The following is a 72,089-nucleotide window of genomic DNA, read 5'->3' on the forward strand; positions in this document are numbered from 1 at the left end:
AAGGACAGTTCCTGAATGCTGGACTTCTGTTGAGCTGGTTACAAGCAGTCTCACCAGCTGCAAAATTAGAATTGATTCAAAAAATGTTTACACCTGCACCCACTTGGGATTTGGAAGAAGTGAGATGCAGTGATATGTCGCATTTATCTCCAGCATTAAACCAGGAAGATTTGGATGGATTTCCTTTTGCTTTAATTTGTATTATAAATTCAGTTATTGCAAGTTTTCCCTACAAGCATCCCTTGATGCTCAATAAAAGAAAGTTGGTTAACTAAAGTGATTTTGTAAACTTTGGAAAACTGTAATTTGGGGCTTCAAAGAAAGACTTCCTTCCTTCTCTTCATTTTCCTCCCCCTTTCTGTAAATTCATTTCAGTGTTTAGCTGCTTTACAATGCAGTCTTACATTACTTTCTTGACCTGAAAATCCAACAGCTTAAGAAAGAGCAGAAACAAAGCCTTTCTTTAGATCTTGCATTAGAAAGAAGTAAAGTAAGGCATTTCATCCTTGCCTTTACTCATCATTGCAGCCACAGAGGAAGTCAGACAGGCCTTGCTACACGCAAGTTGCAATAATTTAATATAGAATCTCTCTGTGTGTGAGAAAAAAATTTAAACCCTGCATGTGGTACTAAAATAAGTCCTCTGGGTGCTGAGCATAGCCTGCTTTGCTCTGCTCTCCTAGCAGCTGCTCCATGCACGCCACCCCATACCACCAGCCAGTGCACCCTACTGAACTGGCTGCAGAGCTGACCCCTCCACATCTGGTTAAAGCTGAAACCTGCTTGTCCCACAATATCGACTGGTACAAAATCTTATTCTGAATAAAATACCAGAAGAGCAAGGGCAAAATCCTGAGGTGGCTGATGCTCAGGCAGCTCTTTGCCTCTGCTGGAGTACAGGTGCTTGGGGAATTGTAAAATGCTTTGAGTTGGAAGAAATCTTAAAGATCATCTATATCTAACTCCCCTGCAGGGGACAGCTGTGCTGGGGCAAAATAGTGGCAACAGCAGTGGGCAGGGACACCTTCCACTAGATCAGGTTGCTCAAAGCCCCATCCAGTTTGACCTTGAAGGGCAGAAGTGTCCACAACTTAACAATGCAACCTGTTCTAGTGAAAGATTTTTGGGAAGCCTTAGGACACTGAGGCAACAGTGGAGAGGATTGCAAAAGACCTTGGACATTCCTGGGGTAAAAGCCAGAGAGGAAAACAATTGTGGGCATTCAGCAGTTAGCCAGCACTGCTTTCCTGCCCTTCTTGTGCTTATAAGCAGTTTCCATGTGTGACAGGTGCCTGGAGAGCAGGGGTAGGTTTTCCCTGGGTCCAAAGGCTTCAAGTTCTGTTCTATTCTATTCTATTCTATTCTATTCTATTCTATTCTATTCTATTCTATTCTATTCTATTCTATTCTATTCTATTCTATTCTATTCTATTCTATTCTATTCTATTCTATTCTATTCTATTCTATTCTAAGTTAGGTGCAGTCATCACAGGAAGCACAATTAAAGCTGACACCAGGCAGTCTGGTGTAACTCTCATCTGCATTCCTATTGATTTGAAGGCTTAGTCTGCATTCCGGCTTTATCAGCTGACGACATCACGACTGCCATCTCTTCCCTCTCATCCTCCTAACCTGGAAAACACTTCTGAGGCTGCTGAGAGACAGTTATCAAAGATCCACCGCCTCAGAAAAGAACAACACGCTTCAGAAGAAACAGCTGCCTGGCACCTTTGAAGAAAGTTTCCTGACACTTCTTCTATTCAATTTAAAAACCAAACCAAAACAAACAAAAACCAAGAGAAAAAACAAACTCAAACACTCAATATATACATGATGTTTCGCCTTGCAGATCATTTCAGAGCTGCTTCTGACAGTGCTGGATTATAATGAACCTCTTATCAAGATGTTGCCAGCTCAAGACAGACATTGTGTGTATGTATACGCGCAGATCCCAGTCTTGTTAACATCAGAGAGTGAAAGGGGTGGTGTGCAGGAAGATTTATTGCAGGGAATTATCCATGTACACAAAACAAAGCAAAACAAACCTGAATCTTTTGCATAGAGCTTTTTGCTCCTAATCAGCTAGTAGACTGGGAATACCAACCTAAGGAGTAGGGTTGATGAAAGAGCGATCTGCCTGGATTTTGCTCCATTTGACTTAATTATTCCTCTTCTATAGCTGTCACACACACACAAAACTATCTCAAGGAATAAAAAAAATATCAGCCCACCACACCACTGAAAGAACAATGGAATAAATCCCAGATGACTATGTCAAAACAGGCTAAGAAAGAGCTTTCACTTTCCTCTGTTGCTGCTGAAATTTTAAGGCAGCAAAAGAGCATCTTCATGAGGACTGAGGTCTTAAACAACGGTATCACGTTCAGGCAAGACTATAAACTGTCCCTTACATCTTCATACTGCGTACTGAGGCAAAAAGGTTCCCCACTGAGGATATCAAAACTACCTCGTGCATTGCTAAGATTTAAGCCAGGAGCAGGCTCTTAAAGTTGTGCTCTCACCCATGGTTTCTTACCAGGGGCTCAAAGCAAAGCTGTAATTAAGCCCAAGATACTAGAGCTGCTCTGATCTTGAGTATTTAACATTCATATTTTGAGCCACAGAGCTAGGCTGTGATGTTACTGAGGGTGACATTTCAGAGCAGAAGACATGGAACCGCAGTTATGATGCTGTTATTGTTCCTGATGCTAATTCTTGCTAATGAGAATTGCTTACAAAAAAAAAAAGAAAAAAAAGGTAAAACCTGGATATTTTATATGCCTCTTACAACTGGTGGATAGGTTCAGATAACATGAAAAAACTAACAGTCTATGAATCAGGGAGGTTTTACCTAGATAAATGTAAGCTCCTTAGCTCAACTCTAATATTTATTTATCCAGTAAACAGATAAATTGGTATAAGCATGAAAGACCACACAAATGCATGCAGGCAATAAAGACCACACACATAACATGTTTCAGGCTTAGGGCATTAAGAAAACAAGGATGTGCCAAAAAAATTTACCCTATCAGACTGAACAAATGAATAGTGGTCATTAGAGTTGACTAATGGGCCACGAATCCAAACAAATAGTCAAACTTACCAGGCAAAAGCTTCCACAGTTTATTTTAGCATTGCTTTAACATTACTTTCATGCTAACATAATGGGTGAAATCATAGTTCCTTTCCAATCTATAGAAGGTTTTTGTCACTGATTTCTTTGGGGCAAGAATTTGACCCAATGATTTGTAGCATAAAGATCTACAGCAGCTTTTCGTATACTTACGTGAATCTATTTCGATGTTGAATAAATACAAGCCAAATAGTAAACCACAAGGAAGCACAACTAAAAAGACAAGTTTGTATTAGATACACAAACTCTGAGGAAAAAAGAAGTCTGGCTTTAAGCATCATTTGAATTATTGTGGGTGCTCCATGCAGCTATTGGAAAGTTTAGATTCTTCTTTCTAAAGCTGTTGGAAATACAGGGCTAAATCTTGCTGATGTAAAAGTTACTCACTGGCTTTAATAGCAGAAGTTTACTTTGTAAATCTAGACCAAGCATTCTTCTGGATCCATGTTGGAGAATAAGGGTTTTAAACCTGTGATCCATGAACTCTGTGGGGTTGGATGGAGATAATTGAGAAAAGCAAATCAATAATCAGAGAGTCTATGCCTATACAGTGACCCTCTTCAAAGGCAAATAAATGGGGGGGCAGGGGGAAAGAGTTACTAAGAAGAAGTCTAAACAGGAAAAGACACAGTCCTGTGGCTTATTACTCAGGCAGTCATGTCAGATAATTCCAATGGTAATTTCTGTCCTTGTCATTTACATGTAGCACAGGCAGTGATATGTGAGGGCATATAAAACCCTAATATTATTGCACTATTCCACATCTCTAAGTAAACCTTATCTGTCTAAAGTGCTCCTACATTACTGGACATGGGAAGGTGAGCAACTTGGTATTTGCATAGAGCTTTGTACATTCAAAAAAGCTCTGCAAACAATAATGAAATAAGCCTCATAAATACCATGTGCAGGAAACAGAGAAGTTAGAAATGCCACTTTTACAGGTAAGGAAAGTGAAGCAAACACTTAGACACTCATGGCCATGCAGATATTCATTAAAAAATGACAGGAGTTGCAGGTCCATAATGCAGCATAATTCACACCAACTGCCTATGCCTCCATTTACCAGAAAAGTGTCACACCATAACATAATACTATGAATTTTACCCAGTTGTGCAAAGGGAAGGAAAGAGGAATGCAAAATCCTGTCTGATTTAGACGGCCACATACAACAGCAATAATTATATGGAACGTGTCCAGAGAAGGCCCGCGAGGATGATCAGAGGGCTGGAGCACCTCTCCTATGAGGACAGACTGAAAGCTGGAGGTGGGGAGATTCAGACTGGATGTGAGGAGGAAGTTCTTCCCCATGAGAGTGATGAAGCCCTGGAATGGGTTGTCCAGGGAGGTGGTTGAGTCCCCATCCCTGGAGGTGTTTAAGCCCAGGCTGGATGAGGCTCTGGCCAGTCTGATCTGGCATGAGGTGTCCCTGCCCATGGCAGAGGGGTTGGAACTAGATGAATCACTGGAGGTTTTCAGGAGGAGACTTGATGGGGTGCTTGGTGCCGTGGGTTAGTTGTTTGGGTGGTGTTTGATTGGTTGATGGGTTGGACGCGGTGATCTTGAAGGTCTCTTCCAACCTGGTTTATTCTATGTATTCTATATTCTATGTATTCTATGATCCTTGTGGTCCCTTCCAACCCTGACTGATTCTGCGATTCTGTGGTACTTGCCCCATTATGTCTGTATTTTTCAATCAGCTAGAAATTTCTGATATTTCACTTTGGGGTTCAGCTAAGCCAAAGCTTGTACCAGACCACATTTTTAGATCTCATGATGAGCTCATTCTCACATAAGCTAGGATTCCTTGAATTCTCAGTGAGAGTATCCAAAAACAGATGCTTAGGAAATTTGGTAGGTTTAAAACATAACTACCATGATGTAAAATACATTTGAAAAATTATCCTTATATGCTAATAATCAGAGAAAAATTGTGAAGTGAAAAGGAGAATGTTTATTTTCCTAATGAAATAATATTAACTTTTCCTTCCCCAGTATCAATAATTTGCTCTTGGGCAAGATCTTCCACAGCGTTGCCAGCTTTTATTACATGATTACATCCTGAAAGACTTTGGGTGTTTGCTTTAGGGTTTTTTTAATGAATTCTTATTATTTCACCCTCTCCTCTTGCATTGAATTGCCATTTTCATCCTATAAAATGGTTGCCAACTCCTGAAAGGGCCAGCGGGGCAAAAAACATGAGCTGGCCTCACTGCACAGGCCACTTCATCTTCACAAACGTTGTAAGGGGAAGCGACACTATCCTTTGTAAAGAGCGTTTATTATTCATGTTGCAATAGTGCCTGGAGGGGCCCTTAGCAGAGAGGGCTCAGGTTGTAGCTGGCACTCTACATCCATGTAAACAAGACGTACATCTCTGCTTAGCACATAATCATATGGTTAAATAACCACAGAGGAGCAAAATAGGTGGGAACACCACAATCTTTTGGCTCCTCAGGGTGCTTGCTCATACCAGCACACCAGCCACCTAAGTCCAGTTATTTTGTAGGGTGTCTGGTGTGTAGGGGAGGAGAGGAGAGGAGAGGATTTCAGGGTTAAAGACTGACATGAGGAAGGCCCAGCAGATTCTGTAAGCTGCTATTCGGGGTTCCTCCTAGCACAAAACGCAAGGTGGGATCTTCGTTAGAAACCTTTATTAAGGAGCAAGGTTGATGCTAAAAGTGATGTGAACATGCATCTTGAGCCAAGTGGCTTGCTCTCAGGAACACAGCCCAAGAAGCGTTTGGGGGAGCTGACCTCTATTTAAAGACAGATGAGGTCAAAGCAGAGAAATAGCAGCTCTTCAAGCACTGCAGAACAAGAGAGACAATATAGGCTTTCCAAGAAAATGCAGGTTCCTCTGCAGGTGCACATTTGAGAGCACTTAGCAGGAATCATTTGCACCCTACACATTAAAACAAATCCCAAAGCTAACATTCAGCACCATGGGTTTCAAGTCCACTGATGCATCAAAGTAACCACCTCATGCAGGTAACCACCTTTGGTTAAGAAACTTGGTGCCATATTAAAATCAAAGAGACCATGTGCCTCGTCTGACTCCTACGTGACAACTGCTCTGAAGACTCTCTCCAGGATGGCTGGGAAGTCTTACCTAAATTTCATCTGCATTCAGTTATCATCCATTTGTCCTCATGCCAGAGCTGTACTTTAGCTCTTCTTCCTGTTGCTGCTGATTCCTATATATTTAATAGTCAAAAATTAGCCTTCTATTTTACTTTCCTAGACTGAACAAGCCAAGGTCTTCTAATAACCTACTGGGAGATAGAGCCCCTGTTTTCCTAATTTCTCATTTATTGTGTCTCTACCTCAATATGAGTTCAGCTTTTGCCAGTGGAGATGACCATCACCAATGGACTAGTAGTCCCCTTCTCCTCCTCTTTGCTGGAATTCATTCATCAGATACAACTTTGCACATTTTGCCTTTTTTTTTTCCCCTGGCCACATCACTTCAGAGGTTCACTGACATTCAGTGATTGACTAATAGGCCAGTCTTGTCTTTCTCCTTCTCTGTCATTTACAGTTGATGCATTCCCATTTTAACATAAATTCTTATTAGCCCCTAAGTGATTGCCCATGCCATTACATTCTATCACTCAGTTCCTCAAGATCTCATCCCATGTTGCTGAAGGATATTCCATTAATCCCTTTCATTAAGGATGCATCCCAAATTTATCATCAGCAAAGTAAGAGAGTAGTGTTTCAAGTTACGAGATTATTATACACACAGGTTGGTAGCTTAAACAAAAAAGAAAAGAAGAGAAGAGAAGAGAAGAGAAGAGAAGAGAAGAGAAGAGAAGAGAAGAGAAGAGAAGAGAAGAGAAGAGAAGAGAAGAGAAGAGAAGAGAAGAGAAGAGAAGAGAAGAGAAGAGAAGAAAAAAAAAAGAAAAGAAAAAAGAAAAGAAAAGAAAAGAAAAGAGAAGAAAAGAAAAGAGAAGAAAAAAAAGAAAAGAAAAGAAAAGAAAAGAAAAGAAAAGAAAAGAAAAGAAAAGAAAAGAAAAGAAAAGAAAAGAAAAGAAAAGAAAAGAAAAGAAAAGAAAAGAAAAGAAAAGAAAAGAAAAGAAAAGAAAAGAAAAGAAAAGAAAAGAAAAGAAAAGGCAGGTCACAAGAAAGGTGAAACAGGTCCTTCAACCATTCATTTTAAGTCTTGTAAGGTAAGGCTTCCTGTACCTGCTCTCATTTCTTTGTCCTCACGAACCTAAATACCTTTACCGCACAGCGCATGATTCTCACAGCAGTTCTGAGAGAGCATCCTTCTCCCTCATACATGGAGAAAAGAGAGGCAGAGGCATTAAACCTTTTGGCCAAGGTTTCCTGAACAGCTCTAGGCAAAGGGTGCTAATGCCTGAAGATTCTCCTTTTCCTGGAGAGACCCTTATTCCTGACACACTTCCCTCTTTCTCTTCACCCAACCTTTATTCAGTTTGGACTTTCAATTAACCCTGAGAGATACCTGGGCTTGAAAGAGTTGATAAGAAACAAATTGCCAAGTGTCCTTCTGTGTGGTGGGGGAGGAAGACGAATATTGTGGCAGATTCAAAGGAACAGCTTGAAAGCAGCTGGAGAGCTTTGCAAAAAAAACCCACATACACTGCACACACAGAGAGCAGCTGCATAGAGGGTGCCATAAGCAATATTAATTACAGACATGTTATAGAAGACAACAGTCAACATTTCCAGTGCAAAGCATTCAGCATAAGAGCAGCAAGTGACACTATTTCACACTCCTCTCTGCTCCTCCACTAGGACTTGATTTAACATTATAAAGTTCCAAGCCTGTCAAGTTGTGACAATTTGTACAAGTGAGATTTTGGATAACTCACTGAAAAAAAACCCCAAAAACCAACCCTTCATCACAAGCTGCAGAAATTTCAAAGGCTGTCTTGAAAAATGAATAATAAAAGTAAGGGAGTGTCCCTAAAACAAATCAAACTTGGCAGGGCTAAATTTCCTTGCAAAATTAATTTTTAGCATCTTCTCTCCAGTGGCCTGCCTCAGCTGTCTCCCTCTGTGCACGGCTAATGATCTTGTTGAGCAGATAACCAATCTCTGGTTGATTTACAAGGCCTTTTATTGTCTGAACTGTCTATAATTTTTTAATAGAGTTTCAGTTGATATTGCAATAAAACAGGGTTCATTTTACATATTTAATGAAAAAGTGAAAACAAGCCAATAAAGACACCAAAGGACCAATTTGCCAAACTGTTCCACGCAGGCTGAAAGATCTTACATGCCAAATATCTGCAAAACAAATGCACAGGCTCTCTATGCTATGTCTTATGCTTAATACTCCTTTCATGTTGTGAATTGCTGATACATTAAAAGGACTAGTTCCATCTCTGTTCCTAAGCAAGCAGCAATATATATACATATATATATATATATATATATATATATACACACAATTTATTTTTGTTTAGCAGGGTAGTGTGAAGATTTTAATTGAGCTCTGCTCCGAGAGCCCTACCTGATGGGAGCACAAAGCATCGATACTTGTATGCTCCTGAACTGGTGTAACTCAACACAATAAACACCACTCCAGGGAAGCAAGCACTGGGAGCTAGATATTTTAAAGTGATTGATTATTCACTGTGCAAGCACAAATGAAGCCAGTGCATAGGGAGTGTACACGTTCTCAGTCATGACTAAGTCAGGTTTTCTGTTAGTATAAAGTAAAATACACAGGAGCCTGAGGAAACATTTGGCTATTTGTTACAAATGCCAGCATAATACACCTAAAAAAATTGTTATTAAGAAGATGAAAGGTATATCAGTTCCTGATTCTTCAGTGCCCTCCCCCTGTATGGCAGCTACCCCTCAGGTGTAAAGTGGTGGAGGCACAGCCCCAAGTCATCATCAACCCTATGACCAGATCTGGCCCTTGCACTCCTCTGCAGCCATGTGTGCTCACAGGGCTCAGGGACTCACTTGCCTGCACTGCCCCAATCCCTCCCAGGCTCTTTTGGTATACCTATAGTGCAAGTTATGCACTAAACACCATGCACCTAGCATTCTAGACCCTGGACAAGGATCTAGGACAAGTTTCTAATGATAATAGCATAGCCAGGGGCAGGGGTGCTACAAGCAGACAAGAGTATTTGCAGGCAGCTTCTCTCCCTGTCACCTCTGCATTTTTTAAGCCACTGCACACTGTTGTTGCCTTATGGTGATTATTTTCACTGCCAGCAGAGTCTTTTGCATATTAGCAGCCATTAATCCCATTGCATCAGCCAGCTTAATTGGGGTAGGCTGTTCTGATTCCCAACCTCTGTCATCTGCTCTTTCCCTTCCTCTTCCACCCCATGATGTTTAAGGGATGTACCAAATCTATAGTGTTTCTTCATCTGAATGGAGCATATAAAAGCTACTTGGTCATATCTGGTTAATTGGGGGACTTGTGGTTTAGCAGTTAGGAACAGGCCTAATCAGGATGGAGGAGGAAGGAGGGGTAGGAGGGGGGTTTCTTTTTTTATGAAAATGTGGACCTCCCTACAGTAATTCCCCTTCAGCTGCTGCCTCACAGATGGACCTTTTAATTGAATTTTCTTACAGGCCTGAGGGAGGGAGTTCATTTCAGGTCAGGTGAGGCAATTGAAGTGAATCTAATAGCTCTAGTTTCTTTTCATTGGGAGCAGAGGGAAGTGTGTTGTTTTGTTGGGGTTTTTTTCTCTCCCCCCCCTCCCCCTTTCAGCTCAGCTAAAAAGTTTCAATTAAAAATTGAAACACACACATGGTGATTTCCAAGGATTTGTTGTCTTCATTTTGCCACAAGTGGCAACGAGGTCAGCAATGGAAGAAATCTGAAGCAGTTTGCATCCTGTTCTGGTTTTGTTGCCTGCGCAAGGAAGAATGTAGCATGCACAATGTCTGCAAAACCAGCTCAAAAGTATCCTCTTTTCTCATGCTGGCAAAGATAGGAAACAACATCTAGATCTAGAAACTTATCGTGGGTGAGTTACCAAATTATGCAGCCCTGTAGCACTTCTTTTTTAATACTAGGGTACTTTCCAGGCATAAAGGTCACTGCTTCAAGGGGCTTGTATTTAAAGTAGCGAAAGATAAAACATAGCCATCCCAAATGAAGCCCTTCTGAGCACAACCTGCGGTCTGCACTAGATGGTAAAGATTGCTTAAAACACAAGTAGCGTGAATGCAACTTAGACCACTGAAAATCCTTCCTGTGTTGATTTTCCATCATGCAAAGATTTCCAGGTCTAAATAAGCCATGTTTAAGCCATGCCAATAAAAGGACACGCATTCTGGCATAATACATCAATGATAAGGGTTTTCCACGGAGCAATGCCGTGGAATTTTCTGGTGTGGGCCATACCTTCAGCACATCAGACCAGCAAGAGCATGGCGTGTTCTAGTCTAGGGTAGGTACAGCTCTGTGAGAAGGCAAAGGCAGAGGAGGACTGTCAAGTCTGTGGTACAGGTTGACCTCGTCCTCTGGGAACATTGCCACCAGCAGCCGCAGAGCTGGGATGGCTCCACAGAAGCTTTGCCAGCAAAGCAGACAGGATTTTCTCAAGAGGCCATCTGGTGTCCTATGTCCAGGGCAGACAGAGAGTAGAATACCACTCCAGGTCATTCACAGGAAAGGACAGGGGACCTGCAGTGAGAAGGGAACTGAGATGCCCTGAAGCTGTCAGGGCAGAGCCTAGGAGGTCCTGAGTGGTTTGCAGGGAGGGGAAGATGAACACATATATTGTGGTCAGAAAGGTCTGCCCTTTTGGCACACCATCAGCCCCAACCTCAGATGTGTTTCATTAGCAGGCTTACAAGGCTCTCATCTCTCCCTTCCTTCTTAATCACAAGGGCATCAGATGGGGGCTGGAAGGTCTGCTGGTCTTTTGAGGTGAAAAGCAGCTTCCTGCTACTGCTCAGACAAATGCAACTTGAACCAAGTGCAGAGCATGGAACTGAATAGCTGTCCTGGACCTGGCAGCAGCCCAAAAAGTATGCACCGTTCCTCCAAAGAGGAGCCCACATTGCTGCAGCTGTGTTTCTCGCAGGACCGTATCTCCCTCATTTGGTCCAACTTCAGATGTCTGGGGAGTAATAAACCACCTGCAAACCTTTGGAGCTCCACATGGAGCCTCTAAACAAACCTGCTGCTAACAATCTTAAATTCTCTGTACAACAGTTTGCACCTTCAATGGAAAACTGAGATACAGCATACTCAGAAAGTCTGAAAACTCTCTCTTTAAGGGTTTTTCTGATGAAAGAAGACAGCCATAACACGTTTTGTTGCTTTCAAGTGAATATAAAGAAGGAGATCCATAAATGTTGACAATTTCTTGTGTATCAGAGACAGTGAATCCAGGCAAGCATCATGACAAACCAGATCATCCCATGCAGGAAGGGATTCTGCATTATCTACACCAGGTGAGTTGCATAGCTTCTGCAAAACACCTCAACTAAAGATCTACAAATTCACATCTAGAAGAGAGATGAGGAAAGAGAAACACTGCGGAGTGTATAGCTAAAAACTAGGGCTAGTGGCTAGAAGTTAGTGCAAATGTGAATTATCTTCCAGATACAGGCTGTTCAGGTCATCAATTTCTAAGAAAAAACAGAGCACTCCCCTCAAAAAAAGCACGTGGAGATGCTTATTTCATAGTATCAGTCAGGGTTGGAAGGGACCACAAGGATCATCTAGTTCCAACCCCCCTGCCATGGGCAGGGACACCTCACACCAGATCAGACTGGCCAGAGCCTCATCCAGCCTGGGCTTAAACACCTCCAGGGATGGGGCCTCAACCACCTCCCTGGACAACCCATTCCAGGGCTTCACCACTCTCATGGGGAAGAACTTCCTCCTCACATCCAGTCTGAATCTCCCCACCTCCAGCTTCATTCCATTCCCCCTAGTCCTATCACTACCTGATATCCTGAGAAGTCCCTCCCCAGCCTTCTTGCAGGGCCCCCTTCAGATACTGGAAGGCCACAATAAGGTCACCTCGGAGCCTTCTCCAGACTGAACAGCCCCAACTCTTTCGGTCTGTCTTCATAGGAGTGGTGCTCCAGCCCTCTGATCATCCTCGTGGCCCTTCTCTGGACACGTTCCAAATGATTTAGATGATCTCAGAGAAAGCCACAACCAAACAACCACAAAGACTGACTGGATTGCTTCATTTCAGATGATTTGCTTTGGCCACAATTTGTGAGTAAAAAGAAATTACATCTGGGTCAATATATATATTAAAATATGTTTTCATATTTCATAGTGTAACGACACTTCCTTTTTAAATGCAACTTCATTTAATTTTCAAATGCTAAAGCAGCAATGAAAATGTTTTGAAAGTGTTTGGAGGAGGAAGAGGAAAGCTCTTACTTGGCATAGCTCTACTTGCAATATCAAATAGCAAATGTCTGTGTCTGCCTATAGCAAATAACAAGTGTCTGTATCTGGTTGCATCTACGCTAAACCACAGGCTAGAGAAGCTCCTTTTGCAGTTGAGTTCTTTGTATTAAAGCATTCTGGGTGTTACAAGACAAATGCACCTAGCATTTGGCTTCTCTGCTGGTGTTCCCAGCATCATTTGATTAACTTGCCTTTTTTATTTTCTTCCTTTTTTTTTTTTTCCCCTTAAGATCCAGCAATGTACATAAGAGCAGCTTGGCCAATGGGGCCTGGGAGCAGATTAAATTTGGAGAGAGGGTCCAACAGAAGCCTTGGGACTTCCTTATTACTATTCCCTTTATACAGCCCCATTTAGAGGCCCCAAGTGGAAACAAAGGTAGCAAGCCATCGCATCCCTGCTGCCAGGAAAAAGGAGGGGTGGTTTAATCAACCATCCGTGTAGCACTGTGGCAGAAGGGGCAAAAAAGCACACATTTAGGACCAGATGCTTCTCCTTTAGATGAAAGGATGATTAAAGCACTTGTGCTGAAAAACTGCAGCAATCCCTGTGTTATAAATACAGCAGTGCATGTCTGACCCTGCCCTTTCAAAAGCACTGAGCAGATTCTGCGGCTGTGGCAAGGATATACAGAAGCAAGAGGGGAAAGAAACCAGCAGTGAGTAACACTGAACTAAAAAACTCAACCCACACAGGAAGATGTAAATGCTGCATTTGCTCCTCTAAGGAAACCCACTTTAGTTTCACAGCATACCACAGGTGCCCTAAAACTTTTCTAACCAGAAAGAAAGGGCACTGACTAAATTCCTGTGTGGGACTGACTATGGGCAACATATTTGTGTTTGTCCTGAGACACCCACATTTCCATGCTTAACCAGAAATATTTCTGTCAAATACAGGGAAAAACTCAGGAAACAACCAATGCCCTTTACAAACAACCAATGCCCTTTACAACCAACCAGCTGAATGTTACGGGGCAGCTGTCTCTGGGGTGCAAAACATACGCAGGAGAGTGTTGGGGAGCTAGCATAGTTCTTGCTACAAGAGATGGTGGTTTTTTCCATAGCACCTATAGCAATATGCAGAAGGCTTTAGTGTACTGGACAAACATCACATCTGCATTCTCTAATAAAACATTCTTTTGAGATAGTGGTTTTTTAGCTTTATATATCAACAAAGCTGCCAGGGCAGCTTTAAACAGAAATATTTTTTTAAAGACAGATTGACAATTAAGATGCCACTTCAGTCTTTAAAGGGAACAAAATACAAACTCAATTTTCCTTATTGTTGCCCTTATTGTGAAGCATCCATGCCCATAAAAGTGTCTGGCACTACTAGAAAGGATTAAATCTTTATGCAGCTGACATTTCACATCTTGCTGCATCCTGAAATATCTACGATACGTCAGTTGTCTCAAGTAAAGGATAGTTGCAGCAGTTTCTCAAAGCCATAGTTTGTACAAGCAAAGCAGAAGGCAAAACTGTTTCCAGACACTGAGATCCAGACATAAACAAGAGTACATGATGTGACACACACCATTCAGAGACTAATACACCAGTCTGCTCAGTCCAGAGACTCTAAATGCTTCTGTCAAATTAATTTCACATATAATAATGTTCTAGAGATGCAAAGATCTAATTACAGGAAACACCTAATAACAGAAAACATAAGCTTAAAAATTGCTAATAGAAAAGAGGCACAGAGCCAGGAGATTGAATCTTCTGTGCTGGGCATTTCTTTTCTTTTGAATTTTCAGTGTGCAGGGACAAGAAAAATGGGTACAGTTTCCCTTTACATGACAGGAACAATAATTGAGTAGGATTATATGTCATCCATGAAAATACTATATTTATGCCTCATTGTAATCCATTCATTGGTTTATGGATCCAGTGTCCCATGGGTAGTGTCACAAATCCACATAATGTCCCTGAGTAGTGGAGTTTGCATTTGGATCTGTGATGTAGCTGGCGGACACAGAAAATGACATGTAGCCAGACAGCTCCCAGGAGAGCGCGCAGCCGGGCGTGCTGAACACAGCGGCCAGGCCGCAGCTCAGGTGGGAAACACAACCTTTGGCTCTCCAGCCTGGCAGCTTCAGAGAAGCCCCAACCCATTACATATGCTCTGACCTGCACATTGTTTTCTTCCTAGTCAGCAGAGATTTTACACAGCTACCACTTACAAGCGTCAAAGGAGACTGTATCTTGTACATGGTATAGAGACATACCTTCTTTTGCCTAAAGATGGAAGAAGCCCAAGACTAATTTATCTGTTGAACTATCCAGAGATATCAGTGCAGCCAAATCTCATAAATCTGAGACCTGTCTTTTTTTTCTTTTTTTTTTCCCCATGCATTAGAAGTAATTCTGAAGTAGCATAGTAACATGTGATAACTCTCATGGTAGAAGATTTCCTGAGTGGCTTTGTACAAGATCTATACTTCAACTTCCCCCTGGAAATTGAGAGGTTTTGTCTTTTCCTGGCAATGCTTTCCTTACTTATCCTTTTAGGTTGTACATTTCCTGAGACAAAGATCACATTTTGTTTCATGCCTGCACCAGACTTAGCTAGGTTCCTGTCTGGGGTGAAGCTTTAAGGCAATATCATAGCAGTGATTTTTTTTTTTTTTTTTACTTTTTTCTTTTTTTAAAGAAAATAAATAAATAAGAAAAAGAAGCAGCAGTTGACAAGCCACTGCTTATATAGATTACATATGTCTGCTTGTTTGCTGCTAGAGGGAGGTGCACTTTGGCAGAAAGCTTTCTTCGTAAATCATTAATTAGATATTTACTAAGATCTCCACTGACAAACCCCAAAGCTTTTCAGTCTTTAATGAAGGCAGGAGGAGCAGTTAAAGAAGTTGTCACATTTTCTCATGCATCTCAAACATACATCCTCGTACATACATCTCAAAAGATGATATTGGATGTTGGCAAAGTAATAAAATTCTCCACCCGGAGTGCCAGCTTGATTGTTAATCCAGCAATACCTATTGTGCTACATCTAGAGAGAGTCCAAGGGGAAGCAACAGCCTGATGCAGTGGGCTGATGTGTTTACACTCAAAGCATATTCACATTAAAAAAAAAAACCTACCCCTGATAGCAGTTACTCAGTAATGTTCCTATCATAGGCCACAGCATTTGTGTGAACCACCAGGGCCAGGGCAGAAACACCAAGGATTTACTACAGTGATCAGTGCAGCCACACTAGCAAGATGCAGCTGCATGGTTTGCAAGGGTGAAACACTTTCTTCTTTGACTTTAAGTTAAAAAATCTATCAAGAACCATCCCTGGAGGTGTTCAAGAGGGGATTGGATGTGACACTTGGTGCCATGGTTTCAGTCATGAGGTCTGTGGTGACAGGTTGGACTTGATGATCTTTGAGGTCTCTTCCAACCTTGGTGATTCTGTGATTCTGTGAAGAAGGCTCTAGGACCAATCCAAAGTGTGGTCTCAAACAGTGTCAGTAGTAAAGCAGTCAAACCTCTCCTGGCTGTTATGGTTTACCTTTTTATATATGAACAGTGCACACCATATTTGACAGCTGAGGTTTCAATTTTTGCTATTGCCAGCGCAATTTGCAAAACAAAACAGACATAATGTTCTTTGGAAATAGAGAGTCCATGCTGAAAATGACTCCCAAGTTATGAGTGGAATAGAATAGAATAGAATAGACCAGGTTGGAAGAGACCTTCAAGATCATCACATCCAACCCATCATCCAACACCACCTAATCAACTAAACCATGTAACCAAGCACCCCATCAAGTCTCTTCCTAAACACCTCCAATGATGGGGACTCCACCACCACCCCAGGCAGCACATTCCAATGGGTAATCACTCTCTCTGTGACGAATTTCTTCCTAACATCCAGTCTGAACTTCCCCTGGCACAGCTTGAGACTGTGTCCTCTTGTTCTGGTGCTGGTTGCCTGGGAGAAGAGACCAGCCCCTGCCTGCCTACAACCTCCCTTCAGGTAGTTGTAGAGCGCAATAAGGTCTCCCCTGAGCCTCCTCTTGATGGGCAAGAAAAATGGAACCAGAAGTTTCATGGTGTCTCAGCTCCTAATTTGCCAGCTTATTTGCTTTACCTTTTCTTGAAAAGAGATTTTTTTTTAAGATTTCACTATGTAAGTGGATTGACAACCCTGGAACTTGTATTCCTAGTATACATATGGCTCCTATTACACCCTTTCATTTTACCTAGGCTAGCTAATAGTTAACAGATGATTAATTTCAGCCACTACAAAGCCTGAAGACTAGAACCTTTCAAAGGAATTTTTTGACCTCAGCAACAGCTAGTGCTTACACAGCAGTATCACTGAAGCAAGGGTGCTGGTTCTGGTCCCAGAAGACTACTTATGAGGAAGATCTCCACACTGCAAGATGTCCAGCCACATCTGCATTCCACATGTACAAAGCATGTCCTGTAAAGGACCAAAGATGATGTGAAGAAAGCCCATTCAAAGAGAGGAACCTTTTGGGAAGATGCAGAAGATCATTATTAGAATTGTACTGGATGTTTTCTCCCAGTTCCATCGGTTCTTCATTGCCTAAGCAGATCAATAAAGGATAGCAGTCTCTCAGGTATCAACTCACCTTTCATGATTAAATCTACCTAGGAAAGCAACTGGGAAAAATGTTGGAAATCTTATTCAGGCAAAATACTCATCAGCTGGAGATGGGAAAATTTCTTGCATTGCCTTGAACTTGCTGGTGCCCTTCGTTAAACAAAAAAACCTCTGTTTCATAAAGTTTGTAGGAAAAGCACTGTGCACCATGAAGACTGAAAAGGAAAAAGGAAAAAGAAAAAAGAGTGGTCTTTCTGACCCTTCAGGGTCTTGAGAAGGTGTTTAGACTTATGCATAATAACATTTGTCTTAAGTGATTTCTACAGAGCTATCCCAAGCACTGGGAATGGCTCAGCTGTGGGTCTGAAGAAGCCACATCCTCACCCTCAATTTTCTCCCAGGTTACACTGCTTTGCCATCCCCACCCTAGACCAAAACTTCTGTGTCCTCCCCACCAGGGCCTGGAGGCTTCATCCCTTGCTTAGATGGGTGCACCTGTCAAGAAGCCAGTACTGCAAGGGTTAAAAAGTGGACTTTTCCACCCAGAAGGCTGAACTGACTCCTTTGAAGCCATTAGTCTATTGTATAAATCCCTCCTAGTTTTGAGGATTACAGAACAAATACATTGTAATGGCTCTGTAGGAACCTGGCCCACGGGGTCACCCTGACTTTAGTTTGTGCATTATATCCCAAGTGACAAAAATTGAAGCACATTAAGTGCTTCATGAATGTGAAATGTCCAGGGTTTTAATCTTGGGAGCTTTGGGGTCCTACAGTTTGTCTCAAATGCACCAAAATCCACAGTGCAGACCGATTAGAGAGGAGATGGCTACAGCTGGCACACACACACCAGGGAAATTCAGGTAGGTTCAGATCTAGAGTAGTATGTGTTCAGTGTGTGTTGAGGTGGGGTTTATCTGGCCAATGCATTATAGTAGAGCACATCCAGTAAAAAATTACAAAATTTATGCAGAAACAAAATATCTTTTATTAAAATAAAATCTTTTAAAAGGAGTTGATTTACAGACTCTTCATCACTGAGTGACACCAAATAACTACACAATTTCAGTACACTTACCTTGCATTTGCAGTGGCACTGGTGTAGTGCCCATGGTGCTGGGGCTAGATGAACAGGTAACATCAGCAGCTTCTTTCCAGGCAGCTGCTTCCCAGTAGCCGAGGCAAAGGCTTTTCAGGTGGTAACTGGCTCTCAGGGCGTACCTCCCCTGTTGGAGAAAAACCCAAAGTGCCCAAAACTCACCTTGGCTAGTAGCCCACCTGAGCACTCAGGTTTGTCTTTGCTGCTTTCTGCACCTCTTTTACCACCTTCACATGACATTGCTCTGTGCAGGGAGCTGCATGCCATATTGCTATAGCTGCTGTGCAATAGAGCTATATGCTTTCTATTCACTTGAGCAATTCACCTTTGTTATTTCTAACACTGGGGTGAGGACTTTACCAGGCTTCCAGAGGTGCTGTGAGCTTTCCATAGGCATGAATTAGTGCTGAGGACGGTGACCTGTTCTGAACAGCAAATACTCACCAAACTGCAGGACTAAGGAATCAAGTGAAGAATAAGATCACAAGGCTCTCATGCTACAGTGATTTCATTTCACACCAGTGCTTCATTTCTCCTCTCCTTACTACGGAAAAATCCATGTTTATTAAGGGACTCCATCAGTCTTTCCCTGCCTCTACCTTGCTGCAAAATGTTTTTTTCCTCCAGGGCTATTGCAGCAGCTGGCACACTATTTCCTTCTGAGGTGTAGCCAAATAATGGCCTTTGGAGGGGGATCTGTTTCATCTCTTTTCTCCATATGCTCCTTTCAGTCGAGGGGTTTAATACACTCATTTTCACAGTAGCTGTCTAAGTGTTTTTCCTTTTCTATGTCTATTACTGAAATGAATAAAAGTGCACAAGGCAATGAGGTACAAGAGTCAGGTCAATATACCAGAGCTTTCTTTTGGGGCTGTTTTCCCAGGGGGGCTGGAGAAAGGAGGAGCACTACCTTTAGCCAAAAGTTGATCCTGTTGTCTGGTACACAGAAAGGTTATTTGTACTTATGTGAGACAATAGTCCTCCTCTGACACTACAGCACTGCTTTTTTCAAGTGGATGCAACACCCCTGGTCCAAAGGATAACATTTTCTGTAGTAAAAGTATTTTGTGGGGGGCTACAATTTTTCTTACCAAGATTGCCTATATGTGCTTTGCTGTATGGCCAAACTGGAAAACAATAGATATGCAGATAGCTAGATAATGCTAGAAATATGGAGACAGGAACAAACAATAATAACTAAACCCTGCAAGTGTACAGTTGTGCTGTCAAAGCCCTCCTGTTGTAGCCTGGCCTACAAGACCTATTAAAGCTAAAAGTGTTTCAGTATGACTGGATCCAGGGACTCACAGACTTAATCTGTTTATAATACTCATCACTGCATGTGAATTGCTATGTACCTGTACATAAAGCAGAAAAACCAAGGAGAAAGACAGTGCAGAGAGAAGCTTGAAAGAAGGGGTGGAGAATTGAGGGTGATGGAACACTGGAACAGGCTGTCCAGGGGAGTTGTGGAGTCTCCCTCTCTGGAGATATTCAAGACCGGTCTGGATGCACTCCTGTGTGATCTGGTTTGGGTGATCCTGTTCTGCAGGGGGGTTGGACTAGATGATCTTTCCCTAACATTCTGTGATTCTGTGCAAATCTGGCAGGCAATAGTGAAATGTACACTGCATCCTGCCATCACCTGCCACGGATGTTTTGTTTTGAACAGCATCCCAATAACAGTGAACAGTTCGGAGAAGCATGGAGCAAATCCACTCAGGAAAGCCGTCTTCTACCAAGAAATGTGGTGGAAGAGCACGACAGGGTGCTTTGCCTGGGAATTTGGGAAGGCAAGATGCAGGTTGCAAGAGAGTATCAGGCCTCAGAAAAAGAAAAAGCCAGTGACCAGGCATCGAAGCAGAGGAAGCCTGGAGTACAAGAGCTATTACATGAGAGATCCCTTAATGTCCATTTAATTGTCTATTCTTTCCATAACATCAGTAACACAATCTCTCTTTCACTTGGCCATGTATTTAAACAATACCTTCAAAAGCATCACAACTGGGAGATAGGCACTTTCCTGTCAATTTTGGCTGAAATCATTAAGTAGGTTGAAAGTTTAAATGTATGTGGAGTGGTAACATTACTTCCTAAGAAACACAGGCAGATCAGAGCAAGGAATTAGGAAAGGGCAGTGAAATAAAGAACAAGTAGCAAGGACACTTGAATTTGATGTGATGAATGACAAATTGTGACACAAGAAGAGCAGCAGGTTTCAGAAGATAAATCTTTACAATGATGTTTTGCATGGAGGGAATGTGAAAGCTGAAGAGGAGAATGAAGGCATCAATATGAAGGATTGCAGGACCCAGACTGTCACTGTTTGCAGTGATGTGATCAAAATTAACAGTTAAGTTTTACTTCAGGGTAGAAGGAAGTGTTTACTGATCTGCCCAAAACTGCTGCAGCCTGTTCTGTCTGTTCTGAGACATTAAGGTGCTCACTTCCAAATGCCAGGTGTCCTGCTTTATATCTCAGAACCAAGAATCACAAATCTTTACTTATGGGCAGCACAACAGATTGTTCAAAATAGTCCAAGCAGGGTAAATGCCCCAGCTTGTACCCCAGAGAACTTGTAGACTTGAGAAGCTACATATGAGCACGCTTGAAAATATCTGAGGCACATCAAGATGCATTTCTTACACCATCCAGAACTGACTTTGCTGCTCAATTTGCACTCCCTGCAGCATGGCTTGCGAAGAGAAAACAAATGGCGTACCAGACCACACAGAGAAGCAATATGGTTACCAGCAAAACATTTATTAGCTTAGGCAAAGAAACACAAAGGCTTCTTCTCAGAATTTCACCCTGTCCTTCCTATCCTCTTCTCATGTATATCATTTTCTTTGCATGGGCTGTTATTTTACAGCTACCCCCTACACAAACTTCCAGTGTGTTTAAAACAGCATTTTAGGGTGAAATTCCACTCCCGTTATTTAAAGGCAACTATCCCAATCCTCAAAAGCAAGACAAGAAGTGCACCTCCAGAACAGGCTCTAACAATACCAAGGATCTTGAATTTATCCTCCTTGGCTGAGGTCACCTCATCACTCAGAAGATCTGTAACCAAATGAAGACAAGGGGATGGAAAAGCTAGTCACTCACACCAAATAACAATAAATTGAATTTCATCTGCAGTGATAATACATATTTCCTTGTCATAGCTCAGACTTTTTATTTATATTCCCTTAGCTCCCACTGTCTGGGGTTTTAATGTGTAGGGGTTTTGTTTTTTTTGCACTGAAGGTTCTCCAGACTGTTTTTAAAAAAAAATTTCCCAACACTACCCCTTCCTTCTGTACCTTGTGCTCTCTCATTTCATCCTCTCTCCAGCTGCAGCAGCTCTTTCTGTTTCTTTGGCACAGCATCACAGGGCAGAAGCTGAATAATAAACATGCATAACACACTAAATCGCTACTCTATCAGTGTACTTTGCTGTCAGTACATACCCTGACTACCCATCTATTTCCAGAGATCCCAGAAGAGCTGAGGAGGTTTATGCTATTAATATACTGTGGAAAGAAGAAAAGTTCCCATCAGAGGCCTTAACCATCTCCACAGTGCTGCAGCTGACCACCAGCCCCTTCCAGCCGCCATGGCACTTTGAGAATTTGCACTATTTTCCAGCTTGTCCAGGTTTTACATCCAAGTGAAAGGCTTCAATTCCCACTCTCTTTGCATGAATATAGCAGCCTGGAAGGAGTCTTCACAAACAGCAAGCATAATGCCAAGGAGAGAGAAGAATAACCAAGGAGACAACTCACTGCATTGGCTCCTCCGCTTCTCTGGCAGGACTCCCTGGCTTCATTCAGAATATGACTGACTTTGTTGCTTTCAACATTTTCTTCCATTTTGAAATATTTTACTCATTAGCAATCTTCCTTATGCTCAGAGCAGGAGACAGAAATCAAGTTCTCCTTTTCCTAACAGCTAAATGCCTTGATGCCAGCACTTGAAAAACTGCCCTTTTCACTATGTTTATCTTTCCTGGATTTTCACTATTGTTGCTTCAACCTCCCTTTCTGGCAACTCTCACCTGCCCTTGGATGTTTGGGTACCATTTTCCAGGCTGACAATTCATACATACAGCCTTTTGCCAGTAGGATAATCCCTTGTCCTTAGTCCTGGCTCTATACTGCACATTTTGCCATAAGATTTCATTTTCTTGCTTAATTCAGTTCTTCCTGCTCCAGCCTCTTTCAAATTAATTTTTGACTCACTCCTGTGCATATCTCAAAACTCTTTAGTCTCAGCATCATCCAAAAGCCACTCTGGGTTTCACCTTCACAAATGTGTGTCTCCTTTGGGCTTTCATTTATTCTAGCTTGCTCCTGAAGTCTCATTGGGACTTTGTCACAGAGATTCATAAAGGTTGGAGAAGACCTGTAAGATCATTAAGTCCAACTATAATCCAACTACCATGGCTCTTGTGTGGTTCAATAAGGCAAAATGCATGGTCATTTATGTGGGTTGAGGCTATCCTCAATATCAATCTGGGCAGGAGGATGATGAAATTGAAAGCAGTCCTGCAGAAAATTACTTGAGGTACTGGCAGATGAGAAGCTGTACATGAGCCACCAATGGGCACTTGTAGCCCAGAAGGCCAATGGCATCCTGGGCTGCATCAAAAGCAGCATGGCCAGCTGGTCAAGAGAGGTGATTCTGCCCCTCCACTCTTTTCTGGTGAGACTTCACATGGATTACTCTGTTCAGTCCCCACTAGAGACAACTGTCAGAATTTCTTCACATTCATCTCCATTGGAGTCTTAAAATTCCTTTCAACAAAGCTCACTGCTCATTCTTCATCAGTAACATCTTCAACAGAAACATCCAATTTCTAAATTCAGAGATTTCTAGACAGGCAGCCAGTGCAGTATACAGTGCTTCATAAGGCCACTGAAAGTGAGAGATGTCCATACTTAAGTTTTTCCTGAGGGCCTGCTCCTGTCATGCTCCAACGCACCAGTTGACGTGGTCCATGTAAGCTGACCCTATTAGGCTTTTCCTTTGCTCCCTGCTGGTGTCTTGTGTCTCATGTCTCATGGTCTTGGTCCACAGATCCCTAGCTGCTGCATCTAGCACTGTAATGAGTGTCTGCCTCATAAACAAGTCAATACTGCCTGCACTTCTTGGCAGACATTTCTGTGCTGATGCATTGGGCATTGAAATAAGCCTTTATAAGGTAGGGGGATTTTCCCAAATGTACCATAAGCTGGACAGAAAAGCAGCCTCTTCCCACAGTGAAAACTGAACCTCCAAGCAAAATGCTCTGTGGAATCCCTTTGGGTGAGGACTAGCTGCCAGCCCAAGAGATGCAGTCTCCATGCAGCAAAAACATCCCACTGTGTCTGCAGCAATGCTTTTTCCTCTTCCAAGCAATTTGCTAGAAGACACAGAAAAGATGGGGAAGTTTTAAAGCATTCCCTGACTTGGCTGGATGTAACTCTGGTAACCAAACTGTGTGGTAGTCCAAGGACACACAACAAAAATGGAGTCAGGATCTGCTATCATTTCTTGACTTTTCAAGGAGGGGGGGGAAAGAAAAAAAAAGGAGCCACTCACACTCCTGTCTCATGTGAGTGCTCTTGTAAAACAAACCACACAGACAAACAGGATTTGTAGGATCAAGCTGGATTGTTTCCAAAACACATACTCAGAGCAGAAAGCTGTAAGAAAAAGAAAAGATACCAAGAGGAAAGTGAGAGCTTACTGCCCTGACATATCTACAACAGGACTATTTGAGGGGGGAAAAAAGTGGTTGATCTACTGAGGATAATTTATTAGTATCATATCCCGATGCAACTTAAATAAAACCAGAAAGTACAATCTGTGTGAAGCCATCAATGAAGAAAACCCAGCATCACATTTCAAATAGCAGAAAATGTCTGCATTTTTGATTAATCACTTCTGAAATGCAGTTTAAAAACAACAAAAAAAGAAAAAGCCACATTTTTGCTCTACTAGAACACAGAATAAAGCTGCTTGCACTTCTCTTGTCAGTATTTCTGCAAATAGGTTATTAAAAAGGGGGCCCATCATATTTTTTAAAACACTTTGCTTTTAGGCTGAGAGTTTGCTTTTTTTCCCTTTTTAACAGCCAAGTTTCAATGGAGCATTAGTTTTTATAGGCAATATCAAAGCCTCTGTAAACACAGTGCTATCAAAGGAAGCAATAATAAATGTCATCTTGCAGTTATATGAACACTATCGTTTTGGGTGTGGCACTAAAACCCTGAAGACCCAGACAAAGACCTGAGCATCATTTCAATCGGTGAACTGTTGTTGGATAAGCCCCCCTCTTCTCTCCTGGCACAATAACCAACACTCTGAACTCCTCACCTCTCTTCTGGGTTTGGCTTTTCTCTGGGTTTGGCTTTTCTCTTCATATGGCAACAGGATGATGTCCAAGCCCTCTCTAACAGCAGGGCTGCTGCTCCAGGACTTAACATCCCTACTAGCTTAGTGTGCATGATAAATCCTCTCTTTACCCAACTCCACAGCCCAGTTTTTTTTCCAGTGCCCCATAGAGTCACTCCATTCCCCATTGCTATGCTGATGGCTCTCAAACACACGGGTGAGTTGACTGTTTCAATACCCACCCTATCTCTGATAAGGAGGGCAATTAGATTAGTTTACTGCAGGCAAAATCAATAGCAAGCATCTGGGGGGCAGATTAGCCATTGCTAATTAAAGCTTTTAGACATTATTCAAATAAAATGTATGAGGTTAATCAACCAAGGTGGAAAAAAATCCATAATATTCTAAGCCTGCCCTTGGTTTGTCAACCCAGCTCACTTTGGAATTAGAAATGGAATTAAATTCCTGAAGTAAAGGCAAGATTTTCTAGACTGGGAAATACAGAGAAGGGTGGTATTGTTTAGTCCCAGGGAGACAGGAATTTCTTTCTCAGTTCAGAGGTACAATACCAATTTCTAGATATTTAACCTAATTCACAAAACTTCTGGCAATTTATATGCACAAACCTGACTGAAACCAGAGTGATGTACTTCACATACTCACAGATCGCATTGGGTTGGAAGGGACCTTCAAGGGTCATCTTGTCCAACCCCACTGCAGTCAGTAAGGACACCTCCAACTAGATCAGGCTGCCCAGGGCCACATCATGTCTTATCACAAATGTTTCCAGGGATGGGACCTCAACCACATCCCTGGGCAACCTGTTCCAGTATTTTATCACTCTCATTGTAAAGAACTTCTTTGTGTCTAAACTAAAATTACCATAGTCCAGTTTAAAACCACAGCACCTCGTCCTATCGCTACAAGCCCTTCAGATATTGAAATGTAGCTATAAGGTCTCCCTGGAACTACCACTTCTGACTCTACTTGTAATAAACTATTTTAGTTACAGCTAAAGAAGACATCTATTTAAAACTGTAGAATTATGCATGTAACTAACCAGCTATAATTCCACAGCAACATTTCACCAAGATGGCCATTTATTTATATTTACATAAACAGTATTTCTTTGTCAAAATCTGCTACTGTATTTGGCCTGTAAATGCCTGGTTTGATACACACTTTACACATTAATTTTCAGGCCATATAATGCATTACTTTAATATCTTCAGATTATATTGCAGTTGGATAATATGTCCAAACATGAGCAACACTTATTCAGGGTCGCTTCCTTTGAGCATTTATCTGCAGAACATTTTGCTTAAGAAGAGTTTCCTCTGTTGACAATTGGAATTCTCAGCTCTCGAAAGGATTCTTTCTCCATGCAATGAAATATCTCTTTAACAAAATCATATTCTTAAGGAGTGATTGAATGCACAGCTGGAAGAGGAGCACAGCATCTTAGATACAAACGTCAACCACGGTACACTTGAAAAATGTCTTCCTGATTCTCAACAATAGTCATGAAAGCATAAAGACAGAACAGTTGTCTTGCAGTAGATGTCTAAAAATAAAAGCAATTATAGCTCCTAAGTAGAAGTACAGAAAGTGCAAACATGCACACACAATTTAAAGAAGCTTTCTACTTTAGACATAGAACAAGGAATTAGTTTTATATGTATTCATGGTCAGGAAAAACTATAAACCAACAAAACTTGTAGTAAGACCCAGTTATCCAATTCTACAATGGTGTGGTTTGGCACAATCACCCCAAATTAGCCAAACAAATTAATTTTTCCTAAACTATCTGGATCCAGGCAAATCTTCAGAATATTTGGACAACAGTGTCGCTTTAAAAGTGCATTTCCAAGTGCTTCAATGAACCAAGGCTTTGATACAGAAACAAGCAGAGAGAAAGTCCCACTCAGCTCACTATGCCCAGTGGATTTATATCCGAGCCTAGGGGTTGACTTTCTGCCCTCTTAGGATTGTGAACATACCTTAAATCTGGTATAAAACAGATGAGACTGAACCCTATTCACACTGTCACCCTTGTGAATACCAGAAAAATGTTCCAGCAATATGAAGGAGCCTTAAATCATAGAAGAGTTGAATTGAAAGGGATCTTTCAAAGTCTTCTAGTTAAACCCCACCACTTAGTCCAGCTCCTCACTAGACCAGGTTTCTCAAGCCTCCTCCAACCTGACTTTGAATTCTTCCAGGGATAGGGCATCTACAGCTTCTACTGGGCAACTTGTTCCAGTATGTATATGAGAACAATAAGGAATTGGAACCCTGGGCTGTTGCAAAAAGCAAGTCCAACCCTGGTATGACCCCAAATCACTCCAAGCTAATACTGCTACATATAGCTTAAGTGTGAAAAAGCCATCAGGCTGTCAACAGATTCCCTAAAACTCTTTGTGCTTTTTGGGCAGGCAGAAGCAGATGCCTGCCAGTGTGTAGGATACCTGTCAGTTAGCCTGAAAAATACGTTGAAAACAGGTTTTGGTTAAACTGAGTGTGTCTTTTTCAGATCAGCCTCAGAGATCACACTTCTTTCCTTTGCACTGTGCTGTCCGAGGGATGCCACACTGATGCAAAAAACCAAAACCTGTGTGGGTACCTTTCACAGTCCAAGGGATGGACTTAAGAGTGTCCAAGATGGCTGGAGATTAGGGTAAGAAACAGTGCCCCTGTAACGTGCCACTGCTAGGCTGCTGGGTCATTCTGTGTAGGTAGGTACACTCAGTTGTTTCACTATGGTTTGGTTTGCATGATCCCTCTGCCTTTCATATTATCTTTTTAGTTTTTTGGTTTTTTTTAAGACTACAGCATATTTTTTAGCTATTTGCAACTGCACTATTTTTTAATGACTTCTCTTCTTTATAAAGCAGCAAATACTTTTGAACTCATAAATGCAAACACCAATTTCAAGACGCTTGGGCCCCTCTTTGGTGCCTCAAAAGCATCTCATCTCATAGGGATTTGGCACAGACTGGAGGAAATCCCATGCCAGAGTAGAGCAAGGCCATTAGCATTACACCAGTATAAATGGCATCAGAAATGTAATTTTATTAAAAATACATTTCCATGAGAAAGTAATATCTCCAGTTACACACTCTCTGCATAATCCATTTCTGTTTCATATTAGCTCCGTATGCATGATATTTACTATATTTATGCTCTTTTCTTTGGCTGCACTATACATAACAGCACAGCTCTTAGAGCATTTTATTTCCAAAGACTGAAGTGCATGACATAGCCCCAGCCTCCCGAAGCTGTGGAGAAGGGATATCCTTTTGAAGCCAAGTGCCCAAGATTAATAAAGCCATTGCCTCGCTGGAAAGCTGAACAGGGATCCCAAACCACTGGGGTGCCATTTTATCTGGAGAAATAGGAAAGCACTACTCCTGGCACACTCCTTTTGATATTTGTTTGCAGAGGATCCTGTGGCTGCCACTGAGTAAGGAAAGGAGCAGAGAGAACCAAAAGTTAAGGATCAGAGAACATATGTCTATAATAGGCACAGAGTGTTTGTGCCCTGCTGCAACACCTTCAGCTTTTACCATTGCATACAGAATAAAAATTGCTTTATCATAGAGTCAGAATCATTAATGTTGGAAGAGACTTCTTAGATCATCAAGTCCAACCCTCAACACAACACCATCATGCCCACTAAACTCTACCACATCTACATCTTTTTTTAAACACCTCCAGGGATGGTGATTCCACCACCTCCCCGGGCAGCTTGTTCCAATAGAATCAAAGAACTTCTTTGTCTTTTGGTAACTGGACATACACAACTAATAGCAAGCATTCTGGATCTGACAACTGAGTGAAGCTGCTTCTAAATAAACTGGGGGTGTTGTGTGCCTACTTGATGGAGGCCATAGCCTTATGGGTCTCAACATAATGCTTGGGATTTCACATAAAACTTGGAAATGGTGAATTCTAGTGAACTAAACCTTTTACTTACAGCTTACTGCAACTCTGTGAACCAAATTTAGTGATATCTTAAAATACTGGGACAGCAATACACAGATAAACCAACCCATCCTGTAACTACCTTAGTGATACTGTGATACTGTCAATCTAAGCCATCTGAAATACAAGCACAGATAATTTCTGTAATTCAGAGCAGGTACTAAACATCTTTACCTGACAACAGTAGGAGATACATGATTACATAGATGAAAAGTCTGATAGATTTCAAATAGCTTTTTAATTTTTAAGTCATAGCAAATGCTTCAAGAGGAAGTGAAAAAAACAAACTTCAGAGTTTCACTTTGGTACAAAGCATCATGAAAGATTTTTCACATTGTCAAAGCATTTCCTGGTCCAAACAAAACTCAAAAACTTATTAGTATGTTCTGAATTCTATTTGGTTCAGACAAAAAGATAGGTTTCCTTAATTGTGAAGGGTTGTACACAACTCACATTCAATTGCAAAGCCCCCGCTTGTCACACCTGTTTAACAACTATAACCACCTTTTTCTTCCTTAAAAAAAAAACCTCAAACCTCTCTATTGCCTTTCATCCAAAACATTCCAGTTGGCAAACACACTTCCTGATTAAAATAATTTATTATTTTTTTCCCCAGACACATTCTCCATAGGTTTAGCATCCACCTTTCCTGAAGATTTACAGTTATGCAGATGTAGTGCAGCAAAAATGAGACTACTGAAAAACCAACCCACACACATTTACTGTCCCCTCTTGTCTTTCCTGAGAGGACCAAGCAGCCCCAAGGAAATGTCCCACCTGTCCAACAAACTCTGTTTTGCTCCCATGCTGGACATCTACAACAGAGCTCTTGGGAGCTCAAGTGCAAAGGGGTAATATATCCCCTAAACCCCAGTATGTGAAATGGTCTTTTACAAAGTCTAAGGTAGCATAGGGGCTTGACCAGAACTTAATTGCTTATTGGCACAATGGCCAGCCACCACACCATGGCTAAAGTGAGCTGAAAGAGTGCATGACTTGGATGATGTAGTTCAGTCAGTTCCCTTCAGCCCTTTGTCTGTCATATGTCTGACATGTGGATGAAACCTTCCCTATTGTGCCTTCTCTTTTCTGGGAGAACAAAGGGGAGATGACAATGAAGTGGCTGCCAGCCCATTGCCACAGTCCATATATCCATGCAGCTGTCATTACGTAGTCAAAGCAGCCATACTAGCAGGAGAGAATAAGCAGCCTATGTGAAAGACAAATGATCTTGGCTAAAAAAGCATTATCCTCATCTACAGTAAACATACTACTATTAAAATGCTATTAAACAGAGGAAAACAAAACTCCACATGCAGCCCCACAATCTTGAGGAACTCTGATAGCAAAGTGCACTTAAAGAGCAGGCATGGAGGTATTTAAGCACACATCCTCTGCCTCCAACTGTCCCGAGCAGGCATCTAGCCCCTGCCCTAAAAAGCAGATTGTGTCATTATGTAGTCGTGCTCAACACCCAGGTTTTCCACTAAGGAATGCCCGGGTTTGCTAAGGTAGCCAGGACTCCTCCTGTTGAGTGTTGACATGTCACATCAGTGGATTTCTTGTTTACAGAAGTGGCAGATTGTTAATGTGAAGGCAATTTCCTGCATTACAACAAAATCCCATGATATATTTCAGTTGATGAAAACCTGGAATGAAGGAAGAGCTCTGTGATATGGCAATGCCACTGAGAGCTAAGTGGTAACTGAAACTAAAGTTTATGAAGTAAGTTAAGTAAAGTTTAAACACACATACATATATATACATATAAAAGAAGCAGCTCCCCATGTAAAATAAGATCCCTCCTTAAATTACTACTCACTTCTACCACAGCAGGTAAAGGTCATGGGTTTGTTTTCCCTGGTTAAAGGAGAATGGAAATCTATGGGACAGCTGTTCATGGTTTACCAGGGCAGGGTGGAACCTCAGGGACAGCTCTTTTTAAATTGGCTTTTCAATGCATGTAGGTTGTACATGAAAAGAGTCAGAGAGAAATGGAGGTTGTAAGTGAGACTGAGGTCACCTGGGACCTCTGATGCTGTAATACATCTAAGTCTCCACCTTGGGAAAGTCATCTCAGTACTTAGTCTCAGCTTCTGTTTGTAAGATGAAAACAATGCTATTTCTCTTTGAACTGAATATTGACTCTTTGGATTGCTTCAACATCTCTGACACCCTGGGGACCACAGGAATCTCCCTGGAGCCTTGTCAGGACTAACTCTGTCATTCTCCAGCCCCACAGACTATGCACTGGGTGTCAGGGTGCGGCTGGGAGTGTGCATGCTGGATTGTCCAGTAAGTGCCGCTCTCAGACCCAAACAGCCATCCTGAAACCCTGGCTAATTAGAGCAAGCCTAGCTGTCTAGTAGCACCAGATTTCCATCTCTTCAGGTGCTTCCCAAAAGCTTCATTGCCAGAAACAACAAAAGGTGTTGCATAAGCTCAGGGGTGGGGGGGGAATCCCTTCACTGAAGTAACACTCAGGCTGATCCTGAAGATTTTTGTGTCTACATGGGCCTTGGCACTGCCACAGCAAGAGGTGGGGCAGGACTGTGGGACCTTCCCACAACTCTTACTACCCGGTGTGATCCACTGAGTCTGATCTTGTATCATGCTTCTGGCAGAGATCACAGGGCCAAAAAAGGCTGAAACTACACTTAAAGTTGACATGTAGCTTGACAGTCCACTGCTCTGTTCACAGTCCCTCCTGTGCTCTGAGTGGCTTCACAGAGATGTCTTTGAGTCTCTCCCTGATAGTACTTCATGGGAGCCTGGATCCTTGCTCCCCATCTATGATGTCCCCTCCATGGCAAAGCACATTACAGAGCCATTCAGCTATAATTGCTTTTTGACATCATCTGCTTCCCTGTATTCTTTCTTGTCCAAGCATCTTTTCAGGATAGTGGTAACACTGCCAGGCAACTCCACTGCCCCTCTGCTGATCTCAAGAGTCTTCAGTTGCCACAAGCTTCCCTGTCATTTCAAAGTAAAGATCCCATGATCTCTTTGAAATTTTGGGTTACTTCATCCCCACTGCCTGTGTCTTTAAGTATGAGTCTATCTGCTGCCCTCCCCTAATCAGGGTGGAAGATTTTCCTCCTTACATCTACATTTCAGGCAGCTCTGCTGCAATGCAGCTGCTTTATTGCCCTGCTTCTGCCATAGGGGGAAAAAAATATATTTTCCTCCTTTTTCCAGCATCTCTTGCTGTGGATTTGTTCTGTTTTGGTGGCTTTTTTCCTAATTATTCTTTACTGGCAATATTTCCACTTCACTCAAAAATTGCAAGCCAAAGTACATCATGGGAAAGAATACCACCTTGTGATAGTCAAGATACTTCCTTGACATTGGAAAGTTCCATTTCCCTGTTTTTACAAAGGGTTTTTCCACATTCCCCAAAAGAGGATTCAGATTTGTCTTGAGGAGATTAACACCTCAGCTCGTATTTCAAGCCTGCTTACCAGGTTAAGTCCATCTTTGACGGTGAGCTTCATTTTCCACACTAAACCCTTTTTTTTCCACCCATTCCTCCCTCAGAGCCCTGCCACCCTATTATTTGTCTAGGATGGTCCCCAATTATCTGACAGCTTTGTAGTTTCAGTAAACCCCAGAAAAAGGCTTACTTTTCTTATTCTAAGATACACTGACATTGAAAATGCTTTCTGCAAGAATGTCACACTGCCATTCTCCAACCTCAGCAAAACACATGAGCATTGAGGTGATTTTCTCACCAGCTCTCATCTCTTCCCACAGAGATTTGCTTGCAAAGCAAAGGCTGCTTCAGCAGGCTGGAACGGGGGACTGCATGCGTTTTGTTTGAAGCGTGGCAAACTGAAGTGTGATTATTTCTTTCCTAACAGTTGTTCAATAACATGGATTGGGGGTACAAGTACCTATTTGAGGGTGAAGGAGAGGAAGAATGAGTCATTTAGCAGCTTGGATTTCCACTGGGATCAATATGATCAAGACAAAGTCTTGAAACACAAGCCAGTTCTGCAAGAGCATTTCATAGCCTACCAGACAAATGACACATTAGTTGGAGACATGCCAATTTATACTGGCATGAACAATGCTTCTGAGGGGAAAAAAAGTCTCCTTAGGAGACGGACAGAAACTATTATCGTTTGCTGGCAATCACACCATTTTTGCAATAATGTTGTAACACAACACCCGCCTGTGTTTCCACAAGCAGCTGAGCCAGGCTAGTGGTTCACCACCACCACCAAAAGAGAGTTCTCACTCCTCTCTCCCTCAGATCAACTCCAGCACCCATCTCCCTCTCTGGAGATGCTCAAACCCCACCTGGATGTGTTCCTGTGTGATCAGAGGTGATCTTTCAAGGTCCCTTACAGCCCCTAACATTCTGTGATTCTGTGACCTCTGCAAGCAGGTTTGCCTCACTAGCCCCACTAAGGACCCATCTTGTCTTGGTGAACTGAACCAGTTCACAGCTGTGCCTCAGGAGTACCAGAGCTGGTGGTGCAAGGTGAGAGGTGAGGGCATACTGACAGAACACAGAAGAAGTGGGAGGATGCTTGGAATTACCTGTCCACATCATCTTGTCTCCTCGCACTACGCGCTACATCAGAGACATTCATTCTGTCTCTGTTACCCAGCAGGGAGGGCAAATTTTCAGCCACATGCAGTGGCAGACAGGAAGTGAAGGGATAAGATGAGCTTTTGACAAGAAGAAAGCTTTTGACAAGAAGAAAGCTTTTGACAGCGTCTTACCATCTCTGGAAACAGGCCTCACTGCTACCTACTTTATTGGTTTTGAATTCAGAGTCACTGATGCTGTCACGTTTGTTTTTTATTTGTTAGAGCAACACTTTAAAAGCCCAGAGTTGTAAAGATTCAGCAGAGGTCAAACAAATTGTTTGCATTTTTGCTATAAAAGGGGTGTGAGTGAGACCGAGACAGATGGTAAATTGGCTGCTAGGAAGCAGAGCTTGAACTTTTTCAATCATGTCTCCCTCTTAACTCACAGCTGGCGAAACTCTCAGTTCTGCAGCAGGTCTTTCACTGGGCAGATCAAATCCAGCAGCACAGAAAACAAAACTCACCAGGAGCCATGCAGGGTGAGAAATTATTTCCTAATAAAACTACAAAGTCCAGAACAATAACTGGGCAACACTGACATATATTGTTGGCCTTTATCACAATCTCTTTATAAGCCTGGTTAAAGAACAGAGATGCAGTTGTCCTTTGATGTCTTCATTCAAAGGCTTTTACACAAGCTTCCACCAGTGAAAAGGCAGGGAAGGGGGAGAGAAGAGGCTGAAACACAGCAGAAAAAAAACTTGGCAAATAAATACTTTGTTATATTTCTGTATTTCTGGAGACACTACTGTAAAAAATACAGCCACAGAAATCACAAGTTGGATGTGACTCAAGCAGAGCAGCTTATGCCTGTGGCAGTCACTTCAGAGCCAAGAGCTTCTTGGAAACTCACCACAGCTCAATGAAGGGAGATACAGAGTTAAAGTTAGCCTTGCTTTTGGGCACTGGAGTCAGCCCTACTTGGAGGCTCCCTGACATTGGTTTTTCTCTTGTGCAACACCAGCACACAGATGGGACTTCCCAAATTCTCTCTAGTGGTTCCTCAGCTTTTGATGCCCACTTGTTTTTCAGTGAAGACAGCACGGACACAGCTCCATCACTCTTACACCACTAAACGCTTGCCAGACATGAAGCAGAAGCAGCTTAGGGACAACACCTGTGTAAATCTCTAGGGTTTTTTCCACAGTGACAACAAACTGCTAGGGGATGTGTGAACAAAAAGAACATGGCTCTGCCCCCACCACGTTCACAGTGGGACACTGTTCCTCACTGTGCTTTCTCCTTGGTCTGCACCCCTGCTATGAGGCAGTAGTTTTTGGCAGAGGTGCTGCAGAAGATAATGTTTGAAACAGTTAAATACAACAGAGTTTCTCTGTCAGAGACCTAAATCCCGCATTCAGAAGCAATATAAACACTTAGCAGCCAAGGACCAGATGCTCTTGAAAATTGTGCTCCACATCATGCACTGAAAAACCTAGCAATTGCAATATGACACACTAAAAGTAAGCCCCAATTTGGAGCTTGCTGTTAGTGTAGAACCAAGAGAAATTCCAGCTTGGCTCCTGCTCTTGTTCACACAACAATCTACACAATAGGGCATTAAGCTCCATTGAGGTCATGAGGATTTTTTTTAGGTAATAATCAAATTAGCTGCCACAATCTGAAGAGTCTAATAATCAGTCTGATCCTAGGTATTACCATTGTCATTTCATTCCAGACAAAAAGAGAGCATACAACTCAGCAAAGTTCAGACATGAAGTGTGTGCAAGACTTAAAAATTGAACCCATATGTCCCAAGTCTTAACCTTTCAGAGTGAGCTCAGCCCTCCTCAGAGTGGATGTTGACCATGAAGCTGTGGTCACAGTGTGAGGAGACACTCCACATTTATTATCACATCATGGTTGAAACCTGGTTTTCAAAACTGTTCATAAATAAGGTCAAGTTTCCCAACAACACAGGCCAACCAAGCAGATGTCACAGTTGCCTAAGTGTTTTCAGCATGTCTAGACACCACGTGGTGATTAACACCAGCAGACCATGCTTCCGTATGTGCTAAGAAGTACAGAGCCCAAGATGTGGTAGGTGGAAGGATTTTGGAGCATGCACATGAAGTCAGGGAGAGAATCAAGTGCCTGCTCATATTCTGCAATAACTATCTGTGCCTCAGCACCACGCAGTTGAGAAAACAATTAAGAGAGAGATAGACACCAGCCACAACTCCTTTGTCAGGATCATTGTAAGGTGCTGCCAGAACATTAGCCTCCCTTGACTTCAAACATAGCCTGGCAAATGGCAGAAAGGCAATTCCCAAGAACAGCTGTAGTGAGTGCTCCAGCTTCTACAGATACTGGTGTGTAAGAGTTTGGAAAGTGTGTTGAAGCCGAGACTGAGGACTGCAAGCTAAAGCAGTAAAACCTTATACTTCCTAAACCACACACAGGAAGGGGAAACGGTGGGTCCTGGAGGAGCTGGCAGAGGCAAACAAGGTGCTGCTGAGTACTGCTGCAGCGAGCCCTGCTGGGACCCTGAGAGGAGCAGTGCTGTTCCCCCTGCCCCCCAAAAGCCAGGTGCTTCATGCCAGCACTGGCAGATAGGGCACCAGTTCTGCTTATCCCATGCTTTCCTCAAAGCGACATTCTGCTCTTGAAAATCAGTCTCCTTCTTTGCTCAGCCACAAGTCTCACATGGTCAGACATGCACTGCAGATAGTGTTAGCTTTATGATTAGAGCTGTCTGCTGTGAGACACATTTTAAAATTCATGACCTTTCCCATCAGGGTTCAAAACTGGACTGGCCTGAAGATGAAAGACTGGCTTAGACTCCTGCTGTAAGCCGCTTGCCTTCTTTCCTCCCCCCAGTATTCCTGCTTTCAGTTTTTACTTCCAATTATTTTACAGGCTGTCTTCCATTAACTGTGGTTTTAAAAATTGCTAATGAACTGAGGTAAATTAAAGTTCATCGGTATCTGAACCAAGCATGTGTTTCAACTTTACAGTTGTGCCTGACTATCAAAGGTATCTTCTTTTGTCAGGTAGAAGATGCTCTAGGAAGGCTGCAGCTGGCCAAAAGAGATAGAGACGAGTTTTAAAGGAAGAAAAACAAAAGGGAGAGCGCTTACACTGGCTGTGAAAGAGGTATTTGCAGAGGAATTGGCCATAATACCAGAAGGATGAAGGAGGGAGTGGAGGATGGGAGGAAGAGAGGAGGAAATGCAGAACCAGCCACAGCACACGCATTGGCACTTGCAGAGTCCTGGAGACCTTGCCAATGAAAATTACAGAGGAATGTGTTTGCTCCTTACCACAATTAGAAGCAAACAAACTTAAAAAAATTCCTCCTCTCAGTGGGATTGTTGTCATGAATTGTATTTTACCACTCTAACACACTCCCACTGCTGGCTTTTTCTCAAGGAAAATCCATGGGAATACAAATGCATTTTCCTAATTTACACTCTACAGACCATGATGTTTCTGCCAGTTCCCAGCAACTGCATGAGCTGCGTTTCCTAGTTGGGCTGGCCAGAAAGCAGCAATTCATTTTTGCGAGGCACTTTGGGACTGAAAACAAAACCTTCCAAATGCAAAAAGGGGATTCTCTCTAAATCTAAACCACTTGGGACCACTCTTCACAAACCACCTGGCACAGAGGCAGCCAGCCGTTGCAGAGTTATCCAGGGCATATGGTTCAGCAGCCAGGATACCCTGAGTAGTGGCAAAGCTGCACATTGCCCCAGGCAGCAGTGCTACTTGCGCGCTGCTCCTCTCCTCCACTGTCACCCCAGCCCTGGGAAAAGCCCCCAGCCACTGCTGGGATACCAACTGCCAGCTATCAGCACATGGCTTCCTAGGGTTGCCTCTCCCCTCCTTTCCCCACACACTGTCTGCCGTCACTGCCACACAATAGGCTGGACCCTTCCCAGGCACTACGTCTCCAGCTGACCGCTTCTTGGCCGCAGCATGTGTCTGTGCCTGTCACCACTTCCTGGGACCACAGTCACTGCAGCAGGGCGGGGAAGCAGGCAGGGGCAGTCACAGATGGTGGTGCCCTCAGGGCCCTTAAAATAGCCACTATTGAGAGGATGCACTATAGAGCCATGCTCAGCCCATGCTATTTGCAAATGAAAGATGAAGCAGTGGTAAACATCACTTTCATGGGATCTACCTATTGCATGAAAGCCACTACACGTGCACCTCTGATCAGCTTCACCCCATTCTTTACCAGTGATTAATCACATGCTCAGGGACAACCTCCATTATCCTTCTTAAAGCTAGCAGTGGTAAAACACCCATGGAGATGTCTAAATGGCCTAGCAAGATGCATGGCCACCCAAACTCTCCATCTGTCTTGCATGGGAGAGAGCAGGGAAAAGTTCACACTGGAACTGGACCCATGGAAATTAGCAGAACCATTGTGCTGCTAAGTAAAACAGAAGGAACTATGGATAGTCACCCCCATGAGAACCCAGACAGCCAAAAAGTGCCTGGTGCCCAACTCTTGCATGCTGCTTAGTTGCTTTGAATGCAACAAAGCTTCACATATGTGTCTCTTGGCCTTGATCACTGATACTTGCAGATTCTGACAGGCTTGGCAGGGTAACAAATATTTTCTCAGCTCTGAGACTATTAGTCCTCCTGCCGTCCAATCTCTTAAGACCCAGCCTTCTTGATTTCCGCTGGATTCCAGCCCTCCAGAGATGCCAGCAGAATGTGCCTAGAGGATGAGAAGCACATGGCTTTTGTGCAATGCCAAACAGAACAAGCCTTTAAGCACAGCTCAACTGTTTAAACTGAATAAAAGATTACCTACAGTATCAGAAACTCAGGGGAGTGATGGAAGCAACCCAGGTCTCCAGGAGGCTGTTTTTTCTTCCCTGTCTCAAAAGTTACAGGAATCAACAGTTTCTTGTAGGGGGCCACTCAACAGTATTGGAAATGGAGTGGTTCATCCCAGAGAGAGTATGAGTCTGAGGAGAGGAGAAGGCATCCAAGGAGAGGCTGTGCAGCTAAGCTTTATATCTCCAGGAGATCCTGCCTCTTCCATGATTCCAGTCCTGCTCTGCACCAGTGGGTTCTCACCTGGTATTGTCTTTGCTCCTCTTTTCAGCTCAACTTCTTCCACTGAGTGCTGGGATCCCTTATCATTGCAGTACATGGTCATGGCCATGGCTTTCACTCTTTGCCCCAAAAGGGCAGAATTTTTAGAGACAGAAAATAAAAATGGTGAACTCTACTTTTAAGGAGACAGAGCTCCTTCCTCCTTGGTGGGTATCACAGACAGAGCATCATGTCTCTCTTCTCCCCAGTAAGGGCAAGTTCTGACAGTTGCTGTGGTGGCACTACTAACTCATCACCTCAAAAAAGATACAACTGAAAAAGGCAGAGACAGTTTGCAAAGACCTGTGTCTCTGCTCAGCTCAGCATGACAAGCAAGGGCTGGCAGGATTGCACAGTGAGAGATTGAGTCATGTCAAACCAGACCAAGAGAAAGCACTTCTAAGCTGAGCAAGAGTCGCCTTGCCGCTGCTCTGCATAACGCATACTGAACCTACTGACAGAGGCAGTGACTGATGCCACAACATCCAAGAAGCCTATTCTCCTGGGAAACATAGCAGGTAAGGGGTGTGGATTAACTCTGCTGAGTGGAAGTTCAAATTTATCACCCATGATGTTTTGCCAGAGGTTCAGCATTTGATTGATGAAGATCCCTCAAGGGTGGGTAGAGGATGGAGATTAAGGTCTCCCTCTGTATGCATTTCTGCATGGTTTTTTTTCTGTTTAATAAAGATTGGAGTCAATGACAGTGCCTGGGTTTACTGTCTTGAGGTTCACATAGCATAGTTAAAGATTGGAATGGAGAGTAAGATCCAAGCTTCCTGGAACAGAGGGAACAAGGATGGACCACAGTCCAAAGGAGCAATGTGCAGAACTGTGTATCAGGAGAAGGAAAGTGGGAGCTGTGACATAAGCTACTGCCAGTCCATTTTATCCTCAGATTCACACATCTACAAAAGCCAGGGCAAGTTGGGGACTTGGCAAAGGAGAGGGAATAAGGGGCACACCATGCCTGGTTGCTGGTGCTCCTGAGAACTAGCAATAAAGCCTCATAACCTCCAAATAAGATGTTAACTGAAATAGGCAGGGATAACTTGCATTGACACTTGATGCTGACCTTTAGACATGTGAAAGATAGCAAAGAAACACCCACAAACCAAATTCTTTCTGTTCCCAAAGCTTCTTTTCAAATGCTTGTAACTTAGAAAGAGCCTGGCTCCTGGAAACAGTGGGAATTCTCCTCTGTTCTTCAGAGCCTCTTGCAGTCCTTGAAGGTAAAAGAAAAGTTGTTAGATGAAGGGAATATCCAATTTCAGTCCTGTAAAATGCCTATTCTATAACAGCATGATGTTCACATTTTGAGACACATCCAGTTTCTGGCACTCCTGTGGGCCCAGAATTATCCATTATTATTTTTGGCATTCTCATAGGTCCACACCACAAAGTATGTGCTTTGACTACAAACACCTGCTTGGTCCATACTACACTGTCTGGGAGAGGACAACTTCCTTGATTTTCCATCTATTATTGTTTTCAAAGTGCTCTCCATCAAAGACCTGAGTAAGCCCAGGACCTATCCAAATAATGGTGCTGTAAACCATACCTAGAAAATATTTTTGTACTCTTCTGTGACTGAAACTTTACAGTGACACTAGTTCAATCTGGGACAATTGAGTTGTTTTGTATCAAGGTAGCCAGCATTAAAAAAAAGAGGTCTCTGATAATATGACCCAACAGGGAGGATTTTCCTTATAGGTCCAGCTAGAGAGAAAGTTAAATAAGGGCAGAGACCCACCCTAACTCCTGGTAGTAAGCCTACAAAAAAGAGTCCAAATCCATCAGGCATCCAAGAGAAAGGTAAACATTATCATCTCATGTCTAATGATTAAGAAGGACATAAACTTCTGACACCCAAGAACTTGGAACATGAATCTCAGCAAAGGAACAAGAAAGGATCAAAGATACAAGTGCTAGGCTATGTGAGATCCAACTAGGGATGCCAGCTGGCCAATAGAGAATATGATATCAAATCTCTATCAGGACTATTCAGTTACCCTCAGAATGTTCTATAAACAAATTTGAGCCAACATCAAGATACTTGTCTCATGTTGCTGTGGTGTTTCTAATCTGATCCTAGATATTCTACCGGGGGTTTTATCCTAGCTGTAAATGTACATGTTATTCTACTGGTTAGGCCTCTGGCTTTTGATATTGGAGACTGAGGTGTGCAGTCCTGTGCTGAAATGAGCAGTGACCACCAGATACCATACCCCGATTCAGTAGTGATGTGAAAGTGAGGTACTGGAGATACACTAGTCAAAACAAAACAGACCAAAAAAACATGAACACTGAAACAGGCCAAACACTAATCTGGACAGGAAAAATGACTGACTTCTATTAGTAGACACACACAGATTCCATCAAACTCAGTATTTGCACCCACTTCCACCTGAGCTGAGCATGGTTCTAAGAATCATAGAACTTGAACATTGTTGCAGTTCAAGTAAAAAAGAGAAGCCACCCGATATTACACCTCCCTAACCCACCTGCTTTCATGCTGCTATACTAGCTGATAATTCTCTCTTAAAAGAAAAATCCCCACTAAACAGGGAACAAAGATGACACTACAGAAATCTGAAAATAACCTAAAGGGATTCCAACTTCTGCAAGAGAACTCTATTCTCTATTAAACTCTGCAGGGTGGTTTGAAAGTTCAAAGAAGTTCATATCATTTGCTCTCCTACAGAATTTAGAGCAATTGTCATAGTCCCTATTTAAATGCCCTACATCCCCTCTGGTTTCATCCTCATTACATTCAATAAATATTTTTCAGATGGGATACCAGCATTTCATTGCCCTTTCATAAAATGGCAGATTAATTGCCAATTACACCTCTTTCTTCCATTATGGATATATGATTTACCTGCGCCCCTAGTACAACACACCGTCACCAAGAAATTGTGGAGTTCGGTCTACAGGATGCTAAATGAGGCACAAAATACTGAAGTTCTGAGAACAAAAATTTTTTACACCTCTGTGAATGCTAAAGCACACTGACCTGACAGCTACAGTGCAAATTTCTTCCTCTCCTGTACAGATGGGATTCAACAGATGCCTTGTGTATGCCTTGTTCCCTATCACATGAAACAACTACTGCAGCAGGAGCAGCAGCCAAAGCTTACTGATGCTGTTTGGCTGGATGCCTTTGATCTACGCCCAAAAAGACCACTTCTAAAATCCAAAGACCTTCCCACTTTCCCCAGCTCCTCAGCAGGCAGCTTCTCTGCACTGAGGCCAAGTGAAGTGCCAGTCAATACTAACAGGAGGGTTGGTGTGGACATGTCGACAGTGGAGTTAACAAAGTTAAGTGTTTATATCAAATATCCAAAAAGACTTTTTTTCACCCACTGCTTGTACAAAGCAAGGATCTGAAAATTAATTCACTTTAGAAGTTAGGAAGAGATATGAAATATATATTGCCTCAGATGCATGCTACACATACACCCACATCAGTCAGGTCTATGTTTCTTCTTTTGATGAAAAGCTTTATTTGTGTATTTATTTATTAATACACTGTTCATCTGTGTCCTCACCAGGGACTGAACTTGGGGAAATCTCAGACACCACTAGCAATCTCTTTCCAGAAAGAACATAATTTGTAAGAGATTTCTCCCATCTTGTTCATTCTTCACTGGCACAGGCCCCTTTCAGATTTTCCCTAACAAACAGACAGGTGCACTCTCTGCTGAGTGAGAATAAAATGAGCACCGGAGAAGAGATTGTCTTTCATGCAACTTGCTTCCTTCACCATCACCCGAGCTTGCCAGGTTTTTTCCACTCTGTCCTTGTGTCCTCTTCTGCCTTTGAATCTATTAACACCTCTAAGAGGAAGAAAAATCTCCAACTGTTCTCTCTTAAATTGTAATGCACTTGATGAATACATTGTACATGCAATATCTGACCACCTTCACTACCCTCTTCAAAAGAAGATGTTGTCAGATTCTGTTTATTATTAAAATTCTCCTAATTTTCTTAGCTACATGTTAACAGCCAAAGAGCTTAATGAAGAGCTTCATGAAGACCAGCAAGTCAGTGTTCCAGGCAGTGGCAAACACCAGTGGGGCACAGCAGCACTCGGCTTAAAAACTGTACAAGCTCCATCCTTGTTTGCACTTCAGTGTAGAGTTTTACAGTTTCATCAAAGTAAAAATGTAGAGTGTTAGCAAAAAGGTACTCCAGCAGCAGCCAGTTTCCTGCACAGGATAAGCTACCCTGGTAGACGAGCCTTACCACTACAGTTATTTCCCTTTTAGAGCCTTTCACAACTGTCATGAAGGAGGGGTGCTGCTCTCTGCTCTATGTTACTAGCCAGTAAGTGGCTGGGAGCATATGATGTGTGTGGAGCAAGCTCAAGGTAGGCAGAGGGAACTAGGACAGCCAAGGAGGTTGGAGATGTCCAGTGCTGTGGACCTACTCTTCCAAAGCCAGAAAGAGCAAAACCCAGATCTCCTGAGCACCAGTTCAGAGGCATAGTTGAGAAACTCTCATAACGAGATGGAGGGCCTGTGCTGCAACAGTAGGATTACAATGGGAAGGGATTGGAAAAACAACAAGGAAGAAATCTCATCCATCAACACGCATGGCCAGAGCACACACAGCAGCCTGCCTGCGGGGACACAATTGATGCATGGCTCTAGGCCCTTCATGGCTAGTGTGTGGGTGAGGTTCTTTACACACAGATATGCTCATAAGAAAGTCTGGGCACAGTGGCAGCCTAGCATCAAGAGCTGCCCAAATCAGTACTGTGCATGTTCCTGCAACACATAACTGTTCTGCCCAAGCTGTGTATTTCTGCTTCATTTCCTAAGTTTTAATTTATGTCTGGCAGATAAAGTAGTATCCATCGATCAATCTCAGCAAGGCTGTTATTTGCAAGAGTAATAAGTCTCTCTCCATCCTCTCTTCTCCAGCTGCTTCCACAGCCAAACTAAGCCAAACCATCCTGGAGCTCTCAGGACAGGCCCATATGCCCAGCATCTGGAGAAGGCGTGCAGAGAGCACAGCCTGTGCCTTGCCACGGCCATAGTAACTGTTGGAGGTATTCTTCTCTAGCGCAGTCTGATCTGGATCTTTATGTAACCCATCAAAATGGGCAGATGGCAGACACCTCTGAGTTCCCTGCAGGAACTCCCAGAAATCCTTAGGACAATGTGACAAATGCTACCTGGAAGAGTGTCTCTTCTCACCCTTTCCACAGAAGGGATGCCCAGGTGATACATACCCTGACATGACAGATAACACTGCTTGTTGGAAACTCTCCTGAATGTTACACTACTAGGATCTTAATAATATCACCCGTAGTGCCTTGTATACTACATTTAATTACAACCAAGTACTACTCAGTGGATCTCATTACTAAAATGTGTCAGAAAAATCATTAAGAGCAATAAATTATGATAATGAGAGATAATTTTACAAATGAAGGCCTAAAAACACCTGCAGTTTTGTGTTGTGCTTGAAAAAGTAGAGAAAATTGAAACTAAAATGCTCATAAAGTTAAGACACAGAAATGAAAGGCTACATGGAGGTTAAATGATAGTATACAATGAAAGAAAGCCAAATGTGCACACAATAGTTTCAAGAGTCACATTTCCTATGGACAGTGCTAGCAAAAGGCTTAGGCAAAGCAAGCAACTGCCTGTGGCAGTTTCCGAGCCTGCAAAACAACTAGTAGTGTTACCCACCCTCCTTTGCCTGTGCCAGCACCCTAGAGCCAGGGAGGGCGATGATGGGTTGGGGGTGGAGGAAAAGCAGCCTTCCAGCTCCCTACCAACCCATGGCAGTGAGACCAGGGAGCCCACCCAGAAGGATGCATCCCTGCCCCAGCTGTGTCCACCTTCCTCTGCCTGCTTCAGGAGCTCACCTTCCCAGCCCTATGCCAGCTACGTCCCTCCCCCTTTACATGGAAACGTTCAGTGTTGCCTGTGCAGCTAAGGAGTTTGAGCAATTAACTATGGCTATTTCAGAAATAACATTTATGGTGTCAGGAAGCCAAAATAAGCCATACCTTCCAACCTGATTTACTGTCTTGCAGTTTTTTTCTAGAGGAAAAAGGCAAAGCTGTGCCAGTACTACATTACTCAGGACTAAAACTGCTAGTCTGCTCAGCATGAGAGTTGTGGTCTTCCCATGGATTTGCTACCTTCTGACTTTGACTGGGCAGCCTGTTTAATCTCAATGTTTTAAGGAACACCTTTGAAACAGAAATTGGACTACTTACACAAGGTACTTTGCATTGTGGAGATGAAGCTATGGATTAAGTCAGTAACAATATAACATTAATTTTTCACTTTGGAGTGGAGGGGGGGACCAATCTAGACAACCTGACACAAATTACTATCAAAAAGTACACATACTTAAAACTCATTGTAAGAGGCAGCTCATACTTGAGTTGGAAAGAAAATGACAGTAAGAAGATCAGCACAAAATGAATTAGGAGAATTTTGAAGGAGAGGTTTGAAAAAAGAAGCATGATTGGCATGCAGAAGGTGGGCAGATTTTTCAGACACAGAAAGCAGCATGAGAAAGACTTCCAGAGCCAAAGGAAACAAGCTAAACGGCCTACCAAGCAAAGAAAAGTTGAAATGAGAGCTCTGTTTCCAGCAAGAGAGATGCCACTGTTGCTCCCACAAAGTATGTGCACGTATTTTGCAACATCTGTTTCAAAATGTCACATTTCAGCAAGAATGGGCATTGCCTGCATGTATAGGAACCTAACTTGAACGTCTTTGTATGTTGCGTGGTCTCAGCATGTTGGTGCAACTAGAAGCTGATGTTTAAAAATTTGGCCCTGAATAACTTCACTGGAAGTAGAATGTAGACAGATTTTCATGAATCTCAATGTGTTTTATTTTTATGGCACTATCTTTGCTGAATCCAGCGAGAAATGCCATTACCATGATAAACTGTCGTGAATTGTATGCCTAACCAACCACACAGAAAGAAAGGAACCTTGATTTTACATTCAAATTAACTTCTATATTAGCAGACTATAGGACCCACAGTACCTATAGAGTTCAATGCCGGTATTCATCAAGCATGGTAGAAGGACTGCCACTTCTTGAATTTGTCATCACATCAAATGGGAGTGCTGGCTGGTCGTAAGGCTAGGTCAAGAAACCAGACGAAGAAAAGGAGCAGGTAGACAAAGTGTTTGCACAAAGCTCTCATGAATCATCAATATAAAGAAGCCTGAAAAATATCAGAAAAAAATGGTTTGGACTCTGGACTTCAGTAGGCAGAGCAAAAATACCTATCACACTCTTCAGTAGGCAAAGCAAGAATACTTACCACACTCTCCCAACAGGATTTTTGCTTCAGCTGGCTTGGAAGTGCAGAACATGATCCAAGATGGAACAGCAAAAGTAAACGCTCCTTGTATTGCTCCTGTCTTGCCTGTGCAAAGGATGTTCTGAAGACTGCAGTAGCAGAAAGGAGAGCAGACAAACACTGACATGGCAAGCTACATCTGCCTGCCATAGGACTAGGTAAGTCTCTCAGATCAAGCAGCTTTTAGTACATCAGCAGCACAAAGATCAGAGTACTTCCTCTGGACTTGGCAGAACCATTTGCTGAGCAATGGCAGCCAAAATGGAAGTCAGTGAGTTGATAAAATGCAGATACAGGAGTAAGGTAAACAGAACATAGTCTTGGAGGGGGAAAGAAAAAAAAATAGATATCTAAACCTTGCTTTTGTTTTGATCTTGATCCTGCACTTTTGGCTTCATAACTACCAACAACATAGGCAGATACAGTGTGAAAGTGATACTCTTGCATCTCATGGTTCTACTATGAAAATAAACTCATTAATATTTTAAAGCATTCAGGATACCATCATCCTGAATGACAGCAAAAACCCTCTGAGGAAATTAATAACTCTGTCTTCGTTGCAATATCTGAACAGGATGTTGGAATTAAGGGATCAGCTCCTCCCTCTCCCATTAGAAAATGATGAAGAGAAATGGCTGAATAGCTGCTTAGTGAAAGAGGACTGTCAATCCCATGGACTGGATGAGGCATCATCCCTTGAAGCTAATTTGTAATTGTGTCCTTAAAGCCTGTAGCCTAATGCACCTCCACAAGACAGCCAGGTTAAAGTCACACTGGCAGCTCAGGTCTGTCTGCAGTTCCAGCAGGGGCTGGCAGGGAGGGCTGGGAAGGTCCACATGCACAGTGCTGGATGACCAACTATGAAAAAACACTCCCGTGTCCAACACAGCAGGATTTCAGTCTCTAGACTGGCTTCCACTGAAAAGTCTGTCATCCTTACACATTTACAGACAATGCAAGGCGAAACAGCCACCATGGTAAAAAAAAAAAGAAGCTCTGGAAGGGACAAGATAAGGCCATAGAAATGGAAGGGACTGAGTTTCAACAGGCAGCTCACCTGGCCAGATGGGAATCCCCAGGAAGCAAACCCAAGGGGAACAACCTCGAGGCAGAATCAGAATTAACCAGGTTGGAAAAGACCTTTGAGATCATCAAGTACAACCTATCACCCAACACCATCTGATCAACTAAGCCATGGCACTAAGTGCCTCATCCAGTCTCTTTTTAAACACCTCCAGTGATGGTGACTCCACCACCTCCCTGGGCAGCCCATTCCAACGGCCAATCACTCTTTCTGTGAAGAAATCCCCATCAGGGAATGGGGAAGAGGAGCTGAAGTCAAGATGAAAGCAAGCTGTATGGACCAGCACTGGGGGAAGGAGACAGCAGAACATGTAGCTGAAAGCAGCCATAGGTAACTGCACCAAATGGGAAATAAGGTATGCAATTAAATCAGTCCCCAGAGAAACTTATCTTAGAATCACAGAATTGTTTCAGTTGGAAAACACCTTTAAGATCATTGGGTTGGTTCCTTCTCCCCAGCAACAAATTATAAGATAAGGAGAAGCAGCCTCAAGTTGCACCAAGGGGGGGTTTAGGTTGGATATTAGAAGAAAATTAGAAGAAAATTCTTTACTCAAAGGATTATCAAACACTGGAACAGGCTCCCTGGGGAGGTGGTTGAATCCCCATCCCTGGAGGCGTTTAAAAGATGCAGAGATATGGTGCTGAAGGACATGGTTTAGAGCCAGGCTTGGTAGATGATAATCATTGGACTTGATGATCTTAAAGGTCATTACTAACCAAAGTTATTCAATATTAATATGAATATATTAATATTATTATATTAATATTATATTGAGCCTTGGTGAACAGTACTTGTGTCAGCCTGCCAGCTGTATTTAACATTTGCCATAACTCTCTGGGCCTGGCCATCTAGCTATATTTTAACCCAGTGAAGTGTCCACCTATCCAAACCATGAGCAGCCAGTTTCTCCAGGAGGAAACTTAAAATGTGGATGCATAAAAGATGCAGTGGGGAGGGAGAGCAAGACCCTTCCAATAAACAGCTTCTTAAAATTGCTCCTACTAATGTCAAAGCCATGAAACTCTACCAGCTGATGCCAAAACTCGGTGCAGGAAGGCCACAAGGAGAGCTCATCCAGGCAGGCAGTGAAACCTGGGTGAGAAGTAGTTAGCAATTGTCAGAGGATGTTACAAATCTCAATCCTTCCCTGCCCTTCCTGTGATCCTCAAGCTCCTTTCCAAGGCAGTATCACTTTACCCAGCCTTGTCCTGCAGCCGATAGTGCAGGGAGCCCTACCTTACGCTTAGGGCAGGATGCCCAGCCAATGCTCTCCACAAAAGAAGTCAAACCCCAGAAATTAGCACCCATCATAAATAAACCACCATGAGCTGAACGAAAAGAAGCTATGACCCCAAGCCCAAAAGCAGAAAGCCATTGTTGTTTCAAGGGCTGGGCTTGTTCCCTATTGTGAGCATGGTAAATTTTCATGTACAGATCTCCCTTTCAAAAATGCCAGCCCTTTCCTAGGCCTGCACTTTGAGGTGGTTGTTGCTATTTGTGAAAGACTTGGGAATTAATTAATGTAAAGCCAACTGCCTTATAAATGGTTGGCATTGTGAACGGCTCCAGAATCATGCGGAGAGCAGTTTATGTGGTCAGAACCACATTCAGCGCTGCATGTCAAGGGAGAAGATTTATTATCACAGTAGGTCCATTTTCTAAAAGTTTGCAAGGTCTGTTTCATAATGAAGAGACACTGTTCACAGCACAGCCAGCACCCCTTTTTTTGGGGGGTGGGGGGAGGGCGGGGGGCGGAGAGGGGACAGTATTATAAATCCCAACGAGGAAACAAAGATGGGGGAGGGTTATTTGGCACTTAAGGAAAAAATCCCAGCATAAGAAAAGCATAAATAATACATTTACTATGGAAAGAAAGAAGAGAAGAAAGAAAAATGGAAACAAGACTTTAAAAAAACAAAAAAGATAATTCAAAGTAGTAAACTTATTTCTATCTTGATGACAAGAGTTGAACTCCCACATTAGAGCTAATTAAATTAGATTAGCCTACTGAGCTGGATTTTAACCTATAAATATTTTTGGTTGCTTGCCTCCCCCAGAAACCATCTTTGATTTAAAAATATCACAGAATAAAAACAAATAGCTCATTATATGGTTTAGGCACTTAATAATTAGGAGAGGGAGGAAGGAAAGTCATGTGTAGTTTCATATAAAAAATCAGATGGTTATTTTTAACTCAAACCCAAACCTGAATAGACCAAGGTAAATTGGACACTGGCAGTACCCACTGAAAACCTCCCCACTGCTATCCAAGTAAAGGCATGAGTTTGTGCCTCAGGTCATGTCCTTGTTGGTGGCTGAGGGGTTGGGAAGAGGCCAGGGTGGCTGTGGCCAAGTACAGGGCCAAATGGTGTTTGCTCTGGCAGCGGGGGACATCAGCAGGGTGAGTTGTACTCTGTGAGAAGTTATTTGGTCCCATCTGTACATGTGACATTGCTAATTATAGATCCAGTGGATGCTGATGAAACAGGCATGGTATGGGTTGTTGCTTTCTATACCCTTCTTTGCCACTAATGGCTACACAACTTTGGGCATATTTGTCAGGTTCTGTGCCCAGGGCAGTATCCTTCCCTCCATCCTTTCCTTTTCTCCTCTTCTCCGGATCACTTCCTCATATTTCTTGCAGTCTGATGCCTGTAGAAATTTGGCTGTGTCCTTATCCTTGGGGCCAGGGACTGCAAAAGGAGTCTCATTAGCTGTGATCAACCTTACCATCTCTGTTCTCCCTTGATGAGGCTAGTGGGGAGGGGGATGGAGTTGCTGGAGTTGCTGGTCTTGGCCTAAGCTGGCTGACAAAAAGATCTCCTTTGTGCAAAAAACCACTGAAGCACACACAGCTGGTACTCATGTGACCCCATTTCCCAGTCAGCACAATCTCCTCTCCCACCACAGTCTTGCATCCTCCCCACAACTGCGATGCCCTAATGCTCCCAGACATTTATCATGGGGTTTTACCCTGATATTACAGTCATGCAGTGATACAGGGATCATACAGCTCTTGATAACTGTGTACACGCAAAGGTATTTACAAGAAGTACCCTATGATTTGCTTGACAAATATTACACCAAGGAAATCATCTATATTTAATTCTCCCAGCTAAACTGCATGTGTGTTATGATGTTCCCCAGAAAGCACTGCTATTGTTGTGCTGAGAAGAGAATAAGAAACTATGATAGCAATAAAAATTATGATGCTGCATGTTCTCTTGCTTCTTACAGCAAAATTCCTAAAGCCATTTAATAATCATCCTGTATTCTTACACAGCGGGGAAGAAAATGAAAGGTAAAGTGAAAAAAGCCAAAGAAGTCCCATGAGGATAACTTGAAAATTCATGCTTTTACCAAACCACAAGTGAGGAACCAGATAGTGTAATGTATATAAATGAGAGCAGCAGCTCTATTTCATGCTAGTTAGACCTTCAGATGTAGAGAACATCATTGCCAAGAACTCCCATGTAGTTAGTTTTAAAAAGAAATCTCTTATATGGTGAAGTAATTTTCTGAAAATATGGTTTTTGAGTCACTTGTCTAGTGGGTTTCCATAGAAGCCATCCTGTTCTCAGAGCAGTCTGAGAGTCACGTTAAGATCCTGACACCATTCACAGGAGCTAGAAAATTCAGAAATTAGAGATACTGCTCATCGCATGGGTCACACCATGTGCTCGGTCTTTGTTACATTCAAATAGCATCTCTTTCTTTAAAGGAGAACTTTGACAAAAGCTTTCCATCTCTCTCTGATAGTGATAAGAAAATAGAGAGGAAAAGGAATAAACACTGTAGAACTGAACAGCATGGAGGGCTTATCTCCTTCTTCAGACACTTCTAATTTTGTGGGATTTCTCTCACATTTATAAGGGGATTAAATGCAGCACTTTAAAGAAGAAGAAAGTCCTTGCCATTCTGTATTTGTTTCCTTTAGGCTTCATAACTAGCAAGAACTTATTTTTACCAACAAAACCACAACACTTCTCTGTTAAGAGTCTGAGCTACAAAGATGTTTTCTCCAGCTCCTTGAGCCCTCTCCTCCATTGCCCCTGCAGCTGGTCACCCAAGCACTGTCCCATCTACTGTCCTTAGCGGGTGTTGTAGGTTAAGGGGTAACTTCCTCCTCTGCATTCCTTGCACCCCATTACTGTCAGTGGTGACAGGACTAGCATTTGGGACACTGCATGAACCAGCTCCTGTCAGGAAACAAAATTCTTGCCGCAGCAGCATCTGTGCGCTGTCTCTCCCGGAGACCTGAATCATTTCACAGCACAGGTGGAAGGACACAGCTTGAAAATGGTCACACAGAAGCTGTGGTGTCACAGGGGATTTAAACCAGGCTTTTAAATTCCAAATGGCATCCGAGCCCCCTGGGTGACCCTTCCCCATCAATGTAGAAGAGGAGGAAAGGGAGAGTACAGTGATAGCCTGCGAAAGACCATCAGCTCCTCTGCTGCAAAGGCATCTCACCATAGAGAGAGGAGGTGAAATTGTAGCTTCAGTCTGCTGCTGAGGAGAAAGTCCAAGCAAAGTCCAAGCAGTTGCTCTCTTATTAAAAAAAAAAAAAAAAAACACCAAAGAAAACCCCACACCACCAAGAAAGAGAGGTTTAACAGGAGTATTATCAGAGATTAGAAAACATTAAGAGCCTGTTCAGCTGTGCCCTTGAAAACAGGTGTCCCCAGCAGTGAAATGCAATTAATATGGAGAGGATTTCTGGGAACACAGGGATAGATAGGTCAGCCAAATAATCCCACATTAAAACTAGTGGGTTGTTTATAGCTTGTAGCCCAAGACAATTCTGAGAACAAATTCAAACATTCAGGTGGCACTGGATGGTTTTGAAACAAAATTATTAAGCTTCTCACACCATAATGGCAATGATGAGCCAGTAAAACCCTGGCAAGGTGCCAGCAAAGCCAAAAATGCCCTGCACTGCTACATTACATGCTAAAAACCACTCCTCTCTTGCTTTACCCCTGCTCTCTGTTGCCTTCCTGAGCATCCTGGTCTTTACCCTCTCTCATTTTCTTTGATCTAGTTCTCAAGAGAAGAACATCTGATCCCAGTAATCTCAAAAGAGCAACAACAGTGGGAGGCCCATTAAATCTCATTTTCAGCTTGTCCTGAGAAACTGAGAGGAGGGAGAGAACGAATAAGAAAATCCCAAGCATGGCAGTTGCTGTAAATAAGGGAAAACAGAGGGCACATCAAAAAGGGAAGAGGTTGTTGAAGGATCAATGGTCCCAAGCTAGAGTTTATTAAAGAGGAAAGAGAGAGAGAGGCACTGGCAGCTGGTTTTCCACAAGAAGCAAATGTCTGCAGTGAAGGAAGCATGAAACAAAATACTGGGTAAAGCCTGCACTAATGCTACATCAAGATTGCAAGTGTGAATTCAAGGAGGCCTTTGAGAGCCATCATTACACATCCCGTGTGATAACACTGAAGTGGGACTAATGCAGGAAGGGGAAACCTGAACCCTTTCACTTATATTTGTCTCTGGAGGTTCAGAGACACACCTCCACACCCTGGGCTCACACGTCCTTCACTCTGGATGCCCTGCAGAAGCTGTGGAGAAAACACATTTCCATTCTGTGTGTGGGCAGATACAAGGGAGGCCTTTTGGCAAATTAGTTTTCTCTTTAAGTTTTTAAGGAAGTAACCTCACCAAGCTAACTAATAGTACAGGAGAAAAGAAAACATGATTCCAAGGAGTGGAGAGGAGGCTGAAGTAAATTAATCCCTATATAATGCAGTATTCAATACACCTATTTACTAGATGTCAGGAGACCATGACAGTGTTTTGAATTCAGTAAACTCTGCTCTTAAAGCCACGATTCAGAGAAAGGGTTTTGTAGATTAAAAGAGACCACACAGGTTACTTCTGATCTTCAAAGTAAGTTTGGATCTCAGATGACCTGCGTGTTTGTGGATGAACAATTCTGGGAGGAATCCAACTCTGTGCGCAGTCTTGGCATGAGTCTGAAAAGCTGTGTGGCTGGGAACCCATTGTGATGGTTTGAGCCCCAGCCGGAGTTTAAGAGCTCAGATGGTAGCAAGAAACTGAGAAATCCTCTCCTTGCCCCTAAAGAGACTGGAGGTAAATCTACCAAAAAATTGTGTGGAATCAGTTTGGAAGTAGGAGAAGTAAATTTTTTAACAAAAAAAAAAAAAAATATATATAGCAATAACAGGGAGGATTTACAAGGGTAAGGAATAAGGATGAATAGGAAAACACACAAAACCAAATTTGGATGGCTTTGTATCTCCCTAAATGTGTGTGGATTTCAGTCCTTTAGAGAAGCGTGGATGCGGCAGGGAGAAGATCAGGAGGCCAGCAGTGGCTGTTGGTCCTTTCCAACAGGCGAGGCAGGAGCAAAGAAAAAGGTGGCTGCCACGCCCTCCCCTTTATAGTCTCTCTGGACTGTAAGGGGGAACAGAACAGACCAACTTAGACCCGGGGGACCCCCTTCTCCTGGGAGGGGGAAGCCAAGTCCACCTGGATCAGGTTTCTTTTGTCTCCTGGGAGAAGCAGGGCTCTTGCAACCCGCTCCCCCCAGGATGGGTGTAACCCAGCACACCCATCAGCATTTCCTTCTGGGGCTGTGGAGGCAGTTGATGAGGCTCAGTAACTTCTAGTAATTAAAGAAACAGGTGAAAAAACACCACGCTATCACCCAGGAACTTAGCACGCTACTTCTGCTGCTGCCCTCATGCTTGGATGCTTTCTTTTTATTCCCTTCCTCTCCTCCCCCACTACATCCATCATGAAAAATTAATTTCCCTTTACTGAAGTTTGCAGGCAGGAGGGGAAGTTAAACAGTTTACATGCATTCATTTGTACTAGAGGAAAAAAAATCCAATGATTTCAGGCCTTAGTGTAATTTAAAATTATGTAATCATGTCCACTAGCAGGGTGGAAGTATTTTAGCTGGCAAACAGGATTGCAGAGCAGACATCCCTCTGAAAGCTTGAAATAGCAAGTGGCAGACACTCACATAAAATAACCATAGTGAAATATAGAAGATTAGAAGGCAAAAGGACACAAACCAGCTATGGCTTGACCTTGGTTTCAGTTTACTCTAGTTGAAACAACTGAGATACTTATAGCCCTAAGCCTCATCATTTAGTCAAGAATTGCCTCTGATGAAAGCAGTTGGAGGGAAACATTTTTACACACATTTGTCTGCTCCAATTTTCCTCCAGCTGCTGCCTTTCCAAATTTGATCTCCAGATGAACAGTTTTGAGACAGGTGATTTAATAGACTAAGCTAAATTGAAGTGACTCTGGCAGCCAGTGCACAGAAATGATATCCAGCCACCTCCAGTGAAGAAATCATTCTGTTCTGAGGAGTGGGGAAGGAAGATGAGCTTTGGCTCAGCAGCTACCTTGGCCACTCCACCTCAGAGGACAACTCACAGCTGGGGCTGTCCTGCTTGGCCTGCTGCTCACCACCCTCTGTGCCCAGGGTACCTAACAGCTCTGGGGCCTTCAGAGAAAGGCTGCATTGCTGAAACGCAGCTTGGGACACAGCATCACAATCTCTGTGTGTCCATCTTGAGGGGAGCTACTGAAGCACAAGGGGTCCCACAGTCCTCTTTGATGTCCTCTCTGCCTGCTCTGCTTTTCTCACCCATTATCTTCTCGCTACAGCTCCTTAACACCAGGGCTGATGCAATGGCCTGCCAAGGAGCCCAGAGCACAGAAAACCATCCCTACAAGAAGAGGAAAACTGTCTTGGCCAACACAGCTTCCCAAAGGACATAGCAAGAGAGCTGCACAGTGATGGGGCCAGGAGGGAACAGTCCCCAACTAAGAGAAGCCTACCACCAGATGAAGGCATCTGCACCATACACTAGACCCCTTGGCTTTCCACATCCTGAGATGTCCTTTGCTCACCATGCAGCCATAACATTGCTAGTGTTAAGACTAGGGGAGAAGCACAAACACTGTCGTTTCATGTGGGAGTGGCTTCACCTTCATATTTCTTGCATGTATAGGCATTGAAACGGGAAAAAAACTGGGCAACACCCTGACCCAGCTGCCTGCTCAGAATGAAAGTTGCCAGGTTCGTGGTTCCCACTCAAACCAGCTGACAGTGTTACATATACACACCAAGCCACAAACAACCACCAAGGTACTGGGCAGGAGGCAAAGGTCATCCCCCCATCACCTTCATAAACCCACTGCTTATGTTTCCCTCTCAATTCCTCAAAATCATCTCCACACCTCAAATGTATTTGGGTATAATCAAGGCTGTGCTTGCTGGCAAGCAAACAGTTCCCAGGAGAGTCCCTCCAATTCTGTTTTGCTGAGAGGTACAAGCCGTGCTGTTTATCCCGCGTTTGTGTGGGAGCATGTTTGCATTCTTAAGAGCAGCGGTGCAAGTCACTTTTCCTGGGTATTATCATAAAAAGCTAGGTTTCCCCCAATTGCTTCTCTGTGCTTCACAAGATTGCCATTTTGGGTTTTGTGCTGGGGCAGCAGGGGTGAGATTAGCTTCCCAAAGAGAATTAAATCCATAAAAGAGGTAGAAGAGGGCCTGCTGCTGCTATTCAGGGGCAGTGGGAAGATACACTCCTCTGCAGACAGAGCTTCAGAGAACAGCCCCCCTAACCTTTATTATTATTCTTTCACTGCCAGGGAATTTAATTGATCAAAGCAACCCAATTCTTGGCACAAGTGCTTGAAGCTGCAAATCTGTTCAGACCTTAAAGTTTACAGCCAAAAATCCCCTAAAGTGGCTACTGGGTTTTGCACTCTTCTTCTACAGGGAACACATCCCAGCACTGCAGTGAAGAGGCAGAGATGAAAAATGCTGAAAAAGAGGGAGGAAAAGGGGCTGATTAGACAAGCTCGTAAGGATTTGATGTCAAGTGCTTGGCTCATAAAATTTGGGCAATTGGAATTATCTGAGCCACACAAGGCAGGAAGCCAGAGATGGCGATGAAGCACTGGCTGTTTCCTCAGGGCTATCAAACCTCAGCAGCACCTTCAGCCCCACAGCATTGTTTTGTCACATTTGTTCTAGCACATGTTGGATCAAGTCCCTGCTGGGGGTCCAAGATCAGTGCCACAAAGACAGAGAGGATGACCACATCAGTTCCTCTCCCATTTTGAAAAGGCTACTCACATGCTGTAAGCTGTCACCTCAAAATCAGAGGAAGTGGAACAAAACAAACCAATTGAGAAAAAAACTCCATCCAGGGGCACACACCAAGGATGCAGGTCTGTACAGCAACACTGCCAGGCAGGCAGCTTCTGGCGAGCACAGGGTTTGAGCTACCTACAAGGAGGTTGTACTGAGGTAGCAGCCAGTCTCTTCTCCCAAGTGACAAGCCATAGGATAGGAAGAAAAGGCCTTGAGATGCACCAGGGGAGGTTTAGATTGGATATTAGGAAAAGTCTCTTCTCCAAAAGGGTCGTGAAGCATTGGAACAGGCTGCTTGGGAAGTGGTGGAGCCACTGAGAGTATTTAAAAGTCTTGTAGATGTGGTGTTGAGGGACATGGTTTAGTGGTGACCTGGCAGTGCTGAGTGAGCTCTTGGACTTGATCTGAAAGGTCCTTCCAACCTTAACAACTCTGATTCTAAAGGAGCCACTGGTCACCAAGCAGTACTTGTCACCAGTGTGTGGGCAGCCAGCAGCAGCAGCTGGCAGCAGGCTGGGGCATTGCCACTAACCCTTGCCCGTTTCTGTTGGTCTCCAGCACCCAGAGCCCTGCCAGGACATCCTGACTGTGCTTCTTTGATCACAACTTGGCTGTTGCTGGTATCTATAAAAGCCACCCAAATTACAGCTCCCCTTAAAACCACAAGCTCTTTGCTAAAACAGCACTAGATCAAGAGCACAAACCTGGCACGGCCATAGAAGCAATTGGCAGGGGCAGGCTTTTAAAATTATCTACCTAAATACAGATTTATAAGAGAGAAACCAGAAGTTAAAAGAGTCTAAACTGTTGTTATAAATATTCGAGTGAGATGCAGACTGGAACAAGAGCCCCTTGGTCTGTCAACTGTAAAGGTGCCTTCTTACTCCTCTAAAACATCCTCTTTCACTCTTTCTCCACCTGTTTTTTGCTCCTGTGGCTTTTTGCAGCCTGACTATAAAAAGTCAATGGCATCTGAAAGGAAAGCTGCCTGTGTTTTACGCTCTTCTTAATCTGCAAGAAAAACAAATGTAAATTGCACCTCACATTTGCAAGTACTGCAGAAGAAAATGTTAGATTTAAGGCTCCGATATGTACAACACTGGAATCCTAAAGTATAGTGAGAATGACTGGATACCATGCAAATTAATTTATACATTTTTTTTAAGATCTGCTTGGGGGAAAAAAAGAAGGCTTGAATATGAAATATCCTTTCCCCTAGACCCACTCGGTATTGTTTTGCATTAGAAAGGAAAAAGCTGCATTGTACAAAGCACGGAGAAAGCTCTGTGAGTGGAGTGTTTATGTTACAGCAATGTGCTGAGCATCACCACTTATTTATTAACATTTTGATAAGAGGTGAAACTCAATTTAGCTGATGTCAGCAAGCTTCCTAATAAGGCCTCTTTTTATTTTTTTCAAGCTTTTATTATGAGAGGGCAGCGTTGTGCCTCCTCTAATCAGCTTGACAAAGAACATATAAAAATGCAAAGAGACATAAATATTACTGTAATTACCAATGAGAAATACCACAGACAAATGCAGGAAGTAGCTGCAGATCTGCCTGCAGACATAACGGCTGAATATTGTGGGTTACTCTGGAAAGGAGGGGCATTTTGTAAGCCATAAACCATTTTGATCAATATCTATAACCAACCCCAAATTTGCAGCTCTTTCCCCAGACTCAGACATATCCAGAAAGTACCTCTGACTAAGCATCTTCTATTTTCCTGTTTGCTAGTTCTGCAAACACTGACTTGTCCCAATCCATGAGCTCTCTGCCAGGCCTTCAGAGGGGCTTTCTCCTGAGCTGTTAGATGGGTCAAACTGCCCTTTGGTCCCAAGTCCAGAACACAGAATGCCAAGTCTACAAAGAGCCTTAGAGGTGGCAGCAGCAACATCAAAGGTAGGTGCAAGGGAAGGTATAGCTACTAGCCTAGGAGTTGCTATGCAAATCAAATGATGCAGTGTAAGGGTATGTTAATGTCTGCATTAAGCTTCTGAACGTGCCCAGTGTGAACTGTTTCCAGAAGCCTAAGCAGATTCATTCTCAGCTGGAGACTTGTATAATTAATAAAGGCACTGTGCTTTCTCTCCTGACCCAAGTGGCTAGGTACCAGACCATTTATAGCTTTATAGGTTAACACCAACATCCAAAAACGTATTGGCAGCTTGTGCAGATCCCAGCACATTAGTGTGATGTGTTCCCAGCATGAAACGCTACTTAATAAGCGGGTCACTGCATTCTGCATTAGCTTCACTTTCTGAGTGGGCTCAACGTATAGCCCCATGTAGAGTGTATTATCGCAATGACATCTCAAAGGGACAAAGGCATGGATAACTGAAGCAAAGTCCATTTGAAAAAGAAAAAAGTGACCCTGTTCTCACTGGAGATAAAGGCATTTTGAAAAGGGCACTGCCACTGTTCAGGCATCCTGGAGCATCCTTCATTTTAACACACTGAAGCAGTTCACATGTGTTAGAGAAAAAGGTGGTTGCTCCTTTGTATAACAGAGCCTGAACAGATCCAACCCTCTCCTCCCATGGTCCCATCAGCAATAGTTCCCATTTCACCCACTTGAATGAGCAACCCAGCTTGTTCTCAAGTCCAGCTCCAAACACAGCTAGTTCATAGGACACTACTTCTTCCCTGGAAAAGAGGGTTTATAAGAGTAGGGAACTTCAAAGCAGACATTGCTGCTTGACAAGCAAGATGATGTTTAGCCTGGGTCTCCATAGCTGAGTACAGAGTCAGCCTAGTCTTTCATAGAATCATAGAATTCTTGAGGTTGGAAGAGAGCTATGAAATCATGTTCAACCTCTTGCCTTGAGCTCCCCATCCCACCACTACTGCTAAGCCACTGCCACTAACCATGTCTCTAAGTGTCACTTACACATGCCTTTTAAATACCTCCAGGGGTGGTGACACCACCACTTCATGAGAGTTCAATGCTTGATAACCCTTCCTGTGAAGAAATTTTCCATAATATCCAACATGAACCTCCCCTGGCACAACCTGAGACTGTTTCCTCTTGTCCTGTCACTTGTTGCGTGTGAGAAGAGGCTGAACACCACTTCACTCCAACCTCCTTTGAGGTAGTTGTAGAGGGAAATGAAGTCTCCCCTCAGCCTCCTCTTCTAAAGACTAAACAACTACAGTTTCCTCATTCATTCCTCATAAGACTTGTGATTGAGGCCCTTCACCAGCTTGGTTTCATGTCTCTGGACAACCTCCAGCACCTCAATGTCCTTGTAGTGAGGGATCCAAAACTGAACACACAGTACTCCAGTGGTGGCCTCACCAGTGCTGAGTACAGAGGCACAATCACTTCCCTACTCCTGTTCCTAATACAGGTCAGGATGGCATTGGCCCTCTTGGCCACTTGAACACACAGCTGCCTCATACTGAGCTGGCTAAATTCTGGTTTTAGTAAAGACTATCTGGTAGGACGCGAGCTGGCTTTGCACCAATGTGTGTGCAGAAGGCACACTCAGCTAATTCTGTGCAGAATGTCTATAATAGATGTGTACAGCACTAGATCACAGAACTACAGAATCACAGAATTATTGAGGCTGGAAAAGGCCTCTGAGATCATCAAGTCCAGCCTATGACCTAACACCACCACATCAGCTAAACCATGCCACGAAGTGCCACATCCAATCTTTTCTCCAGTGATGGCAACTTCACCACCTCCCTGGGCTGTCCATTCCAGTGCCTAATCACCCTTTCTGTGAGGAAGTGCTTCCTAATATCTAACCTAAACCTTCCCTGTCACAGCTTCATACCATGCTCTCTTGTCCTGTCACTAGTTGCCTGGGAGAAGAGCCTGACTCTCACTTGACTACAGCTTCCTTTTAGGTAGTTGTAGAGAGTGATAAGGTCTAAGCCTCCTCTTCTCCAGGCTGAAATGCTCTCACTCATGCAGTAGGATGCTGGAAAACCGAAGTGGTATCTACCAGCGCAGATGAGTGTGCTCAAGTTCCCTGTGCCAGATAAAGTCATAAAGTAAAGGAATGATCTATTGCGTATGTAGTGCATTAGAGCTCTTCATTAACAGAGGGACTAATCAATTTATGGAACTCATGAATCAGAAAAGCTATTACTTACAATGATTATTGGCAAATTAACATATCACAGTGTACTGACCCCAATTCATCTCCAGTGTACAAGCCATCCGCACACAGCTGGTAAAGGGCACATATCCAGTGGCTGGGTTCAACCCACAAGAAAGAACAAGGTCCCTTGTCAAATTCTGATGTTGATCCAGTTGGCTACTCAATGCTTGCTCCCATCTTGTAGGTAACATAATCCAGCACATCAATTTGGACCCAGCTACTGCCCAACAAGGATCCTAGTGAGGAAGATCTGCTCACAGACTAAAACCCCAGGGCCAAGATACCTGCACCCCAACAGCACAGTGGTACTATGGACTAGATTAACTAGAGTTAGACACATGCAAATGCTTCCATGCAAGATTTGTAAAAAAATAATTGCATTTAATTATTTTTTTTTTTAATTGCAGTACTATTCAAATTACATTCAGCCACAGAGTGCAGTAGGCCACATAGGAGGATTCTTTATTTGCAGCCCTGTGGCTTTAAACCAGAGGAGACGTGAGCTTTCAGGTCCTACATACAGACGATCATTCCCTATTTAATTCTACTAGGCTTTTTCACAGAGGCTTTTTATGGTCTAAACTGACATTCTTCTCTCTATTCATTACCACATTCCTGGCCTAAAAACTGTATGACAAGGGAAAGGAAGTGGAAAATTAGGTTACAGTACAAACAAACACACTGAAAACATTGCACATTTGAAAAATAAATTAAGTTTAACTATACTTCGCAAAGGTTAACTTCATAGGTTTTATTAGTAGAAAATATCAAAACACTGTTCATTTACTGCAGGGCTCTCCTGCCTGCTGCTTTGTTTCTGGGTCATGCAAGTGTCACGAAGGGTCAGCTCCACATTACTTACAAGCCACGCTCGCTTAACAAAGTAATCCACAATCTCTCCAACATTCATCCGCTACTAAGCGCTCTCGCACAGGGTATCAGCGACATCAGAGAAGTACTCATAGGTTCATCAGCACAAGGAATCTCCTACCAGCTGAATCCTTGGCTCTCTGAACACACATGTAAAGGGCAGGAGATTCCAGTCTACCTTAAATCAACATTTCCTCGTTGCTCCAGACTAGTAAAAAGTTCATCCTTGGCATAAGTTATAGTGCTTTTACTGAATTAAGGTTCAGTCAGAGGTTATCACTGGCTTTGCTCATCCATTATAGCTCATTTTTGTCCTCAAAACAACATCCCCCTCAATACAAAATCACAGGGTATTAGTGCAGGGCTTTACACTTTTTTGATCTATTCGTGTAAATGTCTTGGATGTCAGCTATGCCCAGATGCACCTTCCAGCACTACAGAGTCCTAGCCCTTCTCTCTTTTCCTTTGCTCCAATTTTCATGATAAGGGAGTACCAGCACCAGAGAACCTTACAAGTTCCAGCCAGTCCCTGTTCAGGAAGGTCAGGAGATGACAAACACTACAATCCGCTATGGCATGTCTGAACAGGTTAGTTCAGAAATCTTTGTGTCTCTGTTTCCTGTGTGTTTAATTTGAGCATGCATATTTGAGGTTATGTGTGCCAAAACAGACAACCTTGGTGCAACGCGGGGAAACAAGACAATGTAAGCAGAAAAAAAAAAGCTCAGTTTTTAGAGCTGTGCAGGGATTTAATTGGTTTCATCTTTGTGTGCAAGTTAATTGCCAGTCTTGTGTCCTGGTGCCATCATTTCCCAGCTCACTGCTGCTGAAAGCTGCCCAGTGTCTTGACTAGAGCTGCAAACACGCACGTCTTAATGAGCGCCATCTTAGCTGGAGTCCACAGAGTAAACTGCAGAAGCACAGCTGCAATATTTACTTTTCTGCAATGCAAGTACCTTGTGGGGGGAGGAAAAAAAAATAAAAAGAGGTGGGCATGGGGAAGGGACCCTTTCTTTCCTTCTTCTGAGCACTCAGAGTTATTACATTCCTAATGGTGAATTTATGGTATCTTATCCTCTGCGCAGTGAATACTCTATGTGGGTCACCAGATTTGATGTTACACTAAAAAGACTGGCTCACAGTGAAACAAAGCTGGAGAACTGGATGGCCAAGTTTTTGTTCTGTTGAGCACCAACATTTCATCACCTTGAGGGCATTATTAAACTTGCCAACCCTTTTGCTCCTCTTATTAGTAGGACATTTCCTGAAGAACAGGAAAGGAGGAGGGGAAGAGGCACTAAAACATACTCTCTAAAGACTTGAAGACATTTGTCCATTTTATGACTCCTATTTGTTCTTGCTCTCTCTGTTCTTCCCATTGTATTTCTCCTCCATTTAGACCATGTTGACATCATTCCTTTGTTATCTTCCTAAATTAGCTGTAACAAAGTCCTTTGAGCTACATCTGCATGCCTTATTTTTCAGTTTTTGCTTCTCCAAACCATCCCTGTTCACTTTTCCTCACACTGGAGACTCCCTTCCCCCAGCCCACAGCACACTTTCTAATCTGCTTTTCATTTGCTCTCTTTCACCTTTGTTACCCAGTGGCCAATACCTGGTGTACTTCATAAAATAAATTACATTATAACTGACTGATTGAGAAGTGATAGGCATCCATGGGGATAAAGCTGAACAACTAGAGCAGGAACCATCTGAAATTTCAGTGTCCCAAAATACAAGGACAAAAGGAAGAAACAAAAGGAGATGGCATGGGGGGGGCGGGGGGGGGGAGGGAGAAAGGGGGCAGACACCAACACCTGAAAGAGCACTTGTAATTTCTGGCATGTGCAAACAAGTCTAAGGGACATTTGTAGCCATAAAACCACTGGACTGCAGATCATGTAATTGTACTAGAGCAGCCTGTCCGGCCATGTGACCATCACTTGTCTAGATTGGAACCTGGTTTTACCTGGCATCTTTTGTAATTGTGGCATTTCACAGCACTTTACAGCATAATGAGTCAGCATACTACAGCTATGATGCACTTAGCCATAGTGTGCACACGACCTTGCACGTTTGGGATCGATTTTATTGAGAAACTGATGGGCAGGGCAGACAAGTTATTCTCTGCCTTTTTGTTCTGAGGAGTGTTGTGGATCTCTAGATTGTCTCTTGCACAACAATAGAAAAGCTGGGCTGCATCTTCAAAGGAATAAATAAGAGGTGTGTTTTTACAGAGTGATGGCTTGCTAAAAGCGAGAAGGACTCTATAACCCAAGAACTGCATCCTATTCCCTATAAAGGTAATGGGAATATTTTGATCATTATCTACATTGAATAACATGATTTTCATTTTCCTGGCTCTACCTGAGAATTTACCTCAAAGTATACACAAAGTGGAATGATCCAGGCAGAAGATGCAGGGCACCATCCCTGAATGGCATATCTCAAGAGCAGCAACTGTTCCCTACACAGTCTATGATTCAGTCGTGATCAGACGGCTACAACACCTCTCCCATGAAGAGAGCCTGAGAGAGTTGGGGTCATTCAGCCTTCCAGTACATAAAGTGGACTTATAAAAAAGATGGGGACAGACTTTTTAGCAGGGCTTGTTGTGACAGGACAAGGGGTGATGGTTTTAAACCATTACCCCATTTAAAGATTCAGACTAGATATAAGGAAGATATTTTTCACAATGACAGTGGTAAGACACTGGCACACATTGCCCAGAAAGGTGGTAGATGCCCTTGGAAGCATTCCAGGTCAGGCTGGATACAGCTCTGAGCAACCTGCTCTAGTTGAAGATCTCCCTGCTTACTGCAGGGGGAGATTGGACTGGATGATCTTTAAACATCTTTCTTAGCCAGCTTCCTGGATATTTACATATTGCTCTTTTATGCATGCATACATTAAAGCACATGTGTACCTACATTTCATATCACACTGTGGGGCATACCCTAGGAGCTTGCCACACTAGACCCATCCATCCTTCTCCACTACTTGCTAACTGTAAGAGCAAAGCACACCCCTCTCCAGGATCTCTCTGAGAAAGTGGTCTGGAAAGAAGCCCCTCTCTGACTGCTCCTCCTTCTCTTTGAAACATCTGACAATGATGGCTTTGGTCTCAGCCTCACATATCTCCACTGAGTGAGATACAAGATAGATCATCAGTGACTACATCTTCTGGGCCAACATCCTGTCCTGGTAAAGCTATATGGGACCCATACAGCTGAAGCCTTTTTTTCAGTTGAAAATTAACTCAATACAGAGCCCACAGCATAGGGTCATAGTAGGACCCAAAACCTTATTTTTAACCAAAGTTTTTCAGTGTGGTTTTTTTTCCTTGCTTAAATGAAAGGCAAGATCAGCATTAGTAGCAGCACTGCTTTTGAGCTTTCTCTTTTTTTTTTTAGCTTTCTGAGTGCAGGCAGTATTCAGAATTTTTCTTATCACTCTGTTCCACAGTGGCTTTGTAATTCTCCTCGGTGTTTCCCAGGAGAGTTATAAATACCCTGCAAGACCCCAGCAATGTTTGTAACAGTGATTATTGGGAGGGGACCACAACTGCTAACATTAGATATCCTTTAATTTACAAACAATAGACACAAGAAAGGCAACACAGTCCAACAAAATGGAGTTGGAGGGACTTACTCCGTGTCTACCCCCCCTTCCTCTTGTACTTTGTCTAGCTCATTCTTTTAAACGTTAAGCTCAGCTAAGCAGGAGTTGTCCTGCCTCTCCATGAAGGACCTAGCACATGGGGGCACTATTAAAGAACATCAGGAGTCTTTTGGTACCACTACATGGTACAGTTACAGAGCCATACTAACGGTGTGACAACTTCCCAGCCACGCTGATAGCCCACTTTTGAATGGTGCATAATCCTTATCCACCTTAGGTTTCACATAAGAAAGGTAATTCTCCATCCCTACAGTGAAACTTTCAAAACAAACACAATGCAGAAAGACATTATGACAAGTTACCTGGAAGATAATAACTCCCAGAGGTTAGACTACTGCATTTGCCCAAAAGAAGCGTTAACTCTTATATCTGATAAGAATATCAGTGTCACTATTCAATATGTGACACATTCTCTTCACAGAAATACAAAGACAATCCGTTTATCCATTAGTGCAGGGTGTCACATCAATTACTGGGACAAATACATAAGAGAAACTCAATTGCACTCATAGATTTTTCCCAAAGTTGAAGTTGCATTGCTCCAACTCCAAAGGAAGAGCATCCCTTCCCCATTATTTCAAATCTCCACTGCTGCACAAATAAGAAGACCAAACCAGCTCTCACAGCTTCATGGGCTCAAAATCCCTCAGCAGTGTCCTACCAGGACACTCTGTAATCCTGCAACTACAGGGCAAAAATATGCCTTCAGTTCATAGATCTGTGGTGCAAATGAAAAATGAAGGCTAGAGCATCAACCATTAGAGACACTCACCCTTCTCTATCTCAAGTCATTGCAAAAGTTGATCTCAGAACAGGTTGACCAACTTCCCAGGTCTCACACAGTGCAGCCTGGGGAAGAGGTGAGTACAGAGAAGGGTAAAATGGCTTTCAGAGGCACTGGAGCTGCATTAGATGTTTCTAATCTTGTTAGCCTGGCTTTGTGGTTTGGGAGTCATACAGAAACCCCCCAAGGGACAAGGCAAACCTTCAGTCCCTTATGCAGTATCCTAGATCCATTTAAACCCATTATTTATTAGCTTCTAATATCACAGCTGACAGAATATCACAAGCAAGGCTAACAGCACCTTTACCAGGACTGGCAGTTGTCAGGAACACTTGAAATCTGGTGAGAAACTTCTATCTCATGAGATTTATTCAAACTGAGGAACTCAATGCAACTCACTCAGCTTCTTCAAAACAGCTTAGCTTTCAGGTCCTGACCTTATCTGGAAAAAGGGACCACAAAAGCAAATATGAGATGTAGTGTTTGAAAAGCAGCCAAGAGTTTTCCAGACTATGGAAATACCTCCTTGACTGTGAGATTGCAGCCCAGGCCTGTGGTTTACTCTATGTAGAGTAGTTTAATAAACAAGGTGCTCTATATTCTACATCTGTGCTTGGAAAGGGCAAAGGGCAAGGTGGACTTGTTGATAATTTCCATCCTACATCCTTTTAGGAAAGATCACACTCCAAGTTTATCCATATTTCAGAGGACAAGTTGTGATTCCTGAGCTGATTTCAGCCTGTATCATTTCAGTCCCAAGCGTGTTGGCACAGTTAAGGAAAACACACCCAACAGCAAAGCAGCTCTGTTGCTAACATTTCACTGCCTGTTTGCAAAGTATGCACAGGCACATTAGTCACACTGCTACTTCAGGACCTAGGTGCTTGGAAAATTTACTAGTATCAGGCTGATTTCTTTAAAATGTGAAGGTTAGTTAGTAAAGTGATTCAAAAGATGCTATTTCAGCTCACTTATGAGCTCCTCTGCTTGAGCAACAGCTTCTGCTAGATTCCTTAGCCCACCCCACACACCCCCAGCCTTCTTTTTGAGGACAAAAAGGGATGGAAAACATCTGAGAAACTGGAATGATATCATGCCTCTCATCCCACAGTCCAGTGATTCAAGCAAGCTCCTAGGAGGTACGAAGCCCACCTTCAGTTCCCTCCTCTGCCTCAGAGCCTGAACCCACACCCCACCTTAGATGACCCCCATCCCTGAGTACCCAGTAAGGTGGTGGGTATTGAAAGATTCAGATTTGGCATAAACCACCAAAAATAGTCCCCCTGCTTCAGCAGAGCAGCTAGAGAACAGCCAAACAAGCTTTTGCATAGCCCTGCTACTTGTGTCTCACCTTGTCACACACATTTTCTAAACTCTAAACCTCATTTTACCACCCATTTATTAATTATTGACTTCCTAATCAAGCACTAGCAAACAAGGCATTAAATAAACTGAGCAGCAGTACCAAGGCATTTGATAAACTAGAAATAACACATCAAAGGCTGGAGTCTCATGGTAATAAAAGTTCTACTTAAAGGCCTCCCCACACATATATGCCTTGATCTGTTCAGGTTATTAAAATGGCAAGCATAGCTGTATTTTAAATAAAATAATTAGCTCCTTCAGTCTGTTTTGAGTGATATTCCTCATTTCAGATTCAATTGAAGCTCCATCCCATCCAAGGCAAGTGTGCGACGGCAAATTATCTGTATCACAAATGAAAGTTACAGTGGTATTTAAAACCTCATTATTAACTCAACATTGCAATGGCTTGAACCTCTAAGGCGTGGAGTCCTTGAAGGCCACTGTGATTCACAGGCATGAAGGTGTCCTTATGGCCTCCTACAGAAAACTGTGAGCTACAACCCTGCATCCCACTCCAAAAGTGTGCCCCCAGCAAGCTGGTGTTTGAAAGAATTTGACACTTCCCACAGACAGCAGGCAGCCACTGCCTAGCACAAGTTTGTGAACTTCTCTGCAGCAGGGTTAGTTTAAGTAATAATAATATTTATATTCTAAAGAATGCTATTTAAACACACCTCCCACACAATGAGATTTCCTATTTTTAGAAGGAAGATACTTGTACATAAGAAAAAAGAGAGTAGCAAAGATCAGAGCAAGAACTTTGCAGTCAAAACTCCATTTTTATGGTATTATTTTGGTTGGAGAAGGGAATGTTTGATTTATTTAATTTTTTTTAGCTACCTGCAGTTGTTAAGCACAGAAGTCAACAGAAATACTGACATTTCAGGTGAACTCTGTGAGGTCTGCCACGAATACTCACTTCAGCTGGCTATGGACTAAATCCCATAAACACCATGGAGTGATAGTTATCCCATCTGTAGCATGCACAAAAAACTCTTTGCCTGATAGAAAGGGATCAGATTTAAGTTCTTCCCTGCTGGGAAGCACCTGATGAACAGCACTGCATTCTGCTCCATCAGCCTGATCATGGTGCGACCCTGGGCTCACTGCACAGCCCCACGCAGGGTTAGCATGACCTGGAGCATCGTCTCCTGGAGGCAGCCCCTGGGGTTCTCTGGCTCAACCATACCACCTTCTGTGCAGGCATGCCACATTCCTTCAGGTCAGTATTGAAGCAATGCCTTGCACAACAGTGGGAGATTATGGTGCTTCTGGTAAGAGGGCATGAGCACATCTGTGAGCTTTTCGTGCAGAAGATCTTGCAGTACTGCCTTGCAGAGGCACAGACTAGAAATGCCTTCCCATTGTGGGTAACCATGCCATGCCAGCCCCCACTCTCCCTGTAATGGGAGGCTTTGGGGCTGCCTCCCAGCCTACAAGGAGTGGGCTTCATGCTGGGAGGAAGAAAAAGCACTCTGAAATTCCTGCTTTCTGAATCTGGGACAAGTCATTAATGTTTTTTAGATCATAATGTCTCAAAGATGACCAAGCAGACTGCTGAAATTAGAGGGTGTCGTCAGGGACAGGTTCTCCTTAAGTAGCAACCAAACCTCTCTATTCAGCCAGGCCATCTTCTTCCTCACTGACTCTTCTCGATCATAATGTCTCAAAGATGACCAAGCAGACTGCTGAAATTAGAGGGTGCCATCAGGGACAGGTTCTCCTTAAGTAGCAACCAAACCTCTCTATTCAGCCAGGCCATCTTCTTCCTCACTGACTCTTCTTTCAGCACATAGGGACAGCTTGTTCCTGTGCCTTTAAGACTTCCCTCTTGAACAGTGCCTTCCTACTTGACCCTTCAGGACTGCCTCCCAAGGGGCTCTGTCCACCAGTCTCTGAAACAGGCCAAAGACTGCCCATTGGAAATCACAGGTGGAAGTTCTGCTGACTCCCCTCTTTACTTCAACAACAACTGAGAACTTTATAGTTTTGTGATTGCTGTGCCCAAGATGGGCCCCAATCATTATGTCACTCACAAGTCCTTTCCTTTTCACAAACAGCAGGTCCAGCAGGGTGCCTTCCTTAGCTGGCTCCAGCACTAGCTGTGTCAGGAAGTTATCCTCCACATGTTCTAGGAACCTCTGAGATTGCTCCCTTTCTCCTGTGTTGTATTTCCAACAGCTCACAAGAACAAGGTCCATCAATCACTAGAGTTCTTCCAGATGCCTAAAGAATATTTTGTCTGTCACTTTGTCCCTGTTGGGTGATCTATAGCAGACTCCCCCCAGGATGTCTACTTTGTTGGCCTTGCTCCTGATTGCCCTTGAACACTCAACTCTATAATCACCATCATCAACCTCAATATAATCAAAACACTTCCTGACATATAGGGCCACACCACCCCTTCCTTGCCTATCCCTTCTGAAGAGTTTATAGCATCAGTTGTGGTACTCCAGTGGTGTGAGACATCCTACCATGTTTCTGTGATGTTTACTATATCATAATTTTTCTCATAGACAATGGCTTCCATCTCCTTCTGTTTGTTTCCCATGCTGCATGCAGTAGTGTAGATGCAGGTCAGCTGGTCTAAAGGTCTTGCCACCTTTTTCTAGTGAGATGTCCCAATTTCTGCCTGGCTACTCTCAGATGCTCCTGTGTTGTCCTTGGGCTTACTTCTAGCAACCCCTATTTTGTGCTCTTTCCCATTCAAATTGGTTTTAAAGCTCCTTCAAGGAGCCCTGCTAGCTCCTGGGCTAGGATCCTTTTCCCCCTCTGTGACAGGCGTATCCTGTCTTTTGCCAGCAGACATGTTGTCCTGTAAATCAGCCCATGATTAAAGAACCCAAAGTCTGGCCTGACACACCAGGCTTGGAGCCAGGCATTGATCTGGTGGCTCTTCCTGTTTATTCCTTCATCACACCCTGTTACTGGGGAGATAGAGGAGAAAACTTCTTGCACTCCCAGTCCCTTAACCACTCATACTAAGGCCCTGAAGTCTCTCTTAATTGCCCTTGAACTTCTCATCTTTCCTTCATCAGATCAGCAGTAGATAGTAGCCTGAGGGCTGCACTAGGGAAGGAAGGTTCCTCCTCACATCACTAACCCTTGAGAAAAGTAAGGTGATTGTAGGAATTCCTAAACCAGAAAAGGTGTCAGGTAATCGCAACAGGAAGGCAGCACAAACTCCCTGCAGACAGGACACAACTAATGAAAGGAAAATAAGCTTTGCAATAGATGTCAGGAATGACAGAAATAAAGGTATAAGAAAAGTTAATTCCTGCTTATAAAATCAGGACTTTCAGAAGATATTGAGGTCCTGTTTATATACATACATGCTCATCTAGATTCACATCAAAAGTATTGTAGAATAGAATAGAATAGAATAGACCAGGTTGGAAGAGACCTTCAAGATCATCAAGTCCAACTTATCATGCAACACCACCTAATCAACTAAACCATGGCACCAAGCACCCTATCAAGTCTCCTCCTAAACACCTCCAATGATGGTGACTCAACCACCTTCCCGGGCAGCCCATTCCAATGGGCAATCACTCTCTCTGTGAAGAATTTCTTCCTAACATCCATTCTGAACCTCCCTTGGTGCAGCTTGAGACTGTGTTCTCTTGTTCTGGTGCTGGTTGCCTGGGAGAAGAGACCAGCCCCCACCTGGCTACAACCTTTCTTCAGGGAGTTGTAGACAGCAATAAGCCTCCTCTTCTCCAGGCTAAGCAACCCCAGCTCCCTCAGCCTCTCCTCACAGGGCTTGTGTTCCAAACCCCTCACCAACTTTGTTGTCCTCCTCTGGACATGTTCCAGCAAGTCAACATCTTTCCTAAACTGAAGGGCTCCGAACTGGACACAGCACTCAAGGTGTGGCCTAACCAGTGCAGTGTACCGGGGCAGTGTACAGGGGCAGTGTACTGTAAGCAGACTGCCAAGAATTAATTAAAAGAATATATGTATATTTTTCTGCATTTACTGTTTTCTGCCAGTGTTTCACATAAACAGACCAGGGGAAAGGGGTGGGGAAACACTCACAGATAAAATGGTTGAGTATTGCACTATCCTTCAAGGTTTTTGGCGTCAAGATTTTTTTGTAGCTGCCAAAAAGAATGAAAAAAACATACAATTTAAAATAAAGGGGGAAAAGGGAAATGTTTTCACTCAAGCAATCAAACAGAACTCATGTCCTGTTTAAAATCCAGTGACAACTCCCTTTGGTTCTAACACCAAAGGACAGACCTAAAAACCCAGGGGTTAGCCTTTTCTCTTATCTGCTTATTTCTCACAGGATCATATGCACCCACAGAGGTTATACTGCTCCTTCATGTGCCAGCTGTACTAAACTTTTACAGCTTCCTGCATCCGTGAAAATGTGCACTAGCATTCAACCCCTTCCCTGTTACTTTTCCCAAGGGGCACTGCACTGGAACTGATTTATTCCAGCCCCTTTCCCTGCAGAGAGGCTGCAAGCAGCCGTGCTGAGAGCTCCCATTTTCCTTTGCACAACAGGTCATCAAAACAGCTTCTCTGTTTGTCAGCAGGTACTGTGCATGTATCATAACTGATGGACTGGGCCTGTCACATAAGGGAAAATACTGAAAAGATCCATTTCCCTTCTATAACACAGCCATGTCATATAAAACTACTGCACTGATTATCCCAGAGGCTTGGGACCATCACACATGGCTTCTCCTCTATGTTTTACCACCTGCATCTTCTTTCTGTATCTCAACAAATGTAAATCCTCAGGAATGAAAAACACTTAAGGATTCCTCCCCCCTGAGTTCATGCACATTTTAAAAACACAAAAGGACAGCCATGGTGCACAACTCCATCAGAAAAATACACATTTTCTTTTTGGAGTTTTCTGCAGAGAACATACTACCTGAAGTACTTTGAGGCAGGCAGGAAACACCACTTCTGCAATGTGTGACTTCAAAACACAGAAATATATTCTATTTTCTGAAGTTTTGCCTTTTTTTCCCTCTTTTTGGTTTTTGGTTGTTTGGTTTTTTATGTTTGGTTTTGGCTGAGATTTTTTTTTGGTCTTCTCCCCACCTGTTGCACAGGAGCTGTTGCACTTCAGAGCTATCAACTTTTTTTCATTCATGGGTCCTGGCCCTAGGCGAACTCCAGAGGATGGGGCTCTATGGCATTGCTAGATACCTTTTTAGGAGACATTTAAAAGCTCCATCAGGAACACAGTGGTCTGAAAGCTTGCCACAAAAATGGCTGACTTTGTAAGGTCTATTAGTGGTTAGCCTCACTATCAGAGTTTGTAAGCATTGCCAGACTGCTCTGAGTGCAGTTAGACATGTTGGTATGGCTTGGCCTGCAGGTGTCCATCCCTCACAACTCTCCCCTACCTTGTCACTACCTTCCTGCTTCACATGCAATCATATCATAGTGAAATTAGAAGTGCTTCAGCTAACTGTGATCACATGAGCAGGTGCAGGACAAGGGTGACCAAGAGGCAAACAAGCCAGGGAGACTGGGAGCTGTGG

The sequence above is a fragment of the Dryobates pubescens genome, chromosome 9 (assembly GCF_014839835.1).
Source record: "Dryobates pubescens isolate bDryPub1 chromosome 9, bDryPub1.pri, whole genome shotgun sequence".
In the NCBI taxonomy this organism is placed as follows: domain Eukaryota; kingdom Metazoa; phylum Chordata; class Aves; order Piciformes; family Picidae; genus Dryobates; species Dryobates pubescens.